Source organism: Hyposmocoma kahamanoa, unplaced genomic scaffold, assembly GCF_003589595.1.
Source record: "Hyposmocoma kahamanoa isolate Upper Pololo Valley unplaced genomic scaffold, ASM358959v1 101, whole genome shotgun sequence".
NCBI classification, from domain to species: domain Eukaryota; kingdom Metazoa; phylum Arthropoda; class Insecta; order Lepidoptera; family Cosmopterigidae; genus Hyposmocoma; species Hyposmocoma kahamanoa.
The window spans coordinates 2,349,581-2,404,411 of NW_020653333.1; the positions used below are offsets into that span (position 1 = coordinate 2,349,581).

At 35.3% G+C, this 54,831-nt stretch overlaps 2 protein-coding genes across 3 annotated transcripts in view; both read left to right on the forward strand.

The window, feature by feature from the left end:
* The window catches only part of LOC113230362 (sodium-dependent noradrenaline transporter-like), a 36,716-nt gene extending 28,756 nt beyond the window's left edge, over positions 1 to 7,960 (forward strand). The window contains exons 13-16 of the mRNA XM_026464268.1: positions 1,358 to 1,457; positions 2,978 to 3,078; positions 6,638 to 6,805; positions 7,844 to 7,960. Coding sequence (XP_026320053.1) covers positions 1,358 to 1,457; positions 2,978 to 3,078; positions 6,638 to 6,805; positions 7,844 to 7,942 — 468 coding nt within the window. The 3' untranslated portion in view covers positions 7,943 to 7,960. The remainder of the gene's footprint in view (positions 1 to 1,357; positions 1,458 to 2,977; positions 3,079 to 6,637; positions 6,806 to 7,843) is intronic.
* Positions 7,961 to 15,661: 7,701 nt separating this feature from the next.
* On the forward strand, positions 15,662 to 42,922 carry LOC113230238 (dystrobrevin beta). Of its 2 annotated transcripts, none has more exons than XM_026464079.1 (21): positions 15,662 to 15,814; positions 16,711 to 16,912; positions 17,344 to 17,560; positions 18,937 to 19,022; positions 20,616 to 20,767; positions 21,368 to 21,476; positions 22,928 to 23,094; positions 23,699 to 23,826; positions 24,118 to 24,221; positions 24,751 to 24,842; positions 26,845 to 26,883; positions 28,182 to 28,294; positions 28,936 to 29,116; positions 29,327 to 29,439; positions 32,328 to 32,425; positions 33,495 to 33,557; positions 34,214 to 34,309; positions 35,203 to 35,259; positions 38,447 to 38,529; positions 40,579 to 40,634; positions 41,902 to 42,922. In XM_026464079.1, the coding sequence occupies exons 2-20, from the start codon at positions 16,720 to 16,722 to the stop codon at positions 40,609 to 40,611; spliced, it is 2,124 nt and encodes a 707-aa protein (XP_026319864.1). In that variant the 5' UTR covers positions 15,662 to 15,814; positions 16,711 to 16,719; the 3' UTR covers positions 40,612 to 40,634; positions 41,902 to 42,922. The 2 variants fall into 2 exon arrangements, with proteins under 2 accessions (XP_026319864.1, XP_026319872.1); XM_026464087.1 differs by having other exon boundaries at positions 32,331 to 32,425.
* Positions 42,923 to 54,831: the final 11,909 nt, after the last annotated feature.

The following is a 54,831-nucleotide window of genomic DNA, read 5'->3' on the forward strand; positions in this document are numbered from 1 at the left end:
CTCCTCAGTGGTTTTGTTCTTTGTTATGATATGTGATATAACAGCTTCCGGGCAGTGTGTGGCTAGCCTGCAGTAAAGGCTGATCACAATTGTAAGTGGCCTATTATAAGTAGGGCTCCAGATAGGGATGTTCACCCCTTCAATTGTGAGGAAGAGGGATGTAGCAGGCAGCTTAGGTTTTGTATTTGGAATTATATAAATAATAGAGGGTTGATGTCAAACAGACATCTTAGTAATTCTAGACCAAGATTCCAAATTGAATACATGTTATATTTATGAATAATCGTCGTTTCTCTTAAAAAAATTACCTGTCTCAAAGGAATCTGAGTTACGTCTACTATAGCACCCACCTTTTAATTAAAAGATGTTAATTAATAGAAATAGTGTAACTGCAAGAAAGTAGGTATTCGCACGACTTCGACTGTTGCCAAAATTATATATTTATTATATATAAGAATATAATTTTATTCTCATATATACCACTTTGTAACGATTATTGATTATTTTTTGCCCTCTATATATTTTTGCACCAAAATTATAATTATAACACAAATATTAATAAATATAATTATAACAGTTGAATTTAAATTGTAATGTCATCGCAGTACTGCCTAATTTTGCTTGCTTCGCTGTCAGTCGAACAAACGAAGACTAAAGCGTGAATGACGCTCTGTATACGATTTTAACGCCCCATAAGTTCGGACACTTTTTAGCGCGGACCCGACGTCCATATAATTGTAAGTCAATGCTTTTAGTCCTACTTTTTTCCCCGTCATTATGGAACAACACGATAAGTGTCTTTAAGTAAAAGTATATTTGTAGTTATTCGTTAAACTTGAATGTATTTTTTGAGTTGAGAGCACTTGTACCTTTAGACTCATAAAAAATGCCTGATAACTAATATTATGGCATTAGAAAAATTGAGTTATGCCCTTAGTTCAATATAAAAAACGAGGTTAAGAGACTGCTAGAGACATGTCCTTTTGATATGTTATGTAATCGGACACGCTGAACGGTGCAATAAAAACAAAAGGGCATAACTCGTCTTATTCCGTTTTTCACTGGAGGCACTGATTTACTATGAGCTTTTTCGTGAAGGGAAAAATTCGTGATAAAACCTGCACGCCGAAAAAGTATAACTCTCGGAAAACGTTTGAAGTCTTCAACTCTATATATGGTTCAAACCCTCGCCTGAGAGGAGACTCGTGCCAAGCAGTGGAACGTACAAATAGGTTGATGATGACTACTTAAGTAACACTGTCTATGAACGGGTTACAATATTTTTTTGTTAAGACAACACCTTTGTTTACATTATTGATCTCGAATCCTAACGCCGAATATAGTGTGTTTGTTACAGGGTGGTATCTACATGTTTCACTTATTGGACACGTACGCTGCAGGCATATCTTTACTTTGCTCGGCTCTCTTTGAAGCTGTTGCTGTTTCTTGGTTTTACGGTCAGTATTTCATAAATTTATTTTATAATGCTTAGATTAAGATGTATGGAAAGACATGACTCTAAGATTCCACACAAATTTGATCCATAGCGTTTAAGATTTCAAATAAACTTTGATGCTTGAAATAAATATTGCAAATAATACACATTTATTGTATATTTACAAAGAGCAACCTCCAGAGTTTCCTGCTCGTTCTTCTCAAAGAAATCACCACAGTAAATGAGCAGTAGCTAAAAAATGTCGTTTTAAAGTCGACGCTGGAAAGATAAAACTTTGGAAGTGGAAAAGCTGAAACTTTTCAGTTTTCCATATAACAAATTGTTTGGAAAAATGGTAGTTATGATGTTTTTCAAAAAAAAACTTTTAAATCGCTCTCCTATATCCTGAAAATATTTTTCAGAATTTTACCTATGGAGCAAATTATTTCTGCCTTTTTTATTTTTTGATAAATTTGAAGGTGAAAAGAAGGTAAAGCGTGAAAGTACACTAAAGGACAATTTACATTGCCTCAGAAAGTAGTAGAACCGAGTTTTTGTTACGAAATTTATGTCAATTGTGCAACTTACACACTGGATACGATACAATAGCGGTGGAAATTCCCGAGACCGCGCGAAAATTCTTCAGAAGACGCGCGACATGTTTTCTTCTGACTGTCATTTACACTAAAATCAATGTATATTTTATGCTTTAACAATTGAAATAAGGTATAAATTTCAATGCACTAATACACGGAGATTAATGTGCCTTGATTCAATTTCCAATTTGCCTTATTTCAATTGCGATAGCGTAAAATATATGTTGATAAATTTCTAGCGCTCAATGTATATAAGTAAATAATTTAAGTTGCATATACGTGTTCTTATGTTTGTCAATGTATGGTCCCATAAATTGTACCTACTAACAATAGCTTTAAGTTTAAATGTTCTGTATCTTTTTGTATTACTAACAAGTGGGCCATAGATGTCCAAATAAATGATTTATTATTATTATTATTATTATTTACGTCGCCGCGGAATGGAATGGAAGCGAATTTTTATAACTATAGCATAATCAATTATGTCAATTGTGTCAATTACATATTATATCAATTATGTAACGCACAAAAAATCTGCTCTCGCATCTTCAGAAAATTTTAGTAGCATTAGAGCTCCTTGTTGTCCAGGGAAGTACTGCCGCCTTACCTATTTCTACCGCAAAGCAGTAATGCTCACATTACTAAGTTCCAGTTTTGAAGAATAAGGTTGCTGGTGAAATTACAGGCACATGGAACTTGTCAACTTATGTCTCTCAGATCTTTGCGATTTACAGCTTGGAGTGGCACTGCAACTGTTATAAACAGGCGTGTAGCTTGCCACCAGGCGCACAACTTGTTCGTCTCGTTACTCGAAATTATAAAAAAAAGAATTTTTGCGCAGTATCCTACCTATCTAGTTTGTAGGTTATTCAATTGACACAAAGTTCATTGTGCTACGATTGTAAAAATTCGCATGCAAATTGCGCCTTATTTATTATGTCATCAGGTTTGGAAAGATTTTCCGATGACGTAGAAGAAATGCTCGGCTTCAGACCTGGAATTTACTGGAGGATATGCTGGAAATTTGTCAGCCCTATTTTTATTATTGTAAGTACTACGTTGGGTTCTTTCGAATTAATTCATTTAAATTGTTTAATATTGAGTTTTTACATGGATACTGTATACAGATAACTACACTGATGTTTTGTCACAAGATAATAGTCTGTATAGATGTTAGATATCGTCAATGGAAAGGTAAAAAGTGTAAAGCGCCGTAGAGTAGGTACCCTCTATTAGGTGTAGTACAGGTACTAGTCTGTACATCTTGATTAAAAGGAAAAGATCGACTGATTTGGGCTTTGTAGAGCGTCGTCTCTGTCACTCATACCTGTGTGATTGCTTATTACTTATTTAAAAACACAAGAAAGTGGCGACTTATCGAATCACTAGAGCGCCGAAAAAGTGCTCAGATTGCTACGAAACCTGAACAGATGGTTACCATAAAAGAAATCCAAACCAATAATATAAACGACTCATTTTTGCTCAAAACAATGCTTTTACCTCAGACATATATGTCTGTGTTTTACCTTTCTAGTGACGATATATTTGTATTTATACTACATGTCAGTAAATGTGTCAAAACTCATTTCCCAGTTCTAGAATAAAACAATGATCATATTATAATGACCTTAGAATTTTTTCCATTCTCTAAGTATTCTATACAAATAAAATAACAACTTAAATAAAAAAAGTAAATAAAAATAAAAAGCGTTTTTTAAAAAATATTGTCAGTGTCTGATTGATTAAAAAAGTTTTTTAGCTAAGACGTATTATTCAAAAAAAAAACAATAAAAAGTGTAACTTGCACGACTAGCAGAACCCTCCAAAAGAGCCAGTTATAAAAAATTATAACAAAATATCAATTTTATATTACCTGTTCTAGATACCACAGAGAAACATATTTCGTACAAACATTATATAAATATACATTAAATTCTCTACTCTTAACCCTTAACCGGTCTTTATTGACTAACATCCATATCAATGCCGGTGAACGAAGGAACACACGGCAAATTTTGAACTTTATATTCGTATTTCAATAGAATATTTTTTGCCCTGTTTTTATCTCTATGAATATCTTTACGGCATACACTACAGTATACGTAACGGTGTGGAGATTTAAAGACATGCAGTCCTTGCTGTATGTTTTCTTCAAAACATTTGCTGCAGTTTTTACTTGTAAACGCTTCGCCTATAATATATATCGACAAATTTTTTTGTTGTTTTATTGGCTTTATAATATCATTGTGCATAAATTTACGGTGACCCTTAGGCTGCCTTTCCACCAGAGCTGTGCGAGGTAGCGAGGCGGTGCTAGGATGTGTAGCGGCGCTGTAAAGCGGTGTGATATTTTCCACCAAAGCTGTGCGAGGATGCGTTACGAACTCTTTTTACTTTTGTACGGTGTGGTGGGGTGAGCGGTGGTGATATGTCAGTGTCAGTTAGTGTCATACTTTCAGTAGCTCTAGTTTCCTACACCGTTTTGCACACATTCCACGCCCGCATCTCTCGCACACATTCCTCGCACACATTTGTTGCTATTTTGTATGTACAGACACTTAGCTCTGCTAATCCTTTACCACCGGAGCTGCGCTAAGCGAGGCTAGGAAAATGAAGTAATCCTATTGGTGGAGTTTTTCTCGCACGCTGCTTCGCTATGTCGCACATCTCTGGTGGAAAGTCAGCCTTAAAGTCCCTTTGTTCATGAAATCGAACCCGGCGCCGTAAACCACGAGCGTGCCAGCTGGTCGGCCTCTTTGCCGAAATACTCGTCGACCATCGTGTGGTTTACCTTTTGATCGTGTATATACTTGTCAAACTTTAGCCGCTGCACCCGCCTCTGTTTGTAGCGTTGCTGTTTCTTGTCGAACCATTTGAGTAGGAGTTTGGTGTATACTTCTATGTGTGCAGTTTTGCGAAAGATTGCACATCTCAGTTGCTTTTCTGTAGACTCTCTATCATTCCTAATTTTTGCATCTGTTTCTTTGACGAATTGTAATCTCTTTTTTTCTCAGTGCCGCTCTTTAGTTTCGTATACAACTTTACCCTTTTTCAGCGTTTTGTACTCAAACCCGTCACTGGTTCTCGTGTACGTAACTATCGGGATTTTGGCGCCCGTATCAACTTTATTATATTTCCTGTAACAACTGTTGTTACTTTCAACTGCCTCTTCTTTTCTCACTTGTTTGTTTTTGTATAGTATAAATATAAAGCCCTGTACCCTGTATACGTGTACCCTTTCTCACCTAATCTATTCATCGACATTGAATCGCAAACGCCGTCGGTGCAAATACTATAACCGAAATTTTTGGGCAGGCTGAAATATCCAATATTGTTTGATATTTTCTGAAAAAAGCGTCCACGACGATGGTGTCTGCCGATCGACTCTGCGTAAAAGTTCATGCAGACCCCGCGAGTAGGTGAGGTATTTCAACCCATGTACAACACGATATACATTGAACGACTTTTTATTATTTTCCGAAAGCTCGTGTTGAATATTTACAAACAGCGGGACAAACTTCCAAAAATATTGCTTTACTCCTTTCTCGGTAATATTGTTGGCGTTGAACCAATCACCGATTTCGTTATCGCTGTATGTATTTTTATAGAATGCGTTGAACACTCGTGTACCTGCGCCTTTGTTAAATTTTCGAAAAACTTGAAATATATGTATACGCTTTAAGCATTTGAAAGCGTGCGCGTGTACATTCGTCTCCAAAATTGTACTGTACTCCTTGGTGATAGCCATTAAAGTGAACGACCTCAACGTTCCGTCATACACCACGTTGTTATTTAATAGCTCGTATTTCTCAATAATATCCAATGGATCTTGTAGCTTATGTTGTTTGCCCTTCAATACGTAGGCGAATTGTAAAGGTTCAAACTTTGGAAACATGAGAGAAAAGTCATCACGAGTACAGTAGTGTTTGAAAAAATAATTTACCAAATACGACAATTCAATCCCAAGTCTTGACAACTCTTTTACGTCGTTTCGAATCGTTTTCAATAACTCTAATCTTTTATCTGCCAGCGCACAGACGAAAGAATCGATTCCCTTTTTAATGCAGTATACCGACACTTCGTGGTTGTCACCTAAATTAGTTTCACGAAAACGCTTCTTTCGGTTCAAGCACTTTGAACTCTATGAACAGGCGTGGTCACTTTTTCCGCACGGATTACAGGGTTTCACACGATTGTCGCCCTGCATTACTTATTTATGTATTTGTACTTTCACTTGAATTCTTTATTAAATTATTATTATTATTTATTTATTTATAAAGCATTTCCTTCAGAGCCATCAACTTAATGGTAACAAATAATCAAGAAACGCATAACGTAATATACAATAAACTAAAAATGAATTCGTGTAAAAAACGTAAATAATAAAACCCGCCATTTTGTCTTCATTAAATACATACAATTTGGCGGCAAAAAATATTCATTTGTTTAGGCACTGATTCAAGGTTTTCAGCCTCTTCTCAAGAATAAACATAATTATTTATTGATACAATACAGCCGTATTATTCAATAAATATAAGTGGTCAATATGTTACCATAGTCCAATTAAGGGTTTAAAAAATAAAAATAAAACGAATGTAATTTTCAGGGTGTAGTAGTATTCGGCCTACTCTACCAGCAGCCTCTTCAATACCAACATTACTTGTACCCGCAATGGGCTGAAGTGCTAGGCTGGGGCCTCGCCTGCTCCTCTATTCTGATGATCCCCATTGTAGCCATTTACAAGCTGCTGAGTACACCTGGCACTTGTCGGCAGGTATGTTTTATTGGATTGAGGTAGTGTTCATTGGAGGTATTGATTTGTGACATTCTTATTGTTGTGGTAGTAATTGACATTATGTAACTGGACATATGCATGCTAATTAAAATAATATGCGAAACATGTTAGTACTCGACCTGTCCTGGGTGATCATTTTTGATAACCCGGGTCGATCATGACCCATGCGTAATGTGATCGGTTCAAATGATTCGTATATTCGATCTTTTATCGGGTCATCCGTCTCTCACGATACTTCCATATTTGGTGTTTAACAGTGTCAAATTATACAATTAGCTTTTAATCTTTTCTGCTGATGGGTAATGCGTATAACATTAAACGCATCATTGATAAACCACACTTGAGACACTAAAATTTATTTCTAGGAAAAGTGACACCTACAAAATTAAACTAAAAAATACATGACATAAAACTTATGAGCATTCAAAATTATTAATTTATTATCCATTAATAGTTTTATTATAGCTAGTGCACTCATAAATAAACACAACATACCGAAAAACAGATTAGACTTACAAAATTACCATGTAATGGACACTACGCTACGGAGCAATTAGGATGAATGTTTGTTATACTCATTGATCCGTTAACACGATGACCCGTGGACTTGTTGATCGATTGCTTAACTTTTTGGTTCGATCGAACGAGGGTTCTATCGAACGAACGCTCTATCGAATAAATGTTCGACTCCAACGAAGAGTGACAAGGCGAACCGTGTCATGAGTGGGAACTTCACGTGATAGTGAACGAGACAACAATAATATTGTGAGTTGTTGAATAATCTCTAAAATTATAGTGATAAAGTTGAATATTGCGCGCATGACCTATGAAACTCTAAAATGATCGGGTTATTTAGAAGCTACTAACCCGGGTTGTCGGGTCACAGGTGCTGTTCGAATTATTTTGATTCGATCGATCACGATCGACACACGTCTAGTTTGTGCTGGTACAGTCTCTTGGTACCAAATAAATGAATTATTATTATTATTTAAATTTCATCTTCATTTTATGTTACAGCGTCTGGCTTGCTGTCTATCTCCGGAATCGGAGCACGAAGCCATCCGAGGAGGAGCTCCTGTCAGTCGATTTACTTGGCGACATTGGTTGTACGTGTAAAATTCGCTTTAAGTCTAACAAACAAACAAAGTAGCTTTAAGTCTACTTTTGAGAATTAGAGTGGTTACACACGGTGACTTTTAGCAGCTATGTAAACGCGCGTTCGTGAAACGCGCGATTGCATCACTACACTTGCGATTTATAGACAAATGCATCGATGCAAGCGTGCGACTGCATCGATACATTTGCTTATGTTGAATAATTATGTACGGAAAATCTCTATAGGTTTATGCACATTATTTTGTTCTTTTAATTTTAAATTTTTCAAAAAATATTTATTTAAATACTTTAAATAAATAAATTAGTTAATTTAAAATGTTAATCGCGTTTACATCGCGTTTGAAAGACGACCGTGAAATTTAACTGTGGAGCTTTCAGATCATTCAGTGGAAATGTAATGGGATAATATTATTGATCATCAAAGATATAATAGATCTATTGTAAATGTGCACTTTTATCATTGACCTACACTTTTATATAAATAAACGATACTTTTTTTATGTTTTTTTTTTTATATATAGGTACATTCATTCTTCCATCTTTATTAATTGATGTACGGTTACATATAAATGATCTGCATTCAAGGTAACTCTATCATTAGGTATGTTTAAGCATACTAAATTAATATTTGGTATTCAACAATTTGATCCTCTTTTTTTAATATTGGTCTTTTCTTTTAACTATATAGTATATCTTTTGATATTGATCTCCTAATCAATCTTGGTTGCTTGGTTGCGCCCTCCACTCAAAAGGTTAGATTAGTATATGAAAAAGCAACACGAGCCGAGCGAGCGAAGCGAGCGTCTCGCGGCAGCGGCCGGCGAGTGCTAGAAACCAATTTGCTTGCGTTTCCAAACACGTTTTCAGGTCAAATTATATTATAATTAATATAATATTAGTATACAAATATAATCTATCAACTAATATATCAACATTTACTTAGTTTCAAAAACAAGTATCTAATTTTTGTTTTTAATGCTTATTTGTCTTAGATTTGAAGCCCAACATAAAACTATCAAATTTAATTTATACAAATCAAACAAGACATCGTCTGCTTACTAGTTGGAGACGGTAACCACCTGGAGGTCTGTGAATAAAATTCCGCAGCTTGCTGTATTGACTCAACCCTTAGTGACTATGTCTTACATGTTTAGTTATTGTAACTGTTAGTGTAAGTTGTACAATATGAATAAATAAATAAATAAGTGTTGACATTTTTGTTTGCGGTACTATTTATGTAGTGACAATGAACGGGTTAATAAAAGCTTCTTCTGGCTATATCCAGACAGAATATTAACTAGTAAAAAACATAAGAACAATTAGAACAAATTTACTTAGTAAGTGTGTTCGTTCTTATTTACGATTTTGGCGTAAAATTTAGGAATTTGGCTTTACTATAATCATGTTAATGAGCGGTCACAAATCATTTAATGTAAGGGACCTAATGTTGGACAAACCAATAAAGAGTAAATTATATACTGTTATATCCTGCCATTAAAATGTAGATGATTTGACATTCTTTTCATAGTTTATAAATGTTTGAAAATAAGAATGTATTACATGTTAAGAGGTTCATTTATTTAAAGCTTACGAAATTATATTCAATTGTTCTTACCATTGTGTAATAAAACTAAAACTATTTATTTGATATGAATAATTTGTGCGAAAAATGAATATAAATAACAAAGGTACTTAAAAGAATAAACATGGAAGTAATTAATTAAATTAATTTGCTAATATTCCGCGAACCATCATAGGTAAAATCGTGGCAAAAACTGCGCTTGGGTTGAATATTTTTCTTTTTTTTTAGGGCAGCTATTTTGCGTGATTAAGGCTCAAACCACATTAGAATCAACTCACACTGGCGCAGAGTCGACGCGTCCCGATGCGTCATATTTTTCGGGTATAGCATATTCATTTCTATTTTCCCATTATTAAGGTACAAATTTGTGTTATACAAATATGGACGCGAAGGAAGGAAGCGAAGGCGCGCCCCTTCGCTTGGTTAAAGTCGAGCGGTTTTGCGCGTCCCCGTGCGTTTGCGTTCCTTGTGCACAGTGAGGCGTCAGACCACACTGTGATCCGGGCGCTCTATTGCGAGTGTCGTCTTGCATCGCCGTGCGTTGTAGTTGAAAAACAAGAGGCGACGCGACGCTTCGACTCAGCGTCAGTGTGAGTTGAGCCTAAGGGTGAACCAATTTTGTGAGTCGGGTTTTTTTGAATCTCGTAGCTTACGTTCGACTTCGTTCGAATACTTTTAAATGTTTGTCCGGGTGGGTGTGTATCATATACTGTAATGGATTCATTAAAAATATTGTGCATTTATAAAGCATCAGATAATGCTAGAAAAAGAAGCTGCGTACGTCGACTCCATATGGAAAGATTAATGTGTGTATATACATATGAAAATTTATGCGAACCTACAATTATGCTAATAAATCAATACCTCCAATGAACATTAGGCCAACTTTACTTTTTGGTCATTTTCTGTTTTTTTTTTGTAAACGGTCATATTTAGTTGCTCACGTTATGCTCCCTGAATTTTGTGAAAAAAAAATAAAGAAACAAAAACAAAATAAAAATAGAACAGGTATCAAAAATAAGTTGCCGTAATGTTCATGGGAGGTATCGAAATGTTCCCTCGCCTCTCTCTCCACCCGCAAAAGCACGCCACACACCGACCGAAGATCGATCGTAATTGAGCGCGTGAGTCAGCAGACAAACTCATGACTGACTGGCGTGCCTCAAACAGGACTTTAATATGAAACCGAATGCAACTTAAATTAAGCTACTCAAAGAACGCGACTCACAGCTCAAAAGATTACGCTTCTGGCCTCACCTTTAAGTTTTACTGAGTTCGCGGCGTTACAAATTAATTTACTTCCATTTTCTATCAATAAAAAGGAAACCTTAAAATAAATAAGAGATATTAATGAAAATATTTGTTGAAATAATCAAATGTGTATTTAATGTAAGAATTTATGCAGGTTAAGTTAAAATTTAGATTTAATTATATATACTTACCTATTTTATGATATATTCCTTAATATAATCATTCATGTAAAATGCTGTAGTATTAATTCTATAGTCCATTCAGGACCAAAATATTCAAATCTGTGACATGCACAATAATTTTGTAAATAAAATATATGTATTACTTCAACATGGCTGAAATTGTACACTCATATGATAATCTATTTTGTAACAAAATATATTAAAAGCTTCTTATATTTTTATAGACGCACATTCTGAAGTTTGTCTTGTAACTAAATTGCTATGTTAACTGTTGTAGTCGTGAAAATTGTATTTTTATAGTTGTAAGTGTTATAAATACAAAATGAATTATATAACTGTTTAGAAAATTACATATACTCACAGTTCTACGTAGAAGAAAGCTTTAATATATGAATTTGAGTAAACTATATTTACCTACTTTCCATTACTGTTTTAAAATTTCGTAAAGAAATAGAAAAAGGAAAAAGGGGGAAAACCGGACAGTTTACTTAATTATTTCATCTAATAATTTAGCATTTACAAAATCATCATGATCGAATTATTGTAATTGCAGCTTTAAGAAATACAACAAGCATGCCAATAACAAATCACAAACGGCCTTTTAATACAAATTTTAACAAATGATAGAAAATTTAATTTTCTATGTAAAATTTTGACGACTCGTTAATGCGGATGTACACACATCAAAAAAAGTTTGCGATCACTACGAAAAACTGAAATCTTTTTTGTTACTGTAGATTATATTATGATTTTTTCTTCTTTTTAGATTCTTTATTTAAAAATAAATTAGAACATAAAACAATGACCCCGTTCAATTGTTTTTTCATATAAAAAGGCTTTCAGTCCTAGCTTACGGTCATTCAGAAATCTGATTTAGTCAATTATAAGCGATTCAAGATATTTTTCGCGGAAAGTTGTGATTGAAAAAATGCCAAGAGGATTATCAGAGGTTTTACGAGCTAGAATAGTAACTTTGAGGGAAAAAGGATACACCACGAGAGTAATAGCACGCAGACTTGCTATATCCCAATCCTGTGTCGTGGCTACGTTGCAGAGGTATCACGGAATGGGGAATTTAGCTGACCGACCCCGCAGCGGTCGCCCAACTGTTTTGACAGCTGCCCAAAAGCGCTATATTAGATTGCTGGCAGCCCGTGATCCAATAATCAACGCCACTAAAATAAAAGCAGAAGTCAGGGCCGCCTCTGGGCTTGAAGTTAGCACGCCACCGTTCGCAATTGCTTGCACCAGGCTGGATTACGAGCACGGAGGTCTTAGCGAGCTCCGCTCAATTCCCAGCAACGTCATCAACGAAGATTGCAGTGGGCTAGACTTCGGCAAAATGAAGATGGTGAGGACGAAAACATTTGGCAAAACTGTCTCTTCGTTGACGAATCCCGAATCAGCACTCATCCAGATAACCGACGTGTCCGTGTCTGGAGAAGACCAGGCGACCGTGAAAGACAAAGAGCTGCCACTGGAACAGTTCAGCAAGGCGGAAAATCGGTGTCCTTTTGGGGTGGCATTATGATTGGAGCTAGAACGCCTTTGATCCCGTATCGGGGCTTCATGACAGCAGACATGTACAAAGCAGTTGCTATTGATGATATCGTCAGACCATTCCGAGTAAACCATGGACACCAATTTGTACTGGTCGATGATAATGCGCCCGCACATCGAGCTCAACGAGTCAATGCTGCTCTTCAAGAATACGATATCACACGATTAGACTGGCCTGCCGGCTCGCCCGACTTAAACCCAATAGAGCACGCGTGGGATGCTCTTAAACGAGCAGTATGGAACCGTGAACCACGTCCCCAGACAGTTCCAGAGCTCAGGGAAGCCGCTATTGAAGAATGGGATAGGTTACCCCAGGAAATGCTGGATAACTTGATCCTCAGCATGCCCAAGAGGATCTTCGCATGTATTCGAGCCAGGGGAGGAGTTATTTTATATTGAATTCACACCTTTTAATAATAAATTGTTGTTTAAGTTTAATTAAACAGTCTTTTTCTTTCTATGAAATTTCTATCACTATTACATTATGATTAATGGCTCAATTTTTTAAAATAAATAATAAAAAATAGTTTTATATTTTAATTTCAAACAGGGTATTCCTATTTAAAGAAAGCACACAACATAGATTTTTTTCTTGATAAAGTTAAATTTAAAGAATTATAGGAGCTTATGCTATTGATCGCAAACTTTTTTTGATGTGTGTATGTTTTGCGTATTTTGTTTTGAATCACTAGTGATGTGCTATCACTAGTGATTCAAAACAAAATACTGTCGAATGTTATTGAAATACTAGTTGTGTCGGTCCGCAATTATAGCCGTTACGATTGCTTCTCAAATAAAATGCAGTTGTTACACAGTCATTGTACAAGAAAATAACGCTTAAAATTCCTACGTAAGGAATCTTTACTTTTGGAATGACATATTTATAAAATTATTTTGTAATTTGTCTACGTCCATTACAATATTTTTTTTAAATCGAAAGCTCCGGGAGAGTAAAAAATTTCATAGCTTGTTTAGCTGTGTTGTGCAACTTTGAAATTGTAAATATAATGAAATAAATATTAGATTTTAACGTCATACAAGTAGAAATAGTCCCGATTTAATGTAAACTGTGTTCATTTATAAAATAAATGTGTTAGATTACTGTATTATTGTTGTTTACTTTACTTGAAACATATCTAATAATAATAGTAATAATAATAATTGTTTATTTCAGCCCGTGAACCATATTAAGAAAATTAAATTCAATACAATTCATATTTTTAAAACATCTAATAAGTACGTTGTACATGTATGTACATGCAATACATTTAACTGATTGAACTATTGCGATAACTAAACGAAGTTCGCTTAGTTCGTAGACTCTGCGACGCTACAATACAACAATTTATTAGGGACATCGCGTATCCCTGGGATACATTTATTTATTTATTTATTTATTATTAATAGACAAAATGTGTAACATAACAGTTTGCACCATGGCGTTACGACAATTCAGTTAATAACAATTTAAAAAGAAAAACAAATACACAAAACAAAAAGAAATAGAACAATAAAATAAACTTAAAATTATCTACTTACTAATTCATTCATACATCTCTCCAAGACTCTCTTCCATTCCGTCATCAGTCTCTCTATCCCAGTTACAAACACATCACACTGCGGCGATGCTGCGAGCATGGAGTTGAGGAGTGCAGTCGTACGTGGAAAGGCGAGTGTCGGTGCAGTTCAGTGCGAGAGGGCTCGATTGCCAGGAGGGGTACACCACGTCGCCTGTTGCAGTAATCATCAGGACCCTGAACCTAAGGATCTTTTCCACTAGGCTCACGCTGTCAATATTATTTCTTAATACATTTATAATGAATCTAAGTGATGCGACATTCCTACGCAATTCCAAGAACTCATAGCCCAAGTGACCCTGTAGAAAGCGTGTTGGGTACATGATAGGTTTGTTTGTCTATGAGACATTAGACATTGTAGACAAAAGGCTCGTCGACGCGGTTATGCGTATCGGCTTATAAACGTATGAAATACTCGCTATTGCACATTATCAATGATTACTTTATAGCCATAAATTCGCAACGGCGCGGCGGTGGTGCGTTCAAGGTTTGCGCGTACATTTTGTCTACACACGTTTACGCGTAATGTGCCTTGAACGCACCACCGTTCCAAATTTGCGGACTCAGTCGATAGTAAACTTACAGTAATAATGCTTACGTAGAAGCTTTATCTAACTAGAGCGAGAATGAAACGAATGTAAATACCAAGACATTGATTTTTCAAATAAAGTACCTAAGGGAAATTCCTTAACTCAGTGCAGACAACGCATAAGATCTACGCATCGGATCTTCGTGTGAGGTGAGTGCCGCGCGCCACAGCACTTTTTGATCAGTGCGCACCGTGGTTGCGTATAGCGTATAGATGGGGAAGCGCAAGTGGCCCGCGAATAGGCGCGTCCACCAAATTTCTAAGCACCCTCTAATTATCATGTATTTGTTGAGCATTGGCTATAGAACCATTAGCATAACAGGTACCTAACATATAATTAAGACATTCAAAACGTAACTGTATTTAATGATTATTAACAAACTTAAACTAAACATTTGTTTGTGTAAAAACTGTTACCTATCTACAAAAACCCGCATTTTTTTGTAGCACCTTAACATTGCTGCCGTTTAATCTTAGAGGATGGAAAAACAGTCTATTAAAATAAATAGATATTTCTTGCGATCCGGTTCGAATGACCAAATAGATTTCAATATTTTCAAAACCACCTTCAAATTTAAAAAAAACATGATTTACCTATTGCTCTATGGTTTAGAAGTCTACGTTCCGTTTGCCCGTTTAAGCTGTAGTTCTTACACTTCCTATTTTAAAAAAAAGATATATATTTATTATTAGTGTATATTTTATTTTACGCAAAAAGGATGACTGCTATTTATTATGGGTTTTTAAATATATTATTAAAATACGCGTAATTTTCTAAAACTAGAAAAACATTTATTTGAGTAATAACCAATTCCGTAGAACGGAACGGAATATCAATGGCAGACTTGTCAAGTTGATTGCGAAGAATACGTGAAATATTAGCCGGAAATGTGTTTTTTAATTTATTTTCCAGTGTAATTAGTGAAAAATAACGTCTTAATATAACGAAAAGTGTACACAATACACATATAACTTTGCCCACTGTGAAAATTAGTTGTAAATGTGAAATTTAAGTATCACCAAATTATCTGTAATTTATCTTGAATCGATTTATCTTGGAAAATATCTTGAGTTTGCGGTGAATTAATTATCGTTATGTCAACTAAAATATGTGCTAACTGTTAACAAAAGGTAATGTGGGCTATTGTTGTCGGTACTTTCAGTTTTATCGTAAAATTGACGTTTGTTGTTTTTAAATTTTTATTATCATGTCAAATTGATCCATGTTGTTGAATTTTTTTGTATTGTTTACTGATTGATAACGACTTCTTGATGGTCAACTGGTCTATCCATACGATTTAAACGAAATAAGTGAGAAATAGTCGTATTTTTAAGGGTTATCTGGGTTTTATTATCGAAAATTTTAGGTTTGTTATTACATGTTTTTGATGTTTATGACATCTCTCTCGGACAATTTATCTAATTTTCTTTGCCATATTAGCTAATGGTAACGAGTAGAAATAGTCCGAAACCATGCCAGAAGCAAGAAACTATGTTTAATACATATGGTTCATGTCATTTTCAATAACAATACAAGAAAATGAACATTATATTATTGCTCTTTGTATTGTTTGTCTTGCAGACCGTTCCTTATTCTGTAGTTATACTGCAACTGACAATGACTGGTACATAACCGTAACCTCAAAGAATTTGTGTCATTAATTTATTTTCATAATTTTTATAATTGGGCATACTTATGCAAACAAGTACCAAGCCACACCTCGAGTGAAATTGAGTTATGTATTTAGGTAGAACACCAGGCGTGTCCTTTACATACTCACAAAAGATCCTGGCAATATACACAAACAAAAAGATACATAATGTTTTCTATTTAATGCTATATAATATAATACTTTCCCTATATCATTCTCAATGCTACATATAACTCACGTTTTTGTCTTAAATAACTTACCTATTTATTTCTTCACACTGTTTTTGCAAAAATATAATTATCTCGAAAGTGACATTTTGTGGGTTGGTTCTAGTTTGCATAACTATGTCCAATTATGTCAATTAATTTATTTCAGCCATCAAAAATGTCTCTGGAACGTGACTCTGTGGGCATTGCACCGTCTGTAGGTGCGCTGAGCATGCCAAGTGTCCCCGTGTCGGGTACCGACCCTCGGTCACAGCTATTGCAAGAGATGAGAGAACAGAATTTTGATTTAATCCGATTCGCATCCTACCGGACAGCGTGTAAGCTGAGATATGTGCAGAAGAAGTGCAATTGTAAGTTACAGTACTTGAACAACAAACCATTTACAAAGTTTTTAAGTTGTCTTGCAATTGGTCCATGCGATTATGAACTCTAATGTCAGCAGATTTAAAAGCATAAGACGAAAAAATAAACTAACAAAGATAATAGTTCTGTATAGACAATTTTGGAAGATGTGTAGAAAATGAAAAGGTTGAATAAGATAATGTGTTAATCAAACTTTCCTTTTGGGAAAATCCCTCTAGATGAAATTCTGTAACCACTGCAGCCTGATTTAGTAATTTTCATGTTTTAAGCCGGTTTAAAAAGTTGTAAGTGCCTAGCTATGTATATTCAATGTGCTTGTTACAGATGTTTGTATTGGGTTTAAACAGCTCTTTTGCCGTCAGCGTGACCTGTAAAAACTTAAAAAATGAAAGACTAAAATCTATTTATTCTCTTTCAGTGCATGTAATCGACATATGGAATGTAATAGAAGCATTCAGAGAGAATGCTCTCAACACACTTGAACCCACCGCATGTGTAAACGTTACTCGGCTAGAGACACTTGTGTCTTCACTGTACCACAATTTGAACAAACGACTACCACCTGTTCATCAAGTGTCTGTTGAAGCTTGTTCGGCGCTCTTGTTGAATTGGTTGCTGTCCGCTTACAGTACTGGGTAAGTTTGTGTGAGTCAATGGTCACAGTGATGAGGGGATGCATAGGCCCTGAATGAACCCACCCTAATAATAATAAGTGTATATATTTTGTTTTTAACATGTTCTATAAAGAAAGAATGACCACTCGTACCAACAAATTGGCTACCATATTGTGTGTACCACCATAGATGAGAATATAGAAACGTGAACAACATTTGGAATTCAACTTGCTGGGCTAAACAGTAGTACACGTAAAGCCGGGTTTGTTAACCTATGGTCCATGGACCCCTCATGCAATGAACGCCGGACGAGCCAACCTAACATATTGAATTTATATAAAAAAATTGGTATACAATATGTTTTGAGTAATAGGTGCAGTGCATTATTAAAAATTTTATAAAAATAGTACTTGTTAATCCAAACCTGTATATATGTATATAACCTAAACCTGTATGTTGCACATACGTACATACATGTTACGCCTGTCTTCCACCAAAAACCACCGAAAAACAGACCTCCAGTTATGAGGTTTCTGACGTAACTTCTGCTATTGCATATTTTAAGATATTAAAAAAGGAATGGGATCGAATTAGGCAATGAAAAACAAATGAGGGCTACAGGTATACTTTAAATAATTTTTTTTTAATAATATGAAGTGACGGGATGAATATGTTGTGCTAGTGACCGTTGCAATGCCACTTGGAGCTTTACGCCTGTCACCCTGAGACATAAGTTGACAAGTCCTATGTGCCTGTAATTTCACCAGCAACCTTGCCCTTCAAAACTGGAATATTGCGAAATTCAAAGAAGCAATTCCTATTTCTGACTACATGAGCATTGATACCAATACAACAGCATGATTACCGAGTTATTGGTTATTCATTAGAATGATTCAATGTGTTTTTTCACAAATGGACAGTAAAAAAAACAAAATTACATCTTTTTTCCCCTGAAAATTATTCTCAGAGTATTATCTGCTGCACCCTGGTACGCTCGCAAGTCCGAAATCCACAATTATCTGGAAATCATATCCAAAAAAAGCCAATGTTTCTTGAAGAAGCTAAACATAGTTTGCGGTCTTGGCCGCCCCAGGCCATGTGGTCAGTACTAGCCGCCCCTTTCTCAGCATTCATATACCTACTGGTAGACATATCTATATTTTATAAATAAAATGCACGAAAGTGGTCTAGGAAGATTACTGTTATACGATGCGGTGCAGTGCGGCCCGCCATAATGTACGTGAGCCTTTAAAATATTTAGGTACTTTGAGTCAGGCCTTATGGCAAATCCGCCACTGGCTAAACGCTATTTAATTTACTACAGGCAACGAGAGTGCTCATCCTAACCCATTGCCCCATATACAAAATATATGAAAATAAAAACATTCTTGTTACAGGGATAATGTGGGCAAGATCCGAGTGTTTTCGATAAAAGTGGCGTTGGCGACTATGTGTGCTGGAAAACTCATGGATAAACTTCGGTGTACGTATTTTTTTATATTAAATGGATGTTTAAACTAAGGCGAATCATAATCAGTGTCTGGTGAACTAAGGTTGTGTCTTGACCAGTATTTCTAGCTATTCATGAGTAAACAGAAAAATGGTTTCTATAAGCTGCTAATTCATTCTAAAAGATGACGTCTTTTGTTATCTACAGGCGTGAGCAACAATAAGCACTCTCATGCTAAGTTTTGTTTATTTCTGCTAATTTTTACTGCATAACAATGGATACATCGCGCCGTCACCACTAAAGTAACTCAATCTGAAAAATAACTTCGAACCAGTGGCGTAGCCAGATTACTGCCGCCCGTGGCCAACCTTAGAGCCTAAGCACACAGCGTATTTTATACGCGGTGACGACGCCGCTGTAGTCGCGCTTTTTGATAAGTGATAGTTTTATTAGTTTTGTTTGTTAATATCAATTAGTTTTTGGAATGAAGCAACTACATGAAATTCTAAGTGTTAACGCCATTGGAGTATATAAGCTTCTTGCTTGCAACACGATGTTTGCGCGCATTTGAATCGATTCACTACAGCGAGTCTGCGAGAAATATAAAATACGCCGTGTGTATAGGCTCTTATTGCTGCCCCATCTATTTTCACGATTACAAAAGTAGTTTGTTCGAGCAGGCCGTTGCCATCTATCCATAAAGATTTCCCCCCCGTCAAAAAAAAAAAAAAAAAAAGGCCGTCGCCATCTTTGTGTTGTTCAGAATATCGTTTTCTCAAATAGTGGAATTTATTTTCAAATTTTTATTCAAAAGAAATTTACTAGTTAGAGCACGGTTGCGCCTTAGCACCGCTTTCTTTGCTGTACCGCTCGGGGCTATGGCTCCCTCTGCACCCTCCATGCTACGAACAATAAATAATAACTTAATATTGAAAAAATTAAGAAAAACTTTTCCAAATTTATCTATATCCATATCGTCCTAAAAGCAGCAAATTGTGCCGTATCTTCTTATTATGCTTACGCATGGTTAACGCTGTAGAATTGTTCTAAGGGGGGCAAAGTATTAATGCGCATAAGATGTTTATCGTACAAAAAAGTCTCCGTATTATTTTAAACATCCACCAAAGAGAAAGTTGTTGACCACACTGTATTAAATATAATATGTTAACCCTCCAAACCCTCTATGTCATGGAAGTAACATTGTTTATCTGTAAGCAACCAACATATTTTGCATTTAATAAAAATCACCGAAAGAAAAGAAATATACAGAAACAGTACATTGTGCATATCGATATCTCTAATGAACACTGTGCTCTGAATTTATTTTTTTGGTAATTTTCTGTTTTGTAAACAGTCGTGTTTATTTCCTAATATTATGCTCCTCGCATTTAGAAAAAAAATTTGAAAAAAAAAACATGAACATTTTAAAAAATAAATTAAAACAATAACTTAGTTTTTCTCCATACGCTTGTTGCAGATCTTTGTATTATTAAGTTTAAACGGTTGTTTTTGTGTAATTTATGTAGAACTACGAAGTAGAGAGCTTTCACTATAGAAAAAAATTAGGACGGATAGTGTAAAGTATTTATTCATGTATGGTACCAATACAAGTCCTTTCTTCCACAGATATTTTCTCTCAGCTGTCAGACGGCAATGGCCACCTGCTGATGAAGCGCCTCTCCGATTACCTTCGTGAAGTCCTAGCGCTACCTGCTGCGGTCTACGAGTCACCTAGCTTCAACTACAACGATTCACTTGCTCTTACTATGTTCAATCAGGTGAGATGTCACTACTAAATTGGCGTTTGTAAATTAAATCTGTGTGTTCACTAAATTGTTGCCTAAATTTAACAGTTCTGAATTAAACAAAAATTCCCAAAGAATCACTAACTACTTTAGAGATAGAATCTTAAAGAAACGTCTTCCGTACTCATTAAACACCTTATAAGATGTTATGAGCAACGAAACTAAATAAATGTAAATTAAATAAAAAGATCCACACGCAAAATGGGCGCCTTGTCGTCGAGTTGCGGACACCAGCCCGTTACACCAAGTACCAAGTACCAAGTAAATAAAAAGATGTTGAAAGATTATTATTATTCAAATTTTTGTTAAATTATTTTATTTAAGAATATTTAACCGAACGAAGTGTCAGGTTGTAACTTGTTGTTTAATTGAGACTCGTTTGTAGGCTCATCGTAAGCTAAGAAAATTGTGCCGCTTTTTAAATTTTTTTAAATTTAAAATGACAAAATAAAAAAAGTTGTAAAGAAGAAAATTACCCGTAAACTTACACCACTAAGTAACTTTGTAAATTATTTATCTAACCACTTTGTATCTGATTTTAACTGTTGAAATAATTATATTTATCTGTTTTAGAATACCAAGATAACAGTGAACGACTTCCTGGACACCCTGATGTCGGATCCAGGGCCCCCGTGTCTCGTGTGGCTGCCTCTTCTACATCGGCTTGCGAGCGTTGAGAATGGTAATGTATCACTACCATTTTTTCTATGTGTAGTATTGAAAATGCATTATTCATTTTATAAATTTTAAATATTTCGTTCGTTTCAATCCATTTTCAACAAAATGTAAATAAACATGTCACTAACCCGACCATAGACGGCTTGGTAATACAAATCTATTATTTAATGGAATAAATCGATTTGTTGATTCGATCGAATTGAGTCATACTAGCGGTTTTCCCTGACATGACATATATAAGGATATTAAAAATTTCCGAAATCTTAATTTTAAGTCCTCCTTCAAATCATTCCACTTAGATATTCGTGCGATTGTGATTGAAATATTCGATTTACTTAATCGAGTACTAAAACTTAAATTGAATGAACTGAATGTTTTTTTCGTACAGCACTATGCAACCATAGACAAGTCATAGATGTATAGATGAAAAATAACCTCGCTTTCGGACTACCATTTTTCAATTACGATGCTATTCAAAAAAATATTGTTGGAAAAACTGATGAGTTATCAAGTCGAAATCTTCGAAATATACATGAAAGTGTTAGTTATTCGATTTATTGAGTGATTGCTTTAGAATTTTAACTGAACAGTTTTGTTTACTTTTTGTTGAAAATGGATTGGAACAGACTTTAAACTTTCTATTAAACGGGCCTGTCAATTGGCTTTCCGAGTTAGTGTTTACCGTTTAAACCACTGTACGTACTGATTATGAACACAGTACTACTGTTTAATCCACTGTGTCCACCACCAATGTCTAATGATTTATTTGTCAAATTTTTGACAGTGCTATAATTCAAACCACTGTAGATACAGTGGTTTGATAGATTTTTTTTTTGGGTATTTGGCTTCTGTTCCACTGAGGACAATTCTGCCAGTATCCGGGTTGAAAGATACAGAAGAGAGATAAGAGAGATTTATCAAGATTCACTCAAACGACGATGATCGGTTGCACCATCCTATGGACAAAGACAAAGCACGGGGTTATTTGACTAGCTACTTAAACGTTTGATAGATAGATATCTACCGATTATTTGTCAAACGTTGGACAGTGCTACCTATTAAACCACCACCTATTGATTATTTGTCAAACTACTGATGGTGTTTCTGCTTAAACCACTATACCTTTTGATTATTTGTCAAATTATTAACGGTGTTGCTGTTTAAACCACTGCACACTGTATCTACTGATTATTTGTCAAACAATTGACAGGGCTAATGTTTGAATCACTATATTTACTGATTGCCTGTCAAACTATTGACGGTGTTGCTGTTGAAAACACAGTATCTGACAATTATTTGTCAAAGTTTTAACAGTGCTGCCGTTTAAACGAACAATTGATTAATGGATTTGATATTGCAACCTGGCTGTTTTTATTTGCCTTACGCAGTTTAGCCAGCTGGTTATATATTCATTATCTGTTGTATATGACTAACGTATGACCTTCTGATCCACAGTGGTCCACCCTCTAGCGTGCAGCGCGTGCCGCCGCAGCTCCTTGACAGGCTTCCGCTACCGCTGCTCACGATGTACCAACTACACGTTGTGCCAGGACTGCTTCTGGCGCGGGCGTGTCTCGGGTACTCACACTAACGAACATGAGGTCAAGGAATATGCTGCTTATGTGAGTACTGACCGAACCTTTGGAACAATATAACTCAATGTGCTTATTTGTCGATCTTTGTTTCTGGTTTTTCACGACTTTTTAGCTGTAGCGCCATCAATGAGAAATTTATGATAGTATTTCGTCACCCAGTTAGGCACCTTTCAAGGTACCAGGCTTGGCTAGAGATGTCGCTATTCGTTGTAATTAAGTTAAATTAAAATTGAATGATATTCAATTATTTTTTGTGAATTTATTTTTACTCTATTTAGTTCTACTCCAGTAGTTTGTTATAATTATTGAATACAAAGATTGAACACTTAAAAACAGTTCCTTCGATCCGGCCGTCTTCCAATCGACGTGGGAAGTCGTTTCTATGTGCATTCTATGTGAATTTGTCGATCTTCGTATCAGGTTTTTAACGACTTTTTTAGCCGTAGCTTTGTAGCCGTAATATATCTCAATTTTACTATATATTTTTTCCAAAGTGACTTTCACTGTTATGCGAAATCAAAAGGCATTTGTGGTAGTATAGATTCTTGAGAAGTATATATAGATGGTTTCAATAGATATTACGCTGGTTTCTACGCGTAATTTTTGTAAAACCATGTATGTCGTGTTTCAGAAATCACCTTCGAAACAGATCGGTGCTACTCTCCGCAAATCATTTCGTTGCGTGCCTGAGCGTGCGCGCCCGCAGTTACCGCGGTATCCCGACCAGCCAGAGAGGACGCTCAACCTAAGCCATATCGTGTACGTATTCCTTCCATAATAATGCATTGTTGCTGTTACAAAGAAAGGCAAAGTGAGTTTTCATGGCGAGAGTGAATAGGCATTGTTTAGGGTCAAGTCACACTGAAAGAGCAGCGGCCCGTTGACCATTTTTTATGCAAATGATTACTTAGCATTTGGCACCTGTTTTTTTAGTACTTTTTGTATCGATTCATTTTTAAGCAAAATGATTCAATACTAATTAATCAAAAAATACAAAAATTTCAAATTCAAAGACATTTGAATGCAGTTAACAGTTTCTTTTGTGTTCAGGCCGCCATCACCGGTTCCAGCACATAACGGGTTCCCAGAGTACGCAGGCGGCTACGTTAATACGGGCTCACTTGACTCAAGATCTTCGCGCTCTACGCATCGCAGTTAGTACTTACGCCATGTTCTCGACTTGTAACACAATTCAATACAAACGTTCTTCATTTTAGACAAGAAGAAAAAACAAGACAAAAAAAATAACTGTCAACGACAAAATTATCGACGATTTTTTTAGTTTATCAACAGTTGTTACATCAAATTACATGTTAAATTTGCATAGATAAGAGTATTTTGACACATGAAACACTACTTGCATTGAGCACGTTAGTCTTAATTTTTAAGTGCTATGAAATCGAATACATGGGAAATATATGAGAAACAAAAAATAAAAATAAAAAATGTTTAAAAAGAATTAAAGCAATATATTGGCATCTCAAATCTGTGGACATTTTGGCATACAAATATATGAGAAACAAAAAATAATTAAAAAAATATTTTAAAACGATTAAAGCAATATATTGGCATCTCAAATCTGTGGATATCTACATTTTGTCAGCTAAACAACTAACTGTAGGGTCTACACCTTAAGTTACTACTAACTATATTGAGAAATAACAACAAAACTTTTGCGTAAAGGTATAGTGGAACACCTGTCTCGTGGAGTAGACGACGAGCATCGTCTCATAGCGAGATACGCGGCGCGATTGGCACAGGAGAATCGTACAATGGTGAGAAGTGTTTTATAATACCTATTTTTGCCGCCAAGCAGTAATGTCGGCATTACTGCGTTCTGATTTTGAAGGTTAAGGGTGCTGGATAAATTACAGGCACATAGACCTTGTCCAATGTCTACTTTGTACTCCTCAGGTATTTGCAATTAAAAATCTAAAATACAGTACCAGGCTGTAAATATTGCACCTCGGGTAAATCCGGCAGCCGCGAACATATCCGAATGCTGTTGCCGCGTCTACAACTTATTGCATTAATAACTGATGTATTTACATCGAGTACACATACTCGTATAACCAGAAATAGAGACGAAATGTCATTTAATTTGTTTGAAAACTATTCTGCCAAATCATTACGGTGACAACTACGCTCCGATTGACCAGCCCGATTTCGAAACAATTGACGGCTGTCGTCAATTGTAACATTTCAAATCAACCAGTTTAACTTGCTATAATGGACAAAAATCGAAAAATTACATATTGAATATTTAATTACCGATGAAATGTGATTCCGTTTGTTTTATTAGATGTTTTGCTGTTTTTCCCACTCCACCGAATGGAACAGCCTCCCATTGTTCAACCTATTATCTTTATTGCAATAAATACAGAATATTTTTGGAATATATGGAGACATACACACAGGTCAGTTGTTGGCGCTGTAATTTGTCAGCTTTCTAATTTGTGATTTCAGTGCAAACGAGAGTTGACATTTAAAAGTGACATAGGGTCCATTTGCCTTACTCGATGTGTATTTATGACAATTTAATATGAAACTTTGTCTAACGTCAAATTCATCGACAACTTTAATAAAGTTTCACAATTCGTTGTCATAAATACGTCAGTGAATAATACGATAACGTATAGACGCGTTCGGATATATTCGTAGATTCCGAGTTTTCCCGATGTGCAATATGTACGACCTGATACTGTATTTAAAAACAACAGCGTATACAGTACAGGTCCTTATGAGAGAGTACGTTTAAGGTATACTACCACCACACGTATTTCTGCCGCCATACAGTAATGTTAGCATTAATTACTGAGTTTTGGTTTCGAAGAGTAAAAAGGTGCTGATGAAATTACAGGCACATGGGACTTGTCAACTTATGTCTCAAGGTGACGGACGCAGTGGCAGTGCCCCTAAGATCTTTGCGATTAAAGCTCCTCTGAGTGGCACTACAACTGCTATAGGTGTGTCTAGTGGAAAACATTCCATTTTTGATCAATCATCATTTTGCTTTAATTTTTCCACATTTGACCTTGACACCTGTTAAAAGTTAAAGTTAAGTGTTAAAAGTTACTGAACGAAAACGATGTACCCATTAAAAAGGTTTTTTTTTCGCTGTTATGAAATTTTTTTAAATATTGTTTTTCGCTAAGTAAGTTTTATATGGCTATACAAGTTTATTTTATAATCCACTCTAAATAAGACTTCAAAAGATATTTTTAAACGTAGGGCATAAATGGGCCTTCAAAAGTAAATTTTTCCAATTTTTTACGATTTTTTCCGGACAAATTACCCTCATTTGAAATTTTTCGGAAAATTACCCAACACTAGGTGTGTCGCTTACCAGATGGCGCACGACTTGTTCACGTCTCTTGATATCATAAAAAAGGGGCGGAAGAAGTACAGTTAGCGTGAAAATAATCTTATTGTTTAAAGATTTCTAAATATTTATTACTAATCATTTTTTTTAAACTCATGTTTCAACCTATTTATAAGTTTCTCTGATGAACACGGGTTTCGTCTAAAAAGAGGGTTTGAGACATAGTTCTTCATAAGTTTTCCAAGTGTTGTGAACCTATTTCGACGAGATTACGTCACAATATTTTATTTTTCGCCGTTAGTGATGCGTCGCAGTACAAAATCTATTTATTCTTTATTAGTGTACAATTTATTTTGTTCTATTATCAGAGACAAATAAAAGACAAAGCGTTTCGTTAAGGATGTAGTTAAGATAAGAGAAAGTTAATGTTATTGGTTTTGTAAATCGTTTTACAGCCTCGTGCCGGGAGGTCGGCATCACTCACACCCGAATTGGTAACTATTGCTTTAAATCATTAATTGTTGTGTGATCCGATAGCCATAAAAAGTACAATTATACGGTTGAAAAACACTCACTCAAATTAATTAAGAAGCAATGATACCCATAATATTAACCTTAGTCCAAACTGATGGTACTACGATTTCGTAGTCGTTTTTGCAATAAGATTACGGAGCATATATTAAGATTATCATTTCTAAGTTGAAAATCTACATTAAAAGCATTTTAATTGAAAATTCATATTACAAAATTGAAGACTGCGTGTTAGATAAAGATGTATGGAAAGACGACATGGGTCTAGATTCCACAGAAATTCAAAGTGTATTACATAGCACTTAAGTTTATTTGAAAAGAGCAAACCCTGGAGTTTTAGTTGCTCGTTCTTCTCAGGGAAGTCAGCATAGTGAACGAGCTTAAAAAATGACGTTTTCAAGTGTAAATTTATTTTACCTATGGAATAAATGATTATGTGACTTTAACTCACCGGTATATTACAAGTCCAGAGCACTACACATGAGCACAGTTTTGGGACCTTTCGATCGTTTTTTCTCATTGTGTGGATTTTTCATCGTTGCGTACGCGTATTAGCGATGTGCGACTTTGAATTTTACTAATACTAATCATTCGAATGGGCAAATCATCCGCCTAAGTCGAATCCAAGCACAATCATTCGACTCGAGTCGTATGATTACCGATACTGAATGCCCCTGTCATTTTATCGGGAATGAATCGAATGATTATTATGTGGGAACTACTTGGAACTCGTTCATTGAACATGTCCATATCAAATATCCATGTCCCCGTCACATTTACAGTATTTACCATAGGTCAGAGAGGGCTAGGTAGAAATGCTCTATATAATCCATGGTTTAGTAATGAATGATCTTTCGAATACGAAAATTAGTAGGTTACTAATTTGTCATTCGAATGACAGGACTAGTAATTACTAACGAGTCCAATATCGAAATCATTCGCAGTCGCGCATCGATAACGCGCATCTTTTTTAGAGAAATTGTCGACAGTGGCGCCACCTCGGCTCGTGAGTTTTCAAATCAAACCGTAGATTAATACGAAATCCAACAACTGTATTGCAATGGCAAAGATAACGAGGTCCTGGGTTCGATTCCCGGTAAATCTAATTTAAGAAAAAACTTTTTGGTTGGTGTGGTTGTTTGACACATTATTGTTAATATAGTGAAGAAACTTTTTTATATTCTTTCGATAATCGTATCTTCGAGATGAGAAACTCCGTCCCGGCTTTTAGTAATATTTAATAATAACCAATCACGCACAGGGTCGATCGTCGTCTGAAGGCTCGGACGTGGACGCGGCGCGGCAGCAGCGCGAGCTCATCTCTCAGCTTGAAGCCAAAAACAGGGAGATCATGCGCGAAATCGCCAGGCTTCGGTAAGATACTGCATGAAAGTCAGCATTAATTCTAATCACTTGGTATAAAATCAGCCTCGTAGCGCTTTAAGCAAGACGACAACAAGCTGAGTGGGTCACGGTTTCCTTAGCAGAACAGCACACACATTTGTACTTTTTAACCGACTTCAAAAAAGAGGAGGAGGTTCTCAATTCGACTGTACGTTTTTTTTTGTATGTATGTTATGTTATATTATTAATTTTTATACGTATGTTTACTTAAAAAAAACGAGTTTTATCGAATAACAAAACTTCATGAGACAGTTCGATAAAGCCTGCAATTTGAACCCAACCACATCGATAAGTGCTGGGGAAATTGCAGGCACATGGGACTTATCAACTTATGTCTCAGTTATGGACAGGCGTGTAGCTTGCCATCAGGCGCACGACTTGTTCGTCCCGTCGCTTGATCAATAAAGTTGGCTGTTAACACTCTTTCTTCTCCGAGGTATCTATGTGAATATCATGGTTGTGAAAACATCATGTCAAACATGATTTTATGTCATGTATGTAATATACATATTATATAAAATCTTTTTAAAATGGTTTCTTTAAGCCATTATCAATTCGCTTAACAGCGGCACACGGAGCCCATCAAGACATTTGTTTATTATTTCCTTTAGACGTCAACAAGAAGCGGAATCATCAGACGGCGTCCGCCCCGGCGGGGGGGCTCCCCCTCTCGTGTCCGAATTACGAGCGCTGCGCGCGCGCAAGGATGAGCTAGAGGGACACCTTTCCAGCTTGCAGGAGTCACGGAAGCACCTCATGCAGCAGTTGGAAGGACTCATGAGGATGTTGAAGGTCGGTACAGGTGATCTCCTATAGCTTAACCTTAGCGAAAACGTTCGGTATTTAATGGTTTAGTATCTACCTTCTTAATTTCGGATTAGATTCAAGTTGACTGAACTACAGTTGTAAGGAAATTTTATTTCTGTACGCTCTTCGAACATTATAGGTAGGGAGTGTGACTGTGTTCATAGTAGAGTTTAGAATAACAGAAAACCGTTTCAGACGCAACAATCATCCCCTCGGTCCACCCCCAACTCGTCTCCTCGGTCGACAAAGAGTCCCCCTCTTCCGGGTGCGCAGCCGCAGCCCAGTGCGCCCGCGCCCGCTCCGGAGAGGTAACATCATCAATCAGTTATCAACTCTATTGAATAGCTCATAGTCATTTAAACAAGAAGCAATCGGACACATAATCAGATGTAATCTAAAAAGTACTTGAAAACAATGTTAGTGTAATAAAAACGATCATTTAACCCATTGACCTACCAACAAATGGACGTCGGGTCAATACAAAAGCCACGAAAAAAATGGCCGAAGTTAACCTATACAAACGTAGTGACACGAAATATAAAAAAACTAAAACATTTAATTTAAATTGTAACGTCATTGCAATACTGCCTAATTTTGCTTGCAACAATTTAAAGGGTACAAAAACACCATATTCAGCTTCTACTGGAAGCTTAAAAAAATGCACCATATTATTTAGCTTCGACTGAAAATTACTTGAACACAAGAGTAATAGAGCAGCCTTTATTGTAAATATCAATTAATTTTTAATAATTTTGTACAAATTCACTTCAAGAAATAGTAAAAGGTTGGGCAGATACATACATGCAAATATTACAAATGTGAAAATAAGCGGGTACTATAAGAAATGTACCGATATTCCAACTAAATATAAACTCAAATATCCGTAATTCCGACCGATTTATAATAAAACCGTTACGCTTTCAAGTAATTTTGATGCGTCTCACAAAACCAAAATTTGCTTTTGTTTAGTAACATTCCTAAAAAAATACATTTGACATTATGAAAATTCGAGCTATCGTTATTTCGGGCAAATGTATTTTCTGACTTCTGATAGGTAATCTCAAGCCGTAACACGACTACAACAATATTTTGTTAGTTATTGCTAACGTTTAATAAAAAGTTATTTTAAAAATAAGATTAAAATCAACACGACTCTATAGTTTCTTTGTTCCAAATATTTCAATTGCTTATGGTTCGAACAATTGAAAATGACCAAGAAGTTTATATAAGCTTCTTGAAATTGACGTAATGGGTCTCTTTCTAGCTTTTGCGCATGCAATGTGTAGAAAAAGGACAGTTAGCTATTTGATTATTTTGTTTGCTTTTGTAATTTATATTTACGATTAATTTATATATAAATTACGTACTATACAACTGTACAAACTAACACTTTGAACTGATAAGTATGATAACACATTAAATTTTTTTAGTGAAAATATGATACAAAATCCGGTTTTTACACTTTACTGCAGTAATTTTTACAAGTTATTATTATATAGTACTGCATGATTGACAACCGCGCTGTCAGTCGAACAAACGAAGACTGTTGCGCGATTGATGCTCTGTATGCAATTTTAACGCCCTATAGGACCGGACACTTTTTAGCGCGAACCCGACGTCCATTTGTTAGTAGGTCAATGATTTTAACCAAAACTTTTGGTAAATAATGATTTGTATTTTTAAATTTGACGACCTCGGAGGCCTAACGGTTACACTGGGCAGAGGTTCCGGCTTCGATTCCCGACCAATTTGGGAAATATTATTTTTATCGTAACACATTTTTTGTTATTAGAGACGAATGCTAACCTTACACCTCTGCAATATGGTCGCTTCTTTTTTGGAGAACTAATGATTGATCTCGATTTTCTGGTTTCTCGCTATTCGACGTACGTCAATCGTTCGTCGTCGTTCAGCTATTGACCGATAGAGGGCAGCACATTGATTGAAATTTCAATAAAATATCAAAACGTCGTTACTTGCAATAATATGTAAAAAAGTTTAAGTTATATTACTGTCAGAATTTGTTATTCCTTTTTAAATTCGAAACTACGACCAATCATTATTCTGACAACCTTCGTAGTCGGGTGGGTGCGTATTGGTTTTCATTGTATCGCCATCTCTAAAGTCCCGCTAGCGTAAAAGTTTCTTTTTGGTAAATTTATTTATTATGTTTTGCAAAAAGTTATTGAACAGAAGTTGTTGTTTATGATGTTAGCAATATAGTCACTTCTAAAGCGGCACTTCACATGGCTACTACTGTACCGGCACGTTATCATGGCCGTTATAACAGATTACAATAGTGAGGTCAAATCTCAATTCATTATCGAAAAAAATATAAGCATATGCGAGTCGCATCTATAAGTTTTTAAATTTATAACTAGCAACGGGTTGCTGATTCAAAAGTTTTAATAAAACGAAAAAAAAAATTTACTTAATATAATCGTCAAAACTGCTTTGTTTTGCATTGAGCCTTGACACGAGTTTGCCGGAGGTAGAAGTTGTGCTGGCCAGCGCTCCCATAAATGACGATCGTATAAGATTACATTTTTTTAAATTTCGATTTTCGGAAAACAATTGCCGAGTTGTGTCGTAAAATTATACATCCATAATTTTACTGCACGTCACTAATGACAACAATGCACATCAATTAGCTCCTTGAAGGAGCATTAGTTATGAATTAATACGAAAATTGATGAGCGGACAAACGTCAAAACGGCCATCATAGCGTGCCGGTACTTTAGTATTCGCTGTGTGTTTAATGTACTTGGAAAAATATTTGACGTACAAGACAAACATGCAGTCACTGACAAATATGACCGTCTACACATGAAGCCAAATAAGGAGTTAATGACCATAGTGTGGTTTACTTGCGTATTTGCCTCTTTGGCTCCTTTGATGTGCGCCGAGAAACCGTCCAGCGCGCGGTAATGCGAATTTAGTGTTTGCTGTATTTGCCGAATTTACAAACAAGGCAAATACTTTCTCAAACATGCTAATTACACGTGGTGATTATTTGCCAAATATATCAAATATTAACAGCCATGTGAAGTGCCATCATTACAAATAATCCTGTATATCCACTATGATTACTTTTAAATACTTTCTAAAAAATTAACGATGCCCTATTGTAGAACAATTTCAATGCAAATAATTTGTTTTATTTATTAAAAATCAATAATATACTCTACTTCTTCAGCAGGGAAAGAGAACCCCCGATGCGAGGTACAGCCCGCAGTGCGCCGCAAACCCCATCTCTCGGCGAACGAGAAAGAATCGACATGACACACAGTCTCGGTAAGTTGAAGAATATTTTGGTTTGCACATGCCTTTTGTTTTATGCATATTCGCACAAAATTCATCAAATATTACGCTACTCAAACGCTATACTGTCTCCTGATTGGTTAAATTGGCCTAAATGTCTTGCAACCGTGTCATAACCCTTTACAAAATAAAAAGTTTTTTTTATCTGTCTATAACCGGTAGTTAGCCACTTCTATTCAATCTCTTTGGTGTTTGTTCTGTAGCGTTTGTTTAGCTTTTGTTTTTGTTTGAGTTTGTTGTCGAGGATTGCTAATAAAATATACATCGAGTATGTAACCAGAAATAGAGACAAAATGGCATTTAATTTGTTTGAAAACTATTCTGCCAAATCATTACGGTGACTACTGCACTCCGATTGGCCAGTCCGTATTCGAAACAATTAACGGGTATCGTCAATTGTTTCACTTCAAATCGACCAGTTTAACTTGAGCTTTGCTATAATGGACGATAATTGAAAAATCACATATTTAATAACAGATGAAATGTGATTCATTTTGTTTCGTTATTAGATGTTTTGCTGTTTCTCCCACACCACCGAATGGAACAGCCCCCATTGTTAGAGATATTGTCTTTATTACAATAAATACAGAATATTTTTGGAATATACGAAGACGTACACACTGGTCGAGTTGTTGATGCGGTACTATTTCAGCTTTCTAATTTGTGATTTCAGCTCAAACGAGAGTTGATATTTGAAACAGATATAAGGTCCATTTGCCTGATGAGTTGCCAGGGCCCTGATTTCGTCTCTATTTCTGGTTATATACTCGATGACATTAAATATTGGTTATGTTTCATTATTTTATTTACTCATTGAAAATGTATTGTATCCAATCATTACATAATTAGGTCTTAAATTCTCGCACCTGTTACTTAGGCCACTCGGCGCACTCGACTGTAAGAATCCTCATTATGCAACGATTGCATAAAATACTTTTAGTACATTGGGCGCTTAGCGCTTTTTACATTCTAATTTACTGGGTCTTAGGAGACTAATCGTCATTATAAATAATATTTCCTAACTTAACCGATGACTATACAGGTGGAATGGAGAGCATGGGCAACGATGGACGAAATTTCCATCCGCACCAACGACCTACCACCAGTAAGTAATCATAAATACCATTTATTACTAAGTGTTTGGCCATACGTCACACAAACATACTTCATACCATGTGTTGTAATTTCTGAAACTGTTTACAGATTAATGGTTTTCTAGAATAGTCGCATATCTCAAAAGCTTCTAATTTGTCAAGAAGATTATTTGGAAAAATTTGTCAACCGCGCAAAATTATGACATATCCATATCATACACCATCCCAATTGTCATGTGATTATTTTTAACCAATTAATATATCAGTGTCCCATTCACAATAAAATTCCGTATTTTCTCAAAAAATCTCAGCAATGAATCAATCAACCGTGACCATGGGACCTGTAAAGGGCCCGAAAAGTCGGTTTGAATGAAAAAACAAATATACGCGATTTAAATCCGGATAAATAGTTTCATTTTCTATGTGTAACAATCACGAAAACCTAAGAACTCGATATTTAAAAAAGTAAGAATTTTTCCCATCTCTAGTAATAAATCCAAGAAAGGAGCTATATTGGTTGGATTTTTTTACTTTGATACCAATACCATACTTTTGAGCTACACTTTGAACATGCTTTTGTTGCACTGTCTCAACGCGGCGTGTTCCCTTCCTTCATCATTGGTGGGTTTTAGAAAACTTTAAAAGGCCACGATTAATTTGTTTTCAGTGGGTATAGACAACAGGGGCCTACGTAGCGATCTTCTCTATGCAGCGGATTCAGTAACGAACGCCATGTCCACCCTCGTTCGAGAACTTAACTCAGGTAAGCATTTTTCACTTATTACTTCAGTTTTTTTTTCGTCGGGCAAGAGGAAAACTACCGACCAATCACCATCGCACCAAGTCACGTAATAATAAAAATTAATCATGATTGGTCCTTTCATGTCTCGTAGGAAGGGCGTAACTGGTCGAGAATACTCACCCCTCTCACGTCCCACACACTTTGGCAGGGCCGACCTTGTGACTGACAGTTTTGAGTTAAATTTATAAAAATACGTTTTAAAAATGGTGGTGAGAATCATAATAAACGTTTAAAGTGTTATTTTTAGCATGTTATCCGTTTTTCGAGCACCTTTTTGGAATGCGCATGATTTGACGTGCACATTTGAAATAGACAGGTACATCGATGGACATGTTTGAATTCATGTTTTATTAAAAATACCTTTTCAGTACAAATATTACAGTTTTTATTTGTTGTCGAGAGAAGTGCACCCAGTCGCACTATCACTTGTTTTCTCGCGTTGTCGCCAAGCTGTCGAATCTCAATCGTTCTGACGCTGCTGCCTGACTCCTGGAACTCTCTTTGTAGCCTCCACAAGAAAAGATGCACGAAAAAGATCGACATTAACGAAAATGTCACGGCACAAAATGAGACGGCTCAATTTGGCATATCAGCTGATTTATTTATAATAAATCAGTTAGTATTTAAATTTTGACACTTAAATTGTATTGTAAATATGGGAAATTTCCATATTTCCTACTTTTAATTAAGTTTACATATACCCGAATCCCCAAAATCCAGTAACAAGATTCTATATCGTTACGATTCACGATTTTGGGGTAATGCACTTCTCCCGACTATTCTATACCTTATTTTGAAATCTATTTTGCACCAATATCTAAATGTAGTTGTTTCACTTATTAAATGTTTTGCAGAGGGGTCCGACACTGAGGACACCGTGAAGGGGCATGCTGACTCCAGAAAACAGAGAAGTAAGTTAAGGGTCCCTTATCACTTCGAATGTAATTCCATCTTGAGGTCATTTTACAACAGGTAACCAGACAATCCTGGTCTCAAACTTTATAGTTCCCTGTACTTTAAGCACAGATTACTTAATAGTTACTACGCTAACAGATACATCACTCTCATACAAAATCGAAAATATCTTCGCTATAATAGCCTACTACATCTGACTCATGAAATCAGGCGTTCAGTACGAGGAAAAAGGAACATGAGCACGCGCTCGGAGAGGTAAAAATAACGTGTGCAGTCGTGCGGAACCGAATGCTGGGGTTGTACAAGGATTGCAATGTAAATGAAAGACTTGTCGGAGTGCTTCTACTGTAGGCACTTATCGCATAACCTCGAGGCAGTGACGGAGCTCGTTATAAGTAACAATAACTACAAAGGTTCTACCATAATATAATAAGACAAGTAGTGTAACTTCATACAAACGTAGCAGCGCGGCTTGTATGTGTGCACCCGCCGCGCGCGTATACGGACGCAAACAGTCGCATATGCTCTCTCGTTGTACAAGGCCATTCATTGTGAAATTGAGCCTTTCGCTCGGTTTTAAAAAATGACATCAAATTATAGACGTGTTTATGGTTGTTTGAACAAGAGTCAGAATTGTTCAGCATTTCATTTCTATTTCATAATCATACTCCATAACCGATATAACAATCCGCGATACTGGTATAAAAATATCAACATGTAAGTATTGCATTTGACAACGGTTATTTCAATATAGCACGAGAATGCTGTGATGAATTAGTACATTATTGCAGAGGCCGGGAAGTAATGGATTGCTGGACGAGTATGAGTTACAAGACCGAGCGTCCGAGGCCTTGTATTAATACGAGTCGTGTAATGTTCCCGCCGAGTCACGTGTAGTGCTTTTCTCAAACAATGTTAGGAAGTAAAAAAATATTAAATAGAAAAAGATGTATAATAGAAAAAGTAAACAAATATTAATTAAAACTAAAAGTACTAATATATGACATGTTAGGACAATTGCTATCAGCTAAAGCTGTCATCTGCCACCGTCCAGTCAACCCGTGACCATGGAGCGTGCAACCGTTCCGAAATATCGGGAAAATAAAAAGAAGTCATACCGTGGTCAGAAGCCTGAAATGAGTGTTAATCATTCAAACAATACACTGTTAAAGGTACGATGAGCAGTCGGTCGGTTAGGTAAATTTCGAATTATTTACTTAATTTCGAGCATGCTATTTCTTATTATTTATTTACTATACGTAACATTTATAACCTCTCTCCTTTATCGTAATCGTAGTGGTAATACTATTTTTGCATGAGGGTATGCAAATTATCTCGAATATTTTTGGTCTCGGTACAAGTTTCCGCATAGTTAAAATCGCCCTTGAGTAAGTTGTACCTTATAAAGTCATTGCGTAGTTTTTGTTTAATGAAAGACAATTGTGTTTTTATAAAATATTTCGTAACAAATTTTAGAAAAAATATCGTTTGTTGCATCCGTACCAGAACTATAAGCGAACGCGTAAAATATTTGTAAACAAAATTACATCATGTAACCGCTAGAGGCGCAATTACCATACAAATTATTTATCTTATAAAGAACGATTATTCAGTTTATGGCAAAACTTTCTGTTTATTTTAAATTTCTTATCCAGAGTGTTAATTTGGATGTATTACTATAAGAATAGGTAAAAGCCAGTGTGTGAATATGAAGGAAATGTGATGTGAAACCAGCCTGTAAAATTTGTATATACAATCCATTTTTTGCATTTCAGTAACTTGGTGCTTTAAGACACGAGTTTAAGAAAGTAAGGCGACGATTTGCCAAATTGCTTACACAGTCCCTAGCGATAACTGTCATTACCATTAACAAATTTTGCCTCTTGATTTAATTTAGGCGGAGTGCACGTCATTTCACTTTTGTACTCTCGCTCTTATCATTAGAACTCATTTTTCGCGAAGAGAATATAAAAAATACAAAAAGTGAAAATAAGAAAAAAGAACTTCAAATAACTTTCGTTTATTTTATCGCTATTTTTTTTAAAGTGCGTGTTGCAGGTATGTATATTCGTGCACCATAATTTAAACACAATATACGTAATACTATAGACGATAATTTTAACTCTTTTCATTACGGACACTGATGCTAGTGACTTGGCTGTGCGACAGCTTTTCTTTAGCCTGTTTGCATAGCTCTTTATTAGTAGATTATTTAAAAGATTAGAGCAGTGGACAGAAATGGAATTTCTTACTTATTTTACCGGCCTAGGCCGGCAAAGAGTTGCAGTTTCCATAAATGTAAAAAACAATGACGACATTATTATTAAAAGAATTTTTAGCGTCTTCAAACGTCATAGTTACAAGTTTGAATAAAATGAATTCATTAGATTTTTCAAATTATACTAAAACCCTGTCTAAGTCTGGAAATAAAATCATATTTAAATTAAATTAACCGACGTTTCGGGCCCTTTACAGGTCCCATATCAACCGTGACCATGGGACCTATAAAAACAAATATACGCGATTTAAATCCAGAAAAATAGTTTCATTTCCTGTGTTCGAATGACTAATTAGTATGTAACCGCACTTATATCTACAACTGTCAGTTTCTTAGTTTCTTAACGTTGAGCGACATCTTACCGCCAAAAATAGATTCAATACATACGTGTAGATTGATCCACATTAAGTTAGTTCACGTAATATCAAATGTTTAATACATTTGATATTACGTGAACGTATTACTTACGTATTAATTCAACCGATTTGCAATAAGAGATTCGATAAGAGAGAACTGCTTTATACAAAAATAAAATAGATAATTCCTTCTCCAAACGTGACACGCTAGAAAGTGGTGAGAAAAAAGTCTCGATATCAGGGGTAGATGGCAAATTTCCCAAAAAAATTAAAATCATTGAATTTAAATAAAACTCCATTTATAATAAACATTTCGTAGTAAATACTTTTTGCCCTCGATTTCGGGCGTTAGTGGATTTGAACCCGATATAAACCTGGCGTTAATAAAGCACCGGAATAAAACTCAGGCGCATATCTGCGTCAGCCCTATTAAAAATAACGAAATTCTCTTGGTTGTTTAATATTTTTACAAAATAACGAACAACTTTACAACAACACTGCCAGTCCCGCACTCAGAGCCATTATTGTTACTACAATTTCTTGTTACAGATTTTGAAGAGGACGAAGATAGCGACGAGCCGATGCCGCGACCGCAGCCACCTCGACATTATATTCACGACAACAACGTACAGGTACCTTATTACAACACCCTGTACATGGTGTACCGCTATAGATAAATTGCTTCTTTAGTAAGGTAGGAGGAGAGGAATCACATGATTTGGACGATTTAGGGCTATATTTTTCTTAGCGATGAATGCTTGACCACAATATTACCATATACAAAGCGACGGTGTAATATTGTTTAGGTTGGATGTATGAAATATCAATCAGGTTTTGCCATCGAGTATATTATAACCAGAAATAGAGATGAAGTGTCATTTAATTTGTTTGAAAACTGTTCTGCCAAATCATTACTGTGACAACTGCGCTCCGATTGGCCAGACCGAATTCGAAACTATTAACGGGTGTCGTCAATGGTTCAACTTCAAATCGTCCAGTTTAACTAGAGCTTTGCTATAATGCACGAAAATTTAAAAATTACATACTTATTTAATATTTAATTACCGATGAAATGTGAACACGTTTGTTTTGCAATTAGATGTTTTGCTGTTTTTCCCATACCACCGAATGGAACAGCCCCCATTGGTAGAAAACCCACGTTCTTTATTACAATAAATACCATTGACTTACAATTATATGGACGTCGGGTCCGCGCTAAAAAGTGTCCGCACTTGTAAGGCGCTAAAATCGTATACAGAGCGCGACACTCCGCTTTAGTCTTCATTTGTTCTACTGACAGCGCGATACTGCGATGACATTACAATTTAAATTTCGAATAGGTTGACTTGGGACATTTTTTTCGTGGTTTTTGTATTAGACCCGTCGTCCATTTATTTGTAAGTCAATGATAAATACAGAATATTTTTGGAATATACGGAGACATACACACAGGCCAGTTGTTGGCGCTGTACTATTTCAGTTTTCTAATTTGTTATTTCAAAGCAAACGAGAGTTGATATTTAAAAGTGATATAAGGCCCATTTACCTGATGAGTTGCCATGGATAGATGGCCCTTATTTCGTCTCCATTTCTGGTTATATATTCGATGGGTCTTGATAATAGTTCTAGATCATAGTTGCCCAAACTGGTCCCTACCCCACCTACACATACCCCCAGTGGGCGCTGAAGAGTCCTAGGGCAGCCCTCGGAAGCAATTGGGAAGTCCAATTACGATATTGTACAGGGTTTGCTACCGCAATTGACAAAAATTTGGGAACCTGCGTTCTAGATTATAATTGTTCGGGTTGTTGAGGATATTAATATCACTATAGTTACAGTGCTATTTTAATATATATTTTTTTAAACTCCAAGCTTCGGAGTCGTGCGGGTTTTACGGAAACTGCCGAATATAATAAGAAAACTTCAAATTTCAAATTATTCAAAAAAGTAATTTCAAATAAAATATGTAGAATGAAGTGAGACTCTGCCCAGTATTAAGCTGAGTTCGCTAGCTTTTTCGGCTATTAATGTGTTTTTTATTTGATTTTCTTTCTTTTTTTATTAACGTTACTTTTGTGTTTAATTTTTTGTTATTTTTAAATTTTTTTGTTATTATTGCATGTTTATGAGTAGGTAGCCGAATAAATAGTAATAAATGCTTTTAACAATTATATATAGAATTATATATCAATTATAATAATAATGTACGAAATAATCAATTATAACACTTATGTAATTATTACATTTGATTATTTTGTATGCTGTTCTATTATTATTATTAATAACATTTATTATTATATTTATTCAGCTGTTCACAAAAATGCAATCAGAAAAAAATATATATATAACAAAAAGCTAAACTAATCTGAACAAAAAAAAGAAAACAATTTTCCCTTAGTTGTATCTAAAAAAAAAATGTACATTACATTGCAAATTATGTAAGACTCTGCAGCCGAATTAGAGTTTAACCTTTATTTTTTTCAACGTCAACTCCTGTAAAACTGGATTAGCTCCGATGCTTGGAATTTAAAAGATGGTACTGTACGCGTTTCTCCAGGTTATAAGACACCTGTGACCAATGTTTGTCACTTAATGTTCTATTAGAGTATTTAGTGTAGTTCTGCTTACTTGGTGCACTGTTTGGTTTATATTATGATTTTTATTTTTCTATTTTATTACAGAGCATGGCATCTAGTGTTAAAACACATTCCTAAATTGGTTTTAAAGATTGCTTCAGGTTTGTTAATTTTTTTATCATTTATTTAATTTTTTTTAAAGCTATTTACTTAAAAAACATTATTGTAATGTATTATAATTGTACTCGTATGTTATGCGCTCAAGATTTAGTAGAAGTATTATTTTGCTAGTAATTTCCACTGCGATTGATTCTTAGGATTATGCTACGTCTGTTGGCCTTCTTTAGCTATATGACAGATTCTAGATGACAAATACTACAAAATAGATACAACATGGCAGATACTAAATGACAAGTACTACTAGACAGATCCTACAAGAGAGATACTTGATGACAGATACTAGTTGACAAATACTACTAGATCCTACATGACAGATACTAGATGACAGATACTGGATGACAGATGCTAGATGACAAATACTACAAAATACATAGTGCATGACACATACTAGATGGCAAATACTAAGTATTCCTACAAACGATATGTATACTTAAATCTAAAGAATGACAAGTTACATTTGGGTGTTTGCAATGTTACACACGAATATTATTTGTCTATAGTCTATGTTTTTTGAAGAAGGAGTTAAATGACAGTTCATTGTGCAAAAGTCTTGCTCGCATGCAAGCAGCTAGTGATTGCAGTCGATAAATAAATATTCTATCGACTATCGACTGAATGTTGGTCACTTGCTTATTACGGCCGAATTTGTTTCATTTGAATCATCCTCAACCCATTATTCATCCTATTACAGAGCACAAGTTCATTTTAATTGTCAATTTTTGTAAATTCACACATACATATACAGTATTCGGAACTATGTTTATGAAAAACACAAAGAGACATTTTAAAATTTTTCATTTTAATTCAACTATATAATAAAAAATCCGGCTATTTTTGTTAAAATGTATACTAGTAGATCAACTGTCAAAATAAGAATAAAGAATGCGATAACGCAATTAGTAACCATTAGAACGTCGTAACATTCACAATTCAGTCATTTTTGGTAAAATTTTATCCTTCACAATCTAGCGATAAAACTATCGACAACAACAGTTGTTGTCGATAGTTTTATCGACAGTTGTTGTCGATAGTTTTATCGATAGATTGTGTTATGTAGCCACTACATAACTATTTAAGATTTTATGAAAGCTAGCAACCCTACCAATGCCATTTTACTCCGTCTTCAAAAAAGACAAGACTATAAAGTAGAAACGACACTGTTTTAGGGTCCAAAAGTAATTTGTAAGCCTTTCCACTTACTCACGAAAATACAAAACCTACCCCTAATAGACACACCTGCATTCACAGGACACCCCCCCACCCCTGCCGGCGCGCACAGGGCATTATTACGCGCGTCCGCCGCCATAGCTGCCCCCCCGCCCTGCGCCGCCTGCGCCCCCGCGCCGTTCCAGCGCTGACCTCACCCCCCTAATGTAATATAAGCACTTTTTCATACCCTTTGTATGTTTAGGTCTCTTTAGGGTGGTTGTAATTAAGCTAAACTGTACATTTGATTCATTTCTCTTTTAGTCACCATCTTGCCACTCGCGTATGAAAGGAAAATTTCTATCCATTTCATACACCGGTGACCTATTGGGAATAAAAATTTCTATTTATATCCTTTAACTGAATAAAAAATCGTTGTCACCTTTATGCAAATATCAATATATTATATATAAATGAAAACTACACGCAGTATTGTGCCGAGTATAGTTAAACCACACTACGTTTTTTTCCAATTGAATAATGTAGTATTCAAATGGGAAAATCTATTCCTAAATTATCAGCACCTCTGATAGCAATTTTCGTAGTCTCTAACGACCGCATTAAAAAATCGTATGAAAATGTTTATTATCGTAACAGCCAGGGGCGACATACATTTTGCTATAGAAAATTCTACGTGGTGTTAGCGACTGGCAATACTGAAAACTCAATTTTCGCTGGAATTGTGGTGAAATGAAGAAAGTATACCTTAAGCGTATCGTCATAAATTCATGGCGGACGCTTGAGATTTGGGCTTAGGTGTACAGTCTCCTTATCATGTGTACTTATTATATGGTTAACCTACTAGATTAACTAAAATAAGTTATTAAGTATTTATAACGAACTTGTTGTTGATATGGTGGCGTAATTACTTAATGATGTTACCACGTATTTTATTTTTACGTAATGGAGATTGTCGACAGAGACGCCTTCATGCGTATTATGTCGTGCCTGCGGGTTAAAAAAAAACTACTTACCATTGACAGACTGCTATATTAAAATGCGGATTAACACTCATTACACTGAATTGAGAATCGCAACCGCATGTCATTAAAATGAGGAAGAATCCGTAAGACACTAAAGTGAGGAAATATCCGCATGACACTGAAATGAGGAATAATCCGCATGACACTGAAATGAGGAGTAATCCGTATGCGAAACAAATTTGCACGATCCTTAATAGGTCTTAAATATTTCGGATATTGAAGGACAAAATGTTTTTAACATAATATACAGTGTTACTACAGTTTTATTTTTTCGTAGGCTGACGATTAATAGACCCTATTTACCGGAATTAAAGAAATATTAATGTAAGTAAGATGCCTGAGCTCGTATTTTACTGCTACTTACAACTATGTAAGTAACAATTTTCACAACCGTGGAGTAGAGGTAAACGCCAATATGTGTATAAATCATCTTAAAAAGAATTTTACAATTATAAAGTTATGTTGTTACAAAGATCGAACAAACACGTAGAAAAATTCCTTTGATCCGACTGGACTGAAACCAGCGACCTCACCGCACCGGGGCTATCGCTCTCCCAACTGAGCTGCGAATTTCTCGTTGGAAGAGCGATATTCCCAGGGTATCGAGGTCGTTAGTTACAGTCCAGCCGGAACGAATTAATTTTTCTTTGTCCCTCAGAACAATACATACAATAGAAGTGGTTACTTGATCAGAGTCCGCTATTTTTTTGTTTTTATTTGGAGTGCAAAATCACTTATCTTAAAATTCTTAAAAATATTACCCGTATTTCAAGTTTTATTTTAATAAATTTTAATTTTTTTGTTTATCGAATTGATTCAGACGTTAATCGTTCGACGTAATCCAGCTACTGGCCACAAGATGGCAGCATGTTGAATAAAAATTCTTTATAAAATCAAAACGTCGTAACTTGCAATAAATTTATTGAACTTTCAAGGCTATAGTGAGGGGTAAATTTTAAATTGTATTAACAATCCAGAATTTGTTACATCTTTTTAAATTATAAACTATGACCAATCATTATCAAGATTTCGTACTTGTTTTTGTACGTCTTAGCGACAGCGGTTCTGATTGTAATCGAGGCTTTAAGACGCTTCTATTGTTTTTTTTCTCCCGTGGTTTGTCCGACCTTTGTGTCTATATAACAACAAATTGGCGTCAAAATTGACTGAGCGAGGTATTTACGCTCTTATTACGATTCTCCTACTAATAAAACCTACGCCCACTTTTAAAAACCAAGAGAGTACGTATTCTATTTTCGAATATATGATAGGGTCTACATCTCTCTGTCCGCCTACAAGTATTCCGAATTGAGGCCTTAGATAAGGCAACTTAAATCAAATAAATTATATTAAGTGTACTCGATAGAATTTGATAAAATGATTGTGATCATCACAGGTGAAAAGAAAAGCAATTTGGAAAAGTTTTTGAGATTTGATACTTTTATTTTTTGATAATTGTGAATCTGTTAGGAACTTACTGTCTTGTGGATCGCGGATGCGTGCCTTCGAGCGGTAGCGATGGCAATCTTTATATCGTACTGACTTAAGCGTAACTCAAAAATAGCAAATGTGACCAGAAAAAACATTGAGATTATTTTTTCGAATTAATACCATACCCACCAGTCATCAAAAGCGACATTAGCTAATTTCAGACTGAAGTAATTTCAAAAATATACAAGTTGCCAGTTTTCCAATGTTTAACCGACTTCCAAAAAAAGGAATTTTTTTGGGTACTTTTTGTCATGTGCTCTGGCAACAGCTAATACCCCAGCTACCAATAAAAATAAACTGTCAAAGTTGAGAGTACTTACCGTTGCCGTAACAACATTTTTTATGCGTGTCTTTAGTCTTGGAAATACGGCTGTGCTGCACAAGAGCTAAGACAGTCCTTATATATTATCCTTTTCTCGAATCAATTCCGAGTAGCTTTTTTTTTAATATGAAGTACTACGTAAAATAAAAATTGCCACAGCTACCTATTCAACGATCGCACGGACACGGATCAGACTTAGTCTTAACTATATTATCACTACTATTAAAATAAATTGATTGTAATAAAAGTCATGCATAATAAATTTCTGTTGTACATAGGTACATTTTATATTAAAAAATGTCTTAGAATTACGTTCGGCTTATGTATCTAGTCCCCAAGCTTAAATGTTAATTGTAGTTAAACAAAAAATGTACAAAACGTTAATTGTTATGAATTTAACCCTTCAAAGAGCGCACGAAACAAATAGCCAAGTTCGCGCTCATATCTAACAATATTTAATACTATTCTTTTTTGATAATTATTTACGCTTTTGTCTTTATCTGTGGCTACTAATAGTACAGTCGATACCCTAAGATACCTGACACCCACCGATTAATTGTTTCTGAGTCGATCACAGTGAAGAAAAGTGTCAAACCAACTTAACCTTAATCTTTTAGTCGTACAATTCGTTTTCATGGCTTTCTCATTGCATCATTAGTGAATGAAATTTTAAGAAATTTATTAATCCAATTTGATCTTTAATTATTATTTTTTTAATTAACCTATTATAAAATAGAACAGAATAGAAATCGTTTATTACTACGCCACAACAAAAATATACACAGTAATAAAATGAAGATAAAAAAAGATGAAGCTAAATTAAAACAAAAAATTAAAATTAAAATAACAGGAAAAAAAGGAATAATAATAAAATCATACACAACAACAAAGCAAACATTAAATATTCAACACAATTAGATTGAATGTCATGTGCGCGGCTGTGGCGTATGTAACAGGATCCCACTCAGCTATTGTCACCACCGAGAAAAGGCTGTGACGCTGATTTTCAGTGGGCCCTAAAACCGAGTGAGTACCGGACGTGTGTGTCGCGAATATACGAGTAAACTTAAATAAATTACATAAATATTTCTGTAATGTAGTGTGTTGTGTTCAGTTATATGTATAGAATACTTAAATAATGATTTGATACATATATACAGTGATAAGTGTATGTAATGTGGTGTCCAACATTTACAACAAACAACATAGAACTTATTTAGTTTAAAAATTATGTCCCACTGCTGGGCAAAGGTCTCCCCCAAAGTCCTCCATCATTCCCTGTCTTTGGCGATCTCCCACCACTCCCTTTCAAATCCATCAAAATCGTCCCGCCAACGCCTTCGCGGCCATCCACGCCGTCTCTTTCCATTCTCGGGTACCCAAGGAGTGACGACTTCTCAGGTTGCATCCGGTTAACGTGGCCCGCCAAATCTCATTTGAGCCTGGCTGTTTCGCTCCCCACATCAGCAATACCAGTCATCGAACGCAGCATTGTATTGCGTACTCGGTTAATAGGTTTAAGGCCCAGAATGCTACGTTCCATCGCCCTCTGGCAGATCTTGAGTTTAGACTTCTGGAACTCGGTCAGTGACCATGTCTGTGCACCGTAGGTTAAGATTTTAAATTACATTACTTACATACATACATACAAAATTTCAACCAAAAAGCTGGAATTCCTGTACACTTTTCTGTTAGATGCGTAAGAAGCCTCATAGAGCCAAAAGCTCGACTAGGGAGTCTGGTATCCTGGAGCATCGACTGTACAATCTATTTTATTTAATTTTATTTCCAAGTATTTTTGACGTTAAAGGGAATTTTATTGTTGGGAAAGGGTGCACTCTACTTGCTTCCATTTGGAACTTGTAAGTGCACTACCGTGATTCAACCAATACAAAATTCTAGTTCCGTTAACTTTTCGCAAATCTTTGAAAGATTAGGCTATATAAACACGTCGTATGTTTATTCTCGGTACATATTATTCCTTTTCTGTCTTCCAAGTGTCAATTCCTTCCAATACGTACAAATATGTCAATTTATACTTCCTCTATTTTTCATTTACGTGTTGATAAAGGCTGCTTGCAGCGAAATTAAAATATTACTAATAGGTTCGACTTCACATTTTAGTTTTAAAGTAAATAAATGTATCGTACGCTTCTCGAATGAAACAAAATTCATGTAACTCGCCCAAATTTAAAACGCATACAATGTACCACGCTTCCCGTCCATATTTGGAAAAAAAAAAATTCCTTTGCAAACTTGGACCTAATACTACTACGCTAATTCCATATCGTCTATAGTTTCTCGATCAAAACATCCCATGTCTCAGGGTGACGGACACAGTGGCAGTACCTCTCCGTGTGGCATTGCCTCTCCGTGTGGCATTGCAACTGCTATGGACAGGCGTGTCGCTTACCACAAAGCACATGACGTGTTCATCCGGTCAATTGATATCATAAAAATAAATAAACGTCCTGAACCTTAAAATATGATGAATAGTTAGCACAATTATTAGAAACGTATAAGATGATTAAACAATATTTCAAACAATCAACGGCTAAAATAATTTGTCAAATCTTGTTGTCTTGGCTATATTTTTCACTTATTCTTTTTTCTCACTTTATTCTCATAAACTCAAAAAACTTTTTAAAATTTTCATTTGAAATCTAAAGACTGAGGTTTGTAAAGTCTATGCTGAATGCCAAAACGTTCTAAACCAAAAAAAGATAAATTAGTTTTACTTTTCTATTGGGCAGCTTAAATTTAATAAATGAAGTAATTTTTAATAATATTCTTGATAATTTTAAGAGGAAACGGGTGTGCAAATTCTAAAATTGACAATGAATTAAAGAACGCATGTGAATTTTTTCTTAAAAGGTATTTCATTAATATAAAGCACCTTGTTATTCTGTCGATGATCTACATATAGATTCAATATAGATTACTCTTTCTGTATAGTCCAGTGCTCATATAGAAAGCTGTTGGCTGTTATCAACAAAAACTGAACTATCGTGATGGTGGTATTTCACACGGCTATTTGCATTGGCTGTTGGGCTTAGAATAATAACGCATAGAATGATAGTTTCATATCAAACGAACTGTCACAAGTGAGGCAAAAATCAAATTCATGTAGGCTAGTTTTAGTAGTAGGTTAATTTTCGGTTTTAGTGAATATTTACATAAAAATACAAGTTGAAACGCGTTACTTCCTTGTGGAATGTGATGTTAGTATCTATTTTATGTTTGTCTGACGTATTTTTACACTCATTTACCGCACATTTCGTCGTTTTTAGCTAAAATTCTTGATCTGTTCGCGGTGCAAGTTGACATTGAGCACTGAAGGCCCGCCCGCTCGTGTAGGCCCTTTTGGCGCGCTTCAATTTGCCTCACTTAGCGTGTGCGGACTAGGTTTCTATGCGTTATTATTCTAAGCTATTGGGTATATTGTACTTGAAAAAATATTTGACGTTTAGACAAACACTAACAAATATGGCCGTCTACACGCAAGTAGGGTTGAAATCATTAATATGACCATAGTGTGGACGGTTTACGTGCGTATTTGCCTATTTGACTCCTTTAAAGTGCGTCGAAAAATCGACCAGCGTGCGGTAACGCGTATTTGGCGTTTGCTGTATTTGTCATGTAGACACGGTGATTGTTTGCCAAATGTGCAAATCGATGCCTTACTTTCTTAAACTCGTATCTCGTAGTGATTATTCAGGATATGACAAAACTTTCTATTTATTTTAAATATCTTATCAAGGCTGCTAAATTGGATGCATTACTTTAAGAATAGGTACAAGCCAGTGTGTGAATATGAAGGAAATGTGATGTGAAAACAGCCAGCAATATTTGTATATACAATCCATTTTTGCGTTTCAGTCACTTTGTGCTTTAAAATACGAGTTTGAGAAAGAAGGCGACGAAATACAAATAGCTATGTGAAGTGTCACCATGACATGCACACGCCACTTTTGCAGTCCAATTAGTGAGCTAAAAAGTTGTGAAGCCCACAGAAATCTAAATAAATTAAGATTTCTGTGCTGAAGCCCCACAGATGTGCGCCTGCCGCGCTGCAATCGCGCTTCTACAAGCATCAAAATTTGAAGGCACCCTAAACCTTTACTTGTTTATTTGTTATCTGTTACTACATTTTCCTAGATAACTATAAAAACTTGTACCGTCAGTGGGATCTGTTTAGACACAGATTCTAATTTATATTTGTGTAATTTGACTGAGTCGTAAAAAAAATAAGATGACGGTGAGCCAAGTTCAACAAAAAGGAAAATTTTTATTCACCATTACATCGAAATTTATGAAATATCTTTTAAGAAAGTAAACTCTAAACGTATTTAGTAAATAAACAGAAAAAAAACGAAGATACGAAATTAATCCACAAATATACATTTTGTATATTAACTTTGATTTTGCATGACTACAAAGCGCGCTCGTGTGTATTTCTACGTATACAATTTACTTGTTATTTCTTAATTCGGTACAGTTAACCAGAGAATCCACAACAGCCCCTATAGTTCAATGCTGGGCACATCCCCAAAATAAAAACTGTCATAACAGCCTAGCTTGACTTGCATGTACACTTTAGTCTAGGGTAATCTTCAGTTGAGAACCTTATGGTAAAGGTACCATGGTCTGGTTGACTTTACATTATTTTTTATTGTTAATTTTATCATTATCTCCACTTGCTAGATTAGACATTTTGCATATCGCGTTTAATTTTAAGGCTAAGTGCAATATTATTTTTTGTATTATTTGTAATTGCAATAGAACTTGGCGCCATTTTTTGTATCTCTCCTTTCTTTCTCACGTTGAGAATGAACGGGGTTAGCTTTGCAAATGAGTGTCCAGCCGCGGATAAAGAAACGTTAAATTTGAATGCTCAACCTGCACCACTGACAAGGAAGTCAAGAGTCTATACTTTTCTCCAGCATGTTCCGGTACCAAAATGGAATCCGTCAGCTTTTTTCCATGTGGGTTGTATGGGGAGCACACTGACTACTTCTGCTCGGTAGCGCCTAGTCCGTGATGCTATTGTACTGTGAAATTTGGAATGTATACATTTTTAGTGAACCAATTTCGATGTTCTTTTTTTTGTTGGAAAGAGGGTACCTCAGTATTGGTCCCATTTAAAATTTAATAAAATATTCCACTTCTGAGAGTAACAAACTAGGGAATGAATCCGACTTCGCGCACTTTCCGGAAAATGATCTCAACATAACTTGATAAATAGGTGTAATTCCATAAACTTTTGAAGTCGGTTTTTTTGTGCAAAATTCAAACCTCGTGGGCCTACTTCTTGGGGGTCGATTCAGAACCTTACAATAACTCAGTTGTCGACCGATTCGATTTGATATCGTACGATTTCTTTTCATTTTTATTCACTCCACCCGAATTGAACGTCAAACTGTCGTATTCGAACCCGAACCGAAGTGACGTCACTCCCGTACGATTATTCGAACTTCTCGACCAGCACAGGCTACAAATGTTATTCACTGTTATCGAATGAAAGTTACCGAACGTCCTATTGTTTACAAAGCAAGAATTAATGTGGAAATCGCTTATTATTTTAAATAAAGTCTGGATTTTGTTAGTTTTTTTTAATGTATGTAATTAACGCAATATCAATGCATTCCTGTGTTTTAGGCCTTTAAAGTGTTAAAAATGAAAAATTAAAAGGATTTTAATTTTTCTTATAATCTATTTCATAGACTATTTCCGTAAACACTGTAGGATAACGATATCGTATCCGAATCGAACGTTTAACTGAATAACTCGGAAATCGCCCTTCGATTCGAGAACGATATTCAATTGATTCGATTAAAATATCGATGAGTACGGAATCGAGGGCCAGTATATATTTTATTCCGCACGCGTATCGACTGTCTATATACATTTATATTGTCATGTGATGCATACTTGCGAAGTGGATGTGTTTGGCGACCAGCATGGTCATTAAACGTTAATGTATCTTTATAAACGGTTTGACACGTCGATGGTTCCCAGTTCTATTATCTTTCAACATATTGGAAAAGTCTTGCCAGATTTTTTATTTTATTTTATATATACATATATGTATTGTTTCAATTAGAAAAAATCAGCCAGCCTTTTCAGACTGGCTGTATTAGGGCCAAGTATCCAATGAAATTTGGACTAAAGAGATCTCAAATTTATTTAAATAAATGCTGACCAGTTACACACCCTTCGGCCATCTTAAAGAACTGTTCTTTTGGTGATACATGACCTGCATTGAGAGAATTCAAAATGATTTTTAAATTGATCAAAAACTGTAACTAAGTTTCATCGTATTGTTATTTATGTTCACCCTTAAAATGCGCCATTGAGGTTAGGAAGTCAATAAAAAAATATATAGTCGTCATGAATCCCTTCCTTCCGATCGATTTATATAAAAAAAACACGGCAAGCAAAATACTAATCAATAGTTAAAAGTCTGATTTAAAACTACATAGTGGAGTACACAGAAACTATGTCTAATAAATCACTGCATGCTATTTTTTAAATACTCGACATTGTCTGTATTTAATTTAATAAAAATTATTTCTTTGCATATCTTTTGAAATCAGATATTGAAATGCATATAGATTCATACTTATGTATGTTTCATACTTATGTATGTACACACGCCAGCACATCAAGCTACACATGGACGTATTTTGTTCCGTTGCAATAGACGCGATTTTCGAACAAAAATGATGTGCCGTTGTCCGTACTTTAAAATTAAAATCGATGCTGAAATAAAGTATATTTGTGACTTGTTGTTTTAAAAAAATAAAGTTAACACTTTTGTAAGCATAATCCAATTTTGTATTTAATTCGACAGAGAAAGAAAAAGAAAGAGATAATGTTGGGTCGTGTCATAATGTTTTCAGAAATGCACGGGTCCAATTTCCGACCTGAGAGTTCTTTATAATGCCAAAGCTATCGTTACTCTGGTACTCATCGTACAGATGTTTCGGAAATTTTAGACCTGTAGGGTTAGCACCACAGGCTGCGGCTAGAGCGAGAGCAACATAAAGGGCGAGATATTCTATTCTCTCGCTGTATGTCGCTCTCGCGCATGTCGCGCCCTATCGTGCTTGCCCTATTGATAATGGTCTGAACTTTGAGATCTGGCAGTCGGTGTGATATACTGATATAGTCATTCATTATTATTTATGGTAGTCAAATAATATTTATGAAGTCGAAAATTTATAACAGGACATTTCTGCGATACTGCTAATGCAACTATAGTTAACGTATTCATAAGTACATCTTTTATACCATTAAACAATACACGGTGAAATCGAAATATCATGTTTTACATACACCTCTTTTTGTAATAAGCTAATGAGTACGACAGTGATATTGGCTGCTGTCAAAATGATGGTATCTTAGCTAAATCACCATTTCCTAAACTAACCTAAACGTTAAGCACACAGTGAGTTCAGGACTGTCCAAAATTAAAAATAAAACTGTAATTAATGCTTTTACATCGCGTAACTAGTACATCGCACCTCCGTTGAAACAGTGTCTTAACTTGCATTTGCAAAAAATTACAGAAAGCGAATTAAAAGTTACATTTGAAGAGCTCTTAATATTATACTATAATAAACATTGCGCTCTTTATGGAAAAACGAAGGAATGCGTGATGTGTCTCTGTTTTTGTGTATAAATTTCATTATGCCATTTTTACACTTTTTGTAGTTAAGTCTAAGTTAAAGTTAAGGTAAGTTTCACTGTGTAGGTGCGATATATTATTTAAGTATTGATATTCATTCTGAATTATCACACAGGTATCTTGACAAGCGGCGATTGGCAGCTTAAGTTTTGTACACGCTTCTATAATAAGATTCCAGTTTGATATTCAAAATATATCATTTAGATTGTTGAAATTTTCACCATTTCAACTTGGCTTATTTATTTACATACTAACCTTTTTCTTTCAAAATGGCGTACAGTAGCCGTGAAATTCCTTTAATCTTGAAATGTTGACTGTGTAAGATTGTTATATAATCATAACAACGTGTTTCGTTCTTGTCTGCAATACACAGTGTTTCTATTGTATTGTTATTAAAATTTCTGTTTCACCGTGTATATATTTAATAGTGTAGTGTATTTTCTAAGATATACATATATATATTTACTTCATGATTATAAGACATGATATAATGTTATTAACGTGTTTTTGTCCATGACTGATATTGTCAAAAAACAAAATAACTCCCTTTTTTCTATTTGAGTAATTTTTCTTTCGTTTTTTTTTCGTAGATAATAAATAAGAAGATGCAATTACAAAATATACATGTTGCATTTTTAAATGTAAACAACATTTGATTTTCAATAAAGTATTTATCTCGTTATGTAAGTGTACTATACATATCGCTCATGCCCACCTCTCCGGGTAGGCTAAGACCACAGAACTCTTATTTATGGCTATACCTAGTTTTTTGAAAATATCAATCACTTAAAAAAATATTAAAAATTATTATAAAGTCTTGGAAAGTAAGAAAATGAGCACAAATAAAAAAAACTCACGTTTCTATTCTATAACTGTGACGTCATTTTGATATAATCGTTTTTGTATCTGTACTCTAAAGTATACGTTAGGCATGTATATTATAATATGAATAATCGAACTGTTTTTGTATCTATGTATAGAAATAGTCTTTTAAGAGTGGTCTTGCTTTATTTTAAAAATCATATTCTAGGTTTTTAAACCTATGTGGTCGAGTGGCTTGTACGCCGGTTTTCATGGTGTCGCCATCGCTGAGGCCCCGGGTTCGATCCGCGACCGGGTCAATGTAGAAAAAAAACTGACTTTTCTGCACAAACTATATAGTTTGTGCTACCGTCGTTGTTTTCGATTTCCATAACACAAATGCTTTAGTTGTTTTGGGATCAGAGCAACGTATGTGTTGTTGCCTAATATAATTATTGACCATCACGGTGGCTCAAGGGCTTGCGCTGTGGCCGTTAGATGGCGAAGTCCCGGGTTCCATTCCCAGTAGGAACGATTTGGGAAATGGACTTTTCTATATTGAGTTTGTGTGAACTGGGTCACGAGCGCCTCGGACTTAATTTCATTGTTCTCGTACTCATAATATAGGAAATCTAGTTTGAGAATAGGTAATTAATTAGTGCAGTTGTTTGGCACATTATTATTAAAATCCATCCAAGAGTATATACCCAGAAATAGAGGCGAAATAAGGGCCTTCCATCAGGCGAATGGGCCTTATATCACTTTTAAATATCAACTCTCATTTGCGCTGGAATCACAAATTAGAAAGCTGAAATGTACAGCGCCAACTACTGACCTGTGTGTACGTCTCCGTATATTCCAAAAATATTCGGCAAAACATCTAACTACAAAAAAAACCGAATCACATTTCAAGGGTAATTAAATATGTAATGTTTCAATTTTTGTCCATTATAGCAAAGCTCAAGTTAAGATGGTCGATTTGAAGCGAAACTATTGACGACTCCATCAATTGTTTCGAATTCGGGCTGGCCAATCGGAGCGCAGTTGTCATCGCAATGATTTGGCAGAATACTTTTTAAATAAATTGAATGACATTCCGTCTCTATTTCTGGTTATATACTCGATGTTAGAATCATACTAACTTTAAATTATGTTTTATATAATGTCACATATTTTTTAATTGACAGTGTTTAACTTTTTTCTGTCAAAATTGTAACTTAAATCTACGATATGTCACACTGTTCTCCTTCACTATAATTCTAAGTTAACTTTGCCCATTGTAATTTAAAGGAGTCACTACATTTATTGTGCCATCCGTTAACTAAGGCGCGGGTATGTGACAAAATATTTTTTTTAGATAATATTAAAAAAACCGTAGACCAGCTTTAGAATACTGAAATTTTATTAAGTTTAATGTTATTTTAGCTGTGCGTAAGTTCCAATATGTCGGACACGCTAACTAACTTTAACTGTTTTTAAATAATGAATGTTGAGCTCTATTGTATGCTTTTTAAAGCAGATATTCAACCACTTGTCACATAGCCGCGTTTTAGTTAGTAGACGGCAGTACTAACGCATAATCGGTTTGAGCTGGTCAGAAAAACTTTTATGGCGAACGACGTTTCGCATTTCGTTTCCGTCGACACGTAACGCATCACGTAATTTTCACCCGTATTTCACGGGTG

What these genes read in the sequence shown, in the direction of transcription:
- LOC113230238 (XM_026464079.1), top strand. Translation starts at nt 16,720, where the DNA reads ATGTCTCTGGAACGTGACTCTGTGGGCATTGCACCGTCTGTAGGTGCG. An exon ending in CTCAACCTAAGCCATATCGT is followed by an intron (nt 23,827 to 24,117) that starts GTACGTATTCCT and finishes TTTTGTGTTCAG; the next exon opens with GCCGCCATCACCGGTTCCAG. An exon ending in CATCACTCACACCCGAATTG is followed by an intron (nt 26,884 to 28,181) that starts GTAACTATTGCT and finishes AATCACGCACAG; the next exon opens with GGTCGATCGTCGTCTGAAGG.